The sequence below is a fragment of the Salvelinus fontinalis genome, chromosome 9, assembly GCF_029448725.1.
Source record: "Salvelinus fontinalis isolate EN_2023a chromosome 9, ASM2944872v1, whole genome shotgun sequence".
In the NCBI taxonomy this organism is placed as follows: Eukaryota; Metazoa; Chordata; class Actinopteri; order Salmoniformes; family Salmonidae; genus Salvelinus; species Salvelinus fontinalis.
Genome location: NC_074673.1, coordinates 4,574,148 through 4,646,236, shown reverse-complemented (window position 1 = coordinate 4,646,236; position 72,089 = coordinate 4,574,148). Strand labels below are relative to the sequence as shown.

The 72,089-nt window shown below is 42.6% G+C and overlaps 1 protein-coding gene across 2 annotated transcripts; it reads left to right on the top strand.

Moving 5' to 3' along the window:
- Nucleotides 1-17,066: 17,066 nt before the first annotated feature.
- atp8b4 (ATPase phospholipid transporting 8B4) lies at nt 17,067-71,229 on the top strand. Of its 2 annotated transcripts, XM_055933115.1 has the most exons (31): nt 17,067-17,623; nt 19,229-19,299; nt 25,098-25,194; nt 26,360-26,418; nt 26,542-26,655; nt 36,180-36,278; nt 39,563-39,621; nt 39,845-39,917; nt 40,108-40,178; nt 44,290-44,372; nt 45,200-45,358; nt 46,132-46,220; nt 46,763-46,965; nt 48,402-48,522; nt 48,659-48,746; nt 48,887-48,930; nt 49,060-49,225; nt 52,375-52,563; nt 52,939-53,054; nt 54,233-54,397; nt 55,898-56,009; nt 56,210-56,315; nt 57,048-57,189; nt 58,151-58,334; nt 61,640-61,863; nt 62,097-62,180; nt 62,631-62,876; nt 68,346-68,484; nt 68,704-68,834; nt 70,402-70,551; nt 70,875-71,229. In XM_055933115.1, exons 1-31 carry the CDS (start codon nt 17,608-17,610, stop codon nt 71,103-71,105), a joined length of 3,831 nt encoding a protein of 1,276 aa, XP_055789090.1. In that variant the 5' UTR covers nt 17,067-17,607; the 3' UTR covers nt 71,106-71,229. The 2 variants fall into 2 exon arrangements, with proteins under 2 accessions (XP_055789090.1, XP_055789091.1); XM_055933116.1 differs by lacking the exon at nt 25,098-25,194 and having other exon boundaries at nt 17,068-17,623.
- The last annotated feature ends 860 nt before the right edge of the window (nt 71,230-72,089 follow it).

The following is a 72,089-nucleotide window of genomic DNA, read 5'->3' as shown; positions in this document are numbered from 1 at the left end:
AGTTTCTGTCATGGAAAGAACATGTTTTGTCCGAACACAGATCAAATCAAATCAAATGTATTTATAAAGCCCTTCTTACATCAGCTGATATCTCAAAGTGCTGTACAGAAACCCAGCCTAAAACCCCAAACAGCAAGCAATGCAGGTGTAGAATCACGGTGGCTATGAAAAAACTCCCTAGAAAGGCCAGAACCTAGGAAAAAACCTAGAGAGGAACCAGGCTACGAGAGGTGGCCAGTCCTCTTCTGGCTGTGCCGGGTGGAGATTATAACAGGCCAAGATGTTCAAATGTTCATAGATGACCAGCAGGGACAATTCATAATAATCACAGTGGTTGTCGAGGGTGCAACAGGTCAGCACCTCAGGAGTAATGTTATGTTTCCGAATGACATCACCAAGAGGTAAAATATATAGTGAAAACAATAGTGATCCTAAAACAGAACCTTGAGGAACACCAACATTTACATTTGATTTGTCAGAGGACAAACCATCCACAGAGACAAACTGATATCTTTCCGACAGATAAGATCTAAACCAGGCCAGAACTTGTCCGTGTAGACCAATTTGGGTTTCCAGTCTCTCCAAAAGAATGTGGTGATCGATGGTATCAAAGGCAGCACTAAGGTCTAGGAGCACGAGGACAGATGCAGAGCCTCGGTCTGACGCCATTAAAAGGTAATTTACCACCTTCACAAGTGCAGTCTCAGTGCTATGATGGGGTCTAAAACCAGACTGAAGCGTTTTGTATACATTGTTTGCCTTCAGGAAGGCAGTGAGTTGCCGCGCAACAGCTTTTTCAATTTTTTTTGAGAGGAATGGGAGATTCGATATAGGCCGATCGTGTTTTTATATTTTCTGGGTCAAGGTTTGGCTTTTTCAAGAGAGGCTTTATTACTGCCACTTTTAGTGAGTTTGGTACACATCCGGTGGATAGAGAGCCGTTTATTGTGTTCAACATAGGAGGGCCAAGCACAGGAAGCAGCTCTTTCAGTAGTTTAGTTGGAATAGGGTCCAGTATGCAGCTAGAAGATTTAGAGGCCATGATTATTTTCATCATTGTGTCAAGAGTACTAAATATATATACTAAAACACTTGAGTGTCTCCCTTGATCCTAGGTCCTGGCAGAGTTGTGCAGACTCAGGACAACTGAGCTTTGGAGGAATACGCAGATTTAAAGAGGAGTCCGTAATTTGATTTCTAATGATCATGATCTTTTCCTCAAAGAAGTTCATGAATTTATCACTGCTGAAGTGAAAGCCATCCGCTCTTGGGGAATGCTACTTTATTTATTTATTTATTTTTATTATTTTTTATTTTACCCCCTTTTCTCCCCAATTTTTGTGGTATCCAATCGCTAGTAATTACTATCTTGTCTCATCGCTACAACTACCGTACGAGCTAGGGAGAGACGAAGGTCGAAAGCCATGCGTCCTCCGAAGCACAACCCAACCAAGCCGCGCTGCTTCTTAACACAGCGCGCCTCCAACCCGAAGGGTTGGAGGAGGAAACACAATGTGTCGGAGGAAACACTGTGTACCTGGCCCCCTTGGTTAGCGCGCACTGCACCCGGCCCGCCACAGGAGTCGCTGGAGCGCAATGAGACAAGGATATCCCTACCGGTCAAACCCGGACGACGCTATGCCAATTGTGCGTCGCCCCACGGACCTCCCGGTCGCGGCCGGCTGCGACAGAGCCTGGGCGCGAACCCAGAGACTCGGGTGGCGCAGCTAGCACTGTGGCGCAGTGCCCTAGACCACTGCGCCACCCGGGAGGCCCGGAATGCTACTTTTTAGTTAGCTTTGCGTCAGTATCAAAAATAAATGTTGGATTGTTCTTATTTTCCTCAGTTAAGTTGGAAAAATAGGATGACCGAGCAGCAGTGAGGGCTCTTCGATACTGCACGGTACCGTCTTTCCAAGCTAGTCGGAAGACTTCCAGTTTGGTGTGGCGCCATTTCCGTTCCAATTTTCTGGAAGCTTGCTTCAGAGCTCGGGTATTTTCTGTATACCAGGGAGCTAGTTTCTTATGACAAATGTTTTTTTTGTTTTTAGGGGTGCGACTGCATCTTGGGTATTGCGCAAGGTGAAATTGAGTTCCTCAGTTAGGTGGTTAATTGATGTTTGTACTCTGACGTCCTTGGGTAGGCGGAGGGAGTCTGGAAGGGCGTCTAGGAATCTTTGGGTTGTCCGAGAATTTATAGCACGGCTTTTGATTAATGAAAATACATGTCCACGTAAAGTGTTTACATCACGTTGGATCAAACAGATTCTTCTGGTCTGCTCGTGATGACGTCCACTGGTACCTGTTTGATGATGTCCTTCCAGCCCCACAGACTTATTCATAATCAAGATATTCCTTGTGTTCTGTGGTCATGATTGTAACATACTGCCGAAGCCTCAGCCTGCCAACAGGAAGTGTATCCAGTGGGAAGCCAGCCTGTGATGTTTCAACAGACAGGCTCAGGTCTCTTCAGGTCTTTCGATTCGTCCAGTAGCTGTTGAGGAGTGTAGAGGATGGTCTCGCTGACATTTCTGTAATAACTGTGAGCCTTCATACAGGGATTTATGATTCTGATGACCGGTTCAGTAAGATGACACGGTTCTGTCCTGTTGACTTATTCTGATGACCTGTTGGCCTGTTGACGTTTTCTGACCTGTTTACCTGTTGACCTGTTCTGATGACCTGTTCAGTAAGATGACCTGTTCTATGTTGTTAATGTCTGCTATGGTTTGTTTAGTTTAGATACTGCATTTGGGTTTATACAATTTAATTCAAATTTATATAAATTGTCCTCATCACATGGTTATATATTTATGAAATACAATGTTTATAGAAAATCTCGGAGTGAAATTGAAAATAAACTAAACCAATTTATATGGAAGCCGTATTTGTGTCATGCATGCTCCCTCTCCCCCTCTCTGGCGCTCAAGGGCACCAGGCTGGCCTTCATTACGCACACCTGTCACCATCATTACGCGCATTAGCGCTCATTGGACTCACCTGGACTCCTTCACGTTGTTGATTTCCCCCTCTATATCTGTCTGTTCCTCAGTTTTGTTCCCCGTGTCAGCATTATTGTCGTAATGTAGTTTTATTCCCCCTGTCCAGACGGCTGTTCTTGTTTTGTTTGATTTCCGTTTTCCGTTAAATGTTTACTCCCTGTACTTGCTTCTCGTCTCCCAGTGTCGGTCCTTACAGTTCGTCTCTTCAAACCTGTTACATGACCATTTTTGTGATACAATTTTGGAAGGGTTATGAAATATGAATTTAATGTTTGTTGAGCTCAGTCTGAAATATTTAGAGCAATCATGAGAATATAGATGTTATTTCAAATTCTGAAGTGAAACCATACTTTTTTATCAAAAATGACGAGGCCGGCCTCCCGGGTGGCGCAGTGGTCTAGAGCGATGCAGTGCTAGCTGCGCCACCAGAGTCTCTGGGTTCGCGCCCAGGCTCTGTCGCAGCCGGCCGCGACCGGGAGGTCCGTGGGGCGACGCACAATTGGCTTAGCGTCGTCCGGGTTAGGGAGGGTTTGGCCGGTAGGGATATCCTTGTCCCTTCGCGCTCCAGCGACTCCTGTGGCGGGCCGGGCGCAGTACGCGCTAACCGAGGGGGGCGGGTGCACGGTGTTTCCTCCGACACATTGGTGCGGCTGGCTTCCGGGTTGGAGGCTCGCTGTGTTAAGAAGCAGTGCGGCTTGGTTGGGTTGTGCTTCGGAGGACGCATGGCTTTCGACCTTCGTCTCTCCCGAGCCCGTACGGGAGTTGTAGCGATGAGACAAGATAGTAATTACTAGCGATTGGATACCACGAAAATTGGGGAGAAAAGGGGATAAAATAAAAAAAAATATATATAAAAAAAAAAAAAAATGATGAGGCCGATGACACACAAAGTGTCCATTTCAGGCTTTAATTTAGCAAAAGTGTGAGATTTTATATAAATGTTGTATTTGCAATTATTGAATTAGTTTGAGGGACAAATGATTCATAGGGAAATATTGATTTTATTACAAGTATTTTTTATAATCATATTCAGTATTCATATTCACTTCCATATTGTCCATAATGCGGTTGAAGACAAATTGTGTCCATATCAGAAGAAAATGGACGATAATAATAGGGCTTTGATGCCTGAGATAGGAAAATATGTTTCTTGGAGGTTAAATATGTCCTTCATGTCATGGGGGTATTAAGAAGAAGAAAATAAATTGGGTAAAAAGTAAAAAAAAATCTAAAAGGCCAAATAATTTGTTGGAATAACCCAGCTGTGCAGAAAGATTTTGTTATGACAGAAAATAAAATACAGGCTCATCAGCACAATAACGCACATCAGCTGGGTAGTACACAGGACGGCACCATTGTCAAAGGAAATCCCTGGAAATGGGTCACTACTATCAAAGGTCACTACATTCACACAGTATACTGCTGCTATGCAAACTACAGCCTAAATGATGCTTGCACAACCAACAGCTGAGCTGTTTGCCTCAGAGGTACTTACTACGCACGGGATTATCTCACCTTCAATGATCTGTTCCGGCTTTGTATCTGGAGACTCGGCCCATCAACAAGGTGAGGGACACTACGTCCAGCCAGTACTTTGGTTCATTAGGCGAAGGTGAGGAGGGCGAGGATTAAAAATCAAATCAAACTTTATTTGTCACATGCACCTAATACAACAAGTGTAGACTTTATACCGTGAAATTATTTTCCTCTCCACAGATCCTGCTGAAAACGGTCCGATGGGTGTTCCCAGACGTTGCCGGCATGGTGATGCAGGCAGCCTAATGTCATCCCCCGCAAAGGAGAAGGTGGACGTCAAACAAATCAACCAGGAGAAGTGCCAGACCAGTATGTAGAAATTCGTCGTACGTACCTGGACCATCCTAACCACTAGCCCACCACTGCTGTCAAATACTGTACATGTCTGAACAACGTAGTGTCAGGGCAAATTCATATAAAACCTGTGACAATACGTTTAGTATGATATGTTACGTTACATGAATGGAACAGCGGTCATACAATATCGTACGAATTGGACGATGTAAATGATCCTACATCTTGTAGCACGTGTAGTATTATACGTCTTTCTCGCTGACCAGGTTAACTGATGCGTCATAACAACAAAGGACAAATTACAGGGAGAGTTTACGTTTGGTGGTTAGGTGAACTAAAGACGAAAGGTTAGGATAATTTACGTGGAAGGTTAGGTGATTTAAAGACAAAGTGTCACGCCCTGGCCTTAGTATTCTTTGTTTTCTTTATTATTTTAGTTAGGTCAGGGTGTGACATGGGGATTGTTTGTGTTTTGTCGGTTTTGGGTGATTATATGGAAAAGGGGGTGTTGGGTGTAGTGTATGGGTTTGTGTTGAGTGCATGTGTCTAGCTGTGTCTATGTTGGTTTAGTTGTCTAGGAGAGTCTATGGTTGCCTGAATGAGTTCCCAATTAGAGACAGCTGATTTCTGTTGTCTCTGATTGGGAGCCATATTTAGGGTAGCCATAGGCTTTCATTTGATTGTGGGTAATTGTCTATGTGATACGTTTGTAGCCTGTGTGTGCACATCGTTATTTAGCTTCACGATCGTTTTCTTGTTTTGTTTAGTGTGTAAGTGTTTTTGTTGCGTTTTGCCTTCATATTCATTAAAAGGAATATGGCTTATTTTCCTCATGCTGCGTGTTGGTCCGTCTCTCCTCCACACGATCGTGACACAAAGGTTAGGATAATTTACATAGAAGGTTAGATGAATTAAAGACAAAGGTTAGGATCATTTACGTAGGAGGTTAGATGAATTAAAGACGAAGGTTAGGATAATTTACATAGAAGGTTAGGTGAATTAAAGACAAAGGTTAGGATCATTTACGTAGGAGGTTAGATGAATTAAAGACAAAGGTTAGGATCATTTACGTAGGAGGTTAGATGAATTAAAGACGAAGGTTAGGATAATTTACGTAGAAGGTTAGATGAATTAAAGACGAAGGTTAGGATAATTTACGTAGAAGGTTAGGTGAATTAAAGACAAGGGTTAGGATAATTTACGTAGAAGGTTAGGTGAATTAAAGACAAAGGTTAGGATTATTTACGTAGAAGGTTAGATGAATTAAAGACGAAGGTTAGGATAATTTACGTAGAAGGTTAGGTGAATTAAAGACAAAGGTTAGGATAATTTACGTAGAAGGTTAGGTGAATTAAAGACAAAGGTTAGGATAATTTACGTAGAAGGTTAGATGAATTAAAGACAAATGTTAGGATAATTTACGTAGAAGGTTAGGTGAATTAAAGACAAAGGTTAGGATAATTTACGTAGAAGGTTAGGTGAATTAAAGACAAAGGTTAGGATCATTTACGTAGAAGGTTAGATGAATTAAAGACAAAGGTTAGGATAATTTACGTAGAAGGTTAGGTGAATTAAAGACAACGGTTAGGATCATTTACGTAGAAGTTTAGGTGAATTAAAGACAAAGGTTAGGATAATTTACGTAGAAGGTTAGATGAATTAAAGACAAATGTTAGGATAATTTACGTAGAAGGTTAGGTGAATTAAAGACAAAGGTTAGGATAATTTACGTAGAAGGTTAGGTGAATTAAAGACAAAGGTTAGGATCATTTACGTAGAAGGTTAGATAAATTAAAGACAAAGGTTAGGATAATTTACGTAGAAGGTTAGGTGAATTAAAGACAAAGGTTAGGATCATTTACGTAGAAGATTAGGTGAATTAAAGACAAAGGTTAGGATCATTTACGTGGAAGGTTAGATGAATTAGGTTAAGTTCAGAATAAGGTTGAGGGACCCACTGTTAGAACTGCTGCTGCTGAGTGTTTGAGCACTAGCCTGGTTGCTAGTCTGTTTCTGCTCTCTCGTCAACTCCTTCTGGAATTTTCATGCTAAACAGGGCTTGACAATGAGGGATAAGGAGTTGACAAGATGGTAGAAACCAATTGGGAAACAAGGCTAGGTGAGCACGGATGAAATATTTTAAGTAAAACATATAAAGGGTTTAAATTACTTTATTAACCATCAATTAAATACATTTTGAAGACGTTATCTTATTGAGTCAAACAAATCTAGTTATTTCAACTAATTGTTATTAAGTAACTGATTCCTACAGCCTTTTTTAGTTTACTCGACTTTTCGGTCAAAGTGTTTACCTGAACGTAGCATTTTTAGTCAGCCCAAACTTCAGCTCCAACAAAGGCAAAAATTGCTGTATACTTAAAATGATGTGTTTACTCAAGTCTCATATGTTCATTCAACCAGAAATTCTTAACAAACAAATGGCTGGTTACACACACAAACAGTGCTTTTAACATACAATGTTTTCAACATACATATTTGACACACGTTGACATACATGATTTGACATACTGTACATCGTTTTATACACTCATTATTATTCAACATGTCCTCACCTGGGATTAGAACACACAACCTCTTGGTTCATGGCGTTCACACTATATAAATACAATAGAAATTATCTTCACAAAAGATATGTTGAATACTTCAATATAAATCTCTTCCTAGAAAGTCCAGACCGTTTATGAAATCTAGGTAAGAGGGCCAGCACATTACAACTATCATATTTCTTATAGGTTTATAAGTTTACCAAAGTATCAAGTACAATTCAGCTATATATTTCAAGCTGTTCACACTGTGTGTGAATTCAACAGGGTGTGGTTGCCCAGTAAAAAGTAACAACACAATTCAATTGGAAGCTACAGTGCATTCAGAATGTATTCAGACCCCTTGACTTTTTCCACATTTTGTTACATTACAGCCTTATTCTAAAATTGAATAAATTGTCCCCCCCCCCCCCCCTCATCAATCTACACACAATACCCCATAATGACAAAGCAAAAACATTTCTTTTAAACATTTTAGCAATTTTATTTTACTTTTTTATACTGAAATATCACATTTACATAAGTATTCAGACCTTTTACTCAGTACTTTGTTGAAGCACCTTTGGCAGCGATTACAGCCTCACGTCTTCTTGGGTATGACGCTACAAGCTTGGCACACCTGTATTTGGGGAGTTTCTCCCATTCTTCTCTGCAGATCCTTTCAAGCTCTGTCAGGTTGGATGGGGAGCGTCGCTGTTTTCAGGTCTCTTCAGAGATGTTCGATCGGGTTCAAGTCCGGGCTCTGGCTGGGCCACTTAAGGACATTCAGAGACTTGTCCCAAAGCCACTCCTGCGTTGTCTCGGCTGTGTGCTTAGGTTCGTTGTCCTATTGGAAGGTGAACTTTCGCCCTAGTCTGAGTCCTGAGCGCTCTGGAGCAGGCTTTGATCAAGGATCTCTCTGTACTTTGCTCCATTCATCTTACCATTAATCCTGACTAGTCTCCCAGTCCCCGCCGCTGAAAAACATCCCCACCGCATGATGCTGCCACCACCATGCTTCACCGTAGGGAGGGTGCCAGTTTTCCTCCAGACGTGCTGCTTGGCATTCAGGCCAAAGAGTTCAATCTTGGTTTCATCAGACCAGAGAATCTTGTTTCTCGTGGTCTGGGAGTCTTTAGGTGCCTTTTGGCAAACTCCAAGCGAGCTGTTATGTGCCTTTTACTGAAGAGTGTGTCTGGCCACTCCACCATAAAGGCCTGATTGGTGGAGTGCTGCAGAGATGTTTTTCCTTATGGAAGATTCTCCCATCTCCACAGAGGAACTCTGGAGTTCTGTCAGAGTGACCATCGGGTTGTTGGTCACCTCCCTGACCAAGGCCCCTTTCCCTCGATTGATCAGTTTGGCCGTGCAGCCAGCTGTAGGAAGAATCTTGGTGGTTCCAAACTTCTTCCATTTAAGAATGATGGAGGCCACTGATGGAGGCCACTGATGGAGGCCACTGATGGAGGCCACTGATGGAGGCCACTGCGTCCAAGATCATTAGCCCCTCTGCTGTTCGTCCTCTGTTGCCCTGTACCGTCCGTATTTTTCCTACCTTTTTTGTGTCTTGTGTCAAAACCATGTCTGACTGCCCCTTGTCTTCTGTTTCTAGGCCCATCCCTCCCCCCGTATCATCGAGGGCTAGCCAGCATTCACGGTGAGACACCTCCTGAGGGTTCAGGCGTTTCCAGTACCTGGTTGACTGGGAGGGTTATGGCCCGGAGGAGAGGTGCTAGGTTCCTGCTAAAGACATCTTGGACCTGGGCCTCATCGACAATTTTATCTGGTTGACCGGCACCCCAGAGGGGGGGGGGGTACTGTCACGCCCTGATCTGGTTCACCTGTACTTGTGCTTGTCTCCACCCCCTCCAGGTGTCACCCATCTTCCCAATTATCCCCTGTGTATTTCTACCTGTGTTCTCTGTCTGTTTCTTGCCAGTTTGTCTTGTTCGTTCAAGCTTACCAGCGTTTTTCCGGTCAGCTCCCATCGTTTCCCAACCTCTCTTTGCTAGTCCTCCCGGTTTTGACCTTTGCCTGTCCTGACCCTGTATCCACCCGCCTGACCTCTCTGCCTGTCCCTGACCCTGAGTCTGACTCGTGGAGTGGTCATGACAAACAATCAGCAGCGGACAGTCCTGGAGGACGTTGGCCATGGTGCCTCATGTAGTTGTCATGGAAATAGGTAATCACAGCCAGGGGAGGACCCAGTAGCAAGCACAGCCACACCAGCCCATTGAAATAGATCATCATGAGGAAGATCAACAGAGAGGTACAGTATAGTTTCTGGGTGACCTTAATATTGGCTGGCCTTCATCAAGCTGCCCACTCAAGAAACATCTAATCAATATGTATTGATCACATCTTTACTAATGATGCAGAGAACTGCTCTAAAGCAGTATCCAAATCCATTAGATGTAGTGATCAATATATATTAGCCATATCTAGGAAAACCAAAGTTCCAAAGGCTGGGCCTAATATAGTGTATAAGAGGTCATACAATAATTTTTTTTTGGTGATTCCTATGTTGTTGATGTAAAGAATATTTGTTGTTCTGTGGTGTGTAATGAGGAGCAACCAGACGCTGCACTTGACACATTTATGAAATTGCTTATTCCAGTTACTAATAAGCATGCTCCCATTAAGAAAATGACTGTAAAAACTGATAAATCCCCATCGATTGATGTGGAATTGAAAAATTGTATGGTTAAAAGGGATGAGGCAAAAAGAATGGCAAATGCTGTAAGTCTGGCTGCACAACCGATTGACAAACGTGCTACATATTGAGAAATCATGTGACTAAACTGAATTAAAAAAGAAGAAGAAACTACACAATGAAACAGATACATGATATGAAGAATGATAGTAAAACGCTTTGGAGTACCACATGAAATTATGGGCAAGAAAGCAAACACAGCTCCATCATTCATTCAATCGGATTGCTCGTTCATTACAAAACCCTTTGATATTGCCAAGTGCTTAAATCATTTTTTCATCTGCAAGATTAGCAAATTTAGGCATGACATGCCAGCAACAAACGTGGGCACTACCCATCCAAGTATATGTGACCAAATTATAAAAGACAAGCATTGTAATTTTGAATTTTGAATTCCGAAAAGTGAGTGTGGAAGAGGCGAAAACATTATTGTTGTCTATCAACAATTACAAGTCACCTGCGTCTGACAACTTGGATGGAAAATTACTGAGGATAATAGCGGACAATATTGCCACTTCTATTGGCCATCTCTTCAATCTAAGCCAACAAATAAAGTGTGTGTGTCCTCAGGCCTGGAGGGAAACAAAAGTAATTCCGCTACCCAAGAATAGTTAAAGCCCCCTTTACTGGCTCAAACAGCTGACCAATCAGCCTGTTACCAACCCTTAGTAAACTTCTGGAAAAAATGGTGTTTGACCAGATACAATGTTACAGTGGCAAGAAAAGGTATGTGAACACTTTGGAAATGCCTGTATTTCTGCATAAATTGGTAATAAAATTTGATCTGATCTTCATCTAGGTCACAACAATAGACAAACACAGTCTGCTTAAACTAATAACACACAAACAATTATGTTTTCATGCCTTTATTGAACACACAGTGTAAACATTCACAGTGCAGGGTGGAAAAAGTATGTGAACCCATGGATTTAATCAATAAATCAATCAATCAAATATATTTATATAGCCCTTCGTACATCAGCTGATATCTCGAAGTGCTGTACAGAAACCCAGCCTAAAACCCCAAACCTCTCTAGGTTTCTTCCTAGGTTTTGGCCTTTCTAGGGAGTTTTTCCTAGCCACCGTGCTTCTACACCTGCATTGCTTGCTGTTTGGGGTTTTAGGCTGGGTTTCTGTACAGCACTTCAAGATATCAGCTGATGTACGAAGGGCTATATAAAATAAACTTGATTGATTGATTGATAGAGAGCGAGGGTCGAAAACAGCAGGTCCGGGACAAGGTAGCACGTCCAGTGAACAGGTCAGAGTTCCATAGCCGCAGGCAGAATAGTTGAAACTGGAGTAGCAGCACGACCAGGTGGACTGGGGACAGCAAGGGGTCATCAGGCCAGGTAGTCCTGAGGCATGGTCCTAGGGCTCAGGTCCTCTCAGGAGTTAATAACTGGTTGACCCTCCTTTGGCAGCAATAACCTCAACCAAACGTTTTCTGTAGTTGCAGATCAGAGATGCACAACGGTCAGGAGGAATTTTAGACCATTCCTCTTTACAAAACTGTTTCAGTTCAGCAATATTCTTGGGATGTCTGGTGTGAACTGGTCTCTTGAGGTCATGCCACAGCATCTCAATCTCACTCCAGAAGGCGTATTTTCTTCTGTGGTTGATTTACTTCTGTGTTTTGGGTCGTTGTCATGTTGCATCACCCAACTTCTGAGCTTCATTTGTCGGACAGACAGCCTAACATTCTCCTGCAAAATGTCTTGATATACTTGAATTCATTTTTCCGTCGATAATAGCAAGCTGTCCAGGCCCTGAGGCAGCAAAGCAGCCCCAAACCATGATGCTCCCTCCACCATACTTTACAGTTGGGATGATGTTTTGATGTTGGTGTGCTGTGGCTTTTTTTCTCCACACAGTGCTGTGTTCCTTCCAAACAACTTAACTTTAGTTTCATCTGTCCACAGAATATTTTCCAGTAGCGCTGTGGGACATCCAGGTGCACTTTTGCAAACTTCAGACGTGCAGCAATCTTTTTTTTGGACAGCAGTGGCTTCTTCCGTGGTGTCCTCCCATGAACACCATTCTTGTTTAGTGTTTTACGTATCGTAGACTCGTCAGCATAGATGTTAGCATGTTCCAGAGATTTATGTAAGTCTTTAGCTGACACTCTAGGATTCTTCTTAACCTCATTGAGCATTCTGCACTGTGCTCTTCTAGTCATCTTTGCAGGACGGCCACTCCTAGAGAGAGTAGCAACAGTGCTGAACTTTCTCCATTTATAGACAATTTATCTTACCGTGGACTGATTTACAGCAAGGCTTTTAGAGATACTTTTGTAACCCTTTCCAGCTTTATGCAAGTCAACAATTCTTAATCTTAGGTCTTCTGAGATCACTTTTGTTCGAGGCATGGTTCACATCAGGCAATGCTTCTTTTGAATAGCAAACTCAAATTTTGTGAGTATTTTTCAGATGGCAAGGCAGCTCTAACCAACATTTTCTCACATGATTTGTAAATGGATTCTCCTGGAGTCAGTAGAGCCATGAATAAATATGTAAACTGCGATATCACTAGAGAATTAATCAGGGTAAACTTTGCATAAATGGATAGATGTTTCATCTGGAGACCACATGTCCTTTTAAAGTTTACGTCTTTTAGAGAACCAATCTATAATATATTACACTTATCATAGTTGGGTTTTAGTCCAGAGAAACTGGAGAAATTATCCAGGTCCTCATTTAGGCCCTTCAACTTTGAAGATTGAGGAGTTAAGAGAACTTGAATCATTGGCGTGCATCGATACGTTTGTCCCTGATCCATACATTTTTAGCCCCTTAATGTTATCATTAGATCAGATGTTTATAGCAATTCAATGGCCATAATAAATAGATATGGTGACAGAGGGCACCCTTGTTTTAAGTCTCTTGACATTTCAAAGTTCTCAGAGAAGTAACCGTTATTTATTGTTTTACATAAAGGATTGTTGTACATGATGTTACCTACATTTACTCCTGAGGTGCTGACCTGTTGCATCTGTTGCACCCTTGACAACCACTGTGATTATTATTATTTGACCCTGCTGGGCATCTATGAACATTTGAACATCTTGGCCATGTTCTGTTATAATCTCCACCAGGCACAGCCAGAAGAGGCCACCACTCATAGCCTGGTTCCTCTCTAGGTTTCTTCCTAGGTTTTGGCCTTTCTAGGGAGTTTTTCCTAGCCACCGTGCTTCTACACCTGCATTGCTTGCTGTTTGGGGTTTTAGGCTTGGTTTCTGTACAGCACTTTGAGATATCAGCTGATGTAAGAAGGGCTATATAAATCAATTTGATTTGATTTGAATGGCCCTTTCAGTAGTTCATAAAGAGTTTGATATATCTCTATTGAAATGCCATTGAGAACAGGGGTTTTCCCCATCTGAAAATAATCAATTGCCAAAGTTTGTCATATGCAATTAGGCCTTCAAAAGATTTATCTTAAATATACTTTTAACAGAGCTGAGATTTACTTAGAAGTCCGAAGTGTAGCAATACAGGTGAAATCAGTCATTGACACAGTCATGGTGGCATAGCAAGAAGCTTGGTATACTGTGGACCAATAGATTGTGAGTTCAAATCCCAGGTGAGGACAAGTTGAATAATAATGACTGTATAAAAGAACAATGTAAACATATACTGTAGGTGTACATGTGTCAAATATGTAAGTTGAAAGCACTGTGTAACCTGTTGCACATCCTTTTTTAGTTTCATACTTTCTAGTTGAAAGAACACATGAGACAACTTAAGCAAACACATCATTTTATGTTGACAGAATTTTTGCCTAAGGTTTTGAAGTTGGAGGTAAGCGTGCTGCTCTGTATTTGCCTACGGAGCAGAAAGAGGAATTGCCCCTCCCTACCTTCAGGCTATGCTCAAACCCTACAGCCCAACCTAAGCACTCCGTTCTGCCACGTCCGTTCTCTTGGCCCTCCCACCTCTACGGGAGGGAAGCTACCGCTCAACCCATCCAAAGCTATATTCTGTCCCGGCATCCCAATGGTGGAACCAGCTTCCCTCTGAAGTTAGGACAGCAGAATCCCTGCCCATCTTCCGAAAACATTTGAATCCTGGCACCCCCCCACAGCACCTCCTCACCCCCACCCCACCCCCCCAAATATATATATTTTTAAAGACTTCCATGAACTAACACTCACACTTGACTTTTTTCCCCCCTTACTAGCTCTGACCTGGCTGATAGCTATTTTACTGAACAACATTTTACTTACTAAGACTGTGGTATGTGATTGTCTCTCCTAGCTATTTTAAGATGAATGCAACTGTAAGTCACTCTGGATAAAAGTCTCTGATAAATGACTTAAATGTAAATGTAAAACTAAAAATGTTAAGTTCATGTAACACTTTGAGTAAACTTAAAAAGTCTGTGGAACTAGTTACTTAATAATAATTAGTTGAAACCACTACTTTTTGAGTTTTAAACTTTACTGTGTAGGTCTAAAGTTAGAATAAAATAAATAGTCTGCTGGTGTAACACGTCAGTGAAATAAATACGTCTTCTGTTTGCAGTACGACGGCTACACTTCCTGCCCTTTGCTGACGAGTTACAGTACAGTCATCCTGGCTGGCTTTGACTATAGTGGTCAGCCATTGGAGGCATTCCCCATTGACCAAAGCAAGGAGAGTGTCACGACTTCCGCCGAAGTCGGTTCCTCTCCTTGTTCGGGCGGCGTTCGGCGGTCGACGTCACCGGCTTTCTAGCCATCGCCGATCCACCTTTCATTTTTCCATTTGTCTTGTTTTCCTACACACCTGGTTTCAATACCCTCAGTATGAGACGTGTATATGACCCTCTGCCCCCCCCCCCCCCCCCCCCCAAGTCTGTGTGTGGAATTGTTTGTTGTTTCGTGTATGTGCACGCTAGACTGGTTTGCGCTGGGTTATGTCAACCCATATTGTGTTTATTGTTCTTAGTGCCGTGTGTTTTGTTCATCGAAATAAAAGGCTCCTTTGGCTACCCAACTTCTGCCCTCCTGCGCCTGACTCCCTTACAGCCAGTTACGCATACCTAACAGAGAGATGGACCATGTACCATATGAAAGCTGACGTGATGCCTCATCTGTACTGGCATGATCTTCTCAAGTAAGTAGCTTTCTCAGTGAATGCATTTCTATATGCAGAGTGGGAGGCTGCTTCCAAATGGCACCCTATTCCCTATATAGTGCACTACTTTTGCCCAGAGCCCTATAGAACCCTAATCCCTATGTAGTGTACTACTTTTGCCCAGAACCCTATAGAACCCAGTGGGCCCTGGTCAAAGGTAGTGCTCTATAAAAGGAATATGTTTTTCCCTCAGAGGTCTGTGGGGTGGAACAGGACCATACAGGGGGTGGAACAGGACCATAGAGGGGGCTGTGGGGTGGAACAGGACCATACAGGGGGTGGAACAGGACCATACAGGGGGTGGAACAGGACCATGCAGGGGGTGGAACAGGACCATGCAGGGGGTGGAACAGGACCATACAGGGGGTGGACCAGGACCATACAGGGGGTGGACCAGGACCATACAGGGGGTGGACCAGGACCATACAGGGGGTTGTGGGGTGGACCAGGACCATACAGGGGGTTGTGGGGTGGAACAGGACCATACAGGGGGTGGAACAGGACCATACAGGGGGTGGAACAGGACCATACAGGGGGTGGAACAGGACCATACAGGGGGTTGTGGGGTGGAACAGGACCATACAGGGGGTGGACCAGGACTATACAGGGGGTTGTGGGGTGGACCAGGACCATACAGGGGGTGGAACAGGACCATACAGGGGGTGGAACAGGACCATACAGGGGGTGGAACAGGACCATACAGGGGGCTGTGGGGTGGAACAGGACCATACAGGGGGTGGAACAGGACCATACGGGGGGTGGACCAGGACCATACAGGGGTGGAACAGGACCATACAGGGGGTGGAACAGGACCATACAGGGGGTGGAACAGGACCATACAGGGGGTTGTGGGGTGGAACAGGACCATACAGGGGGTTGTGGGGTGGAACAGGACCATACAGGGGACTGTGGGGTGGACCAGGACAATGGGAAAATCGTGCACCTTGTGATGAAATAGGTAATTTACTTGCACTTTTTCAAGACTGCATTCAAAACACTCCCAATTGTTATAATTGTTTTCTGTAAAGCGCTCTACGATGACAACTGATGATAAAAAAGGGCTTTACTAATACAATATGATGAATGGATTAATTGATGTATTGATTGAAAGCTAATCATCAGCCTTGTGTGTTCAGAACCATCTGGGATGTGCAGATCTTCAACTCATTTCACTTCAGATAAAACCCTCAACAAGTTACATTGACCTGTGACCATACTGTAGTACCTTTGATGTCCACATGATGTCATTATTGTCAAGACAACCATTGGTTCTGTGTGTGTGTGTGTGTGTGTGTGTGTGTGTGTGTGTGTGTGTGTGTGTGTGTGTGTGTGTGTGTGTGTGTGTGTGTGTGTGTGTGTGTGTGTGTGTGTGTGTGTGTGTGTGTGTGTGGTGTGTGTGTGTGTGTGTTTATGCACATCAGGCTACAATCAGATTTGTTGATATGTTGCTCTATTTTATTTGACTCTATTCTATTTAATCTTCTACTAAAAACATGACCGTTATTATATCTAAATACGTGACTGTTATTATGTCTAAATACGTGACTGTTATTAGATCTAAATACCTGACTGTTATTAGATCTAAATACGTGACTGTTATTAGATCTAAATACGTGACTGTTATTAGATCTAAATACGTGACTGTTATTAGATCTAAATACGTGACTGTTATTAGATCTAAATACGTGACTGTTATTAGATCTAAATACGTGACTGTTATTAGATCTAAATACGTGACTGTTATTAGATCTAAATACGTGACTGTTATTATGTTATTTGTTGTTTGTGAGAGAAGTTCTCACATTTGAGAATGACAATCCTTTAGTCGATCATTGGTTCTGCTTCATACCATAAGGCTTGAATGCGGTACTGAGTAGAGTGAGATAGCGAGAGAGAGGCAGACAGGCAGAGAGAAAGAGAGGGAGACAGGCAGAGAGAGAGAGAGGGGGAGACAGGCAGAGAGAGAGAGAGAGAGAGTGAGAGAATCGCGGAGAGAGCGAGTGAGAGAATCGCGGAGAGAGCGAGTGAGAGAATCGCGGAGAGAGCGAGTGAGAGAATCGCGGAGAGAGCGAGTGAGAGAATCGCGGAGAGAGCGAGTGAGAGAATCGCGGAGAGAGCGAGTGAGAGAATCGCGGAGAGAGCGAGTGAGAGATTCGCTGAGAGAGCGAGTGAGAGAAGCGCGGAGAGAGCGAGTGAGAGAATCGCGGAGAGAGCGAGTGAGAGAATCGCTGAGAGAGCGAGTGAGAGAAGCGCGGAGAGAGCGAGTGAGAGAAGCGCGGAGAGAGCGAGTGAGAGAAGCGCGGAGAGAGCGAGTGAGAGAAGCGCACAGATTCTCCAGAGCTGCAGATGCGCCTACATTTTCCTCGTTCGCCTTACCGATGATTTACACTGTCTCCAACTGAATGGATGATGTTTTCGGTGAGTAAAAACAATTGCATTACAATTTACATTCAGTTATTGTCATGATTAGTGAATACACGGTATCGATCATGGTCAAGTTGAAATCCTTCAACTCTGCCATGACATTTGCATAGATATGCATGGTTTAAGAACGCCTGAATGTGTCGCTGATGTTACGATCACTCAGTCAACGTTACAAATCACTATACGCGTCTCGAATGTAGGCCTCCTGTAATAACGGTTTGCAAAGTGAGTTACTAACTGTAGCCTACACCCGTGAACAAGTGCAAAAAGCATTTGCAGAATGGAATCCTCAAAGCCTTTCGCCCATCGCTCATTTCAGCCACATTGATCGGGTTTCCACTGTATTATTTTTCTAAGTGATTCACACTGAACATGGTTATGGGATGTTCATAAGTTATTGATCAGGTGTCGTTTCAACTTTGGGAAAATATATAAATTACAACTTTTTTTCGTTATTGTTTTTCCTTCAGAGGGCTACATCACAGTATAATATCATGGGGAGGGGGCAAAGTGACCGACACAGAGATCCTATTAAATGACTAAATGACCAGTTCTAGTTTGTTATTCTATGGGTTCATCGTGGAGAGAGGGAAACAAAAACATAATGGTACATAAGAGCTAGCAGTTACACTTTGTGTTTTACCTGTTTACTGTGCACAGTGCTGACATCAGCAGGCCTGTGTCTCAGAAGTATTCCCAGCAGAGATCTGTAGACTGTACTGAAGAAAGCAAGACGCCTATTAGGTTTCAGTGAGCAGCTCTGAAGGAAACTGCCTGGTGAGCAGTATAGTAACAATGGCCAGGCCTTTCTTAGGGATTGACCATCCCCTGCAGCCTTTGCTGCCCTGTATTCCTATTTACACTAAGAATGTCCAATTCTCTGTATTTATCTCACCAATTGGTAAAATTCTATAACAATAGAGTATTGCCTCTTCCTAAACAGATGTAGGATCTTAATTTGAACACTCTTTTGTTGCTGAGAATTTTCCTGCATCGCAGGAAACCCGCACTAACACACGGATATATTATCAGTATTGCACTTTTCAAGTAGCCTACTTTTGGCTAGCTAATAGTTCAACCACTGATCAAGCAACATTAGGGACTAAACCATAAAAACCCGACAATACGGGTCAAATTAAGATCCTACATCTGTACATGTAATTTACTGTGTGTAGATTTCAGCATGACACAGTAGTGACTCACAAGACAAATTGTCCTCACCATTAATTTTGTTCTCTGTCACTTAGGGAAGAATGTTTTTTTGTAATTCATCTGTGATTGGTGATTGATTGGTCACTGTACGTCAACTGAGGAAAGGAGATACAGGAATATAAAAATATAAGCTTTACGTGGGGTGGACCAGGACCATACAGGGGGTGGACCAGGACCATACAGGGGGTGGAACAGGACTATACAGGGGGCTGTGGGGTGGACCAGGACCATACAGGGGGTGGAACAGGACCATACAGGGGGTGGAACAGGACCATACAGGGGGTGGAACAGGACCATACAGGGGGTGGAACAGGACCATACAGGGGGTTGTGGGGTGGAACAGGAGCACACTGGGGGTAATGATGTCCTTTGCTCCATGTTTTCCAGGACAACCCTTGGCTACAGCGGGAGGTCCCCTTACACAATGGCATCATGTTCTAACAGAGGTATCTACATCGGTAAGAACACCTGCATGTTTCTGTTACTCTTTATTTTTACACCTCTTTATTGTGTTCGAAAATACAGTTATCGCAAAGGACCAATGTCCCTGACCAGGATTTCATTGCAGGTATCACACAGTAAACATTCCTTTTGGATAGAGTAGTGACGCTAATACCGGAGAGACATTGGGAGGCGGTCTAGTTCCATTATCTCTTGTGTCTAGTTCCATTGTCTCTTGTGTCTAGTTCCATTATCTCTTGTGTCTAGTTCCATTATCTCTTTTGTCTAGTTCCATTATCTCTTGAGTCTAGTTCCATTGTCTCTTGTATCTAGTTCCATTATCTCTTTTGTCTAGTTCCATTATCTATTTTGTCTAGTTCCATTATCTTGTATCTAGCTCCTTTATCTCTTGTGTCTAGTTCCATTATCTTGTATCTAGTTCCATTATTTATTGTGTCCAGTTCCATTATCTATTTTGTCTAGTTCCATTATCTATTTTGTCTAGTTCCATTATCTTGTATCTAGTTCCATTATTTCTTGTGTCTTGTTCCATTATCTTGTGTCTAGTTCCTTTATCTCTTGTGTCCAGTTCCATTATCTCTTTTGTCTAGTTCCATTATCTCTTGAGTCGAGTTCCATTGTCTCTTGTCTAGTTCCATTGTCTCTTGTCTAGTTCCATTATCTCTTTTGTCTAGTTCCATTATCTCTTGTGTCTAGTTCCATTATCTCTTGCGTCTAGTTCCATTATCTCTTGCGTCTAGTTCCATTGTCTCTTGACTAGTTCCAATATGCCCTCTTTTAGTTCCATATCTTGTGTCTAGTTCCATTATCTCTTTTGTCTAGTTCCATTGTCTCTTGTCTAGTTCCATTATCTATTTTGTCTAGTTCCATTATCTCTTGTGTCTAGTTCCATTATCTCTTGAGTCTAGTTCCATTATCTCTTGACTAGTTCCAATATGCCCTCTTTTAGTTCATTTATCTCTTGTGTCTAGTTCCGTTATCTATTTTGTAGAAAAGAGATAAAGCTCAGAAACAGCTTCATAAATTTATTCAGGAGGCATCCCAAATGGTGCAGTATTCCTTATTTAGTGCACTACATAGGGAATAGGGTTCTATAGGGCCCTGGTCTAAAGTAGTGCACTATATAGGGAATAGGGTTCTATAGGGCCCTGGTCTAAAGTAGTGCACTATATAGGGAATAGGGTTCTATAGGGTTCTGGTCTAAAGTAGTGCACTATGTAGGGAATAGGGTTCTATAGGGTTCTGGTCTAAAGTAGTGCACTATGTAGGGAATAGGGTTCTATAGGGTTCTGGTCTAAAGTAGTGCACTATTTAGGGAATAGGGTTCTATAGGGCTCTGGTCTAAAGTAGTACACTATAATAGGGAACAGGGTTCTATAGGGCTCTGGTCTAAAGTAGTACACTATAATAGGGAACAGGGTTCTATAGGGCTCTGGTCTAAAGTAGTGCACTATAATAGGGAACAGGGTTCTATAGGGCTCTGGTCTAAAGTAGTGCGCTATGTAGGGAATAGGGTTCTATAGGGTTCTGGTCTAAAGTAGTGCACTATTTAGGGAATATGGTTCTATAGGGTTCTGGTCTAAAGTAGTGCACTATGTAGGGAATAGGGTTCTATAGAGTTCTGGTCTAAAGTAGTGCACTATGTAGGGAATAGGGTTCTATAGGGTTCTGGTCTAAAGTAGTGCACTATTTAGGGAATAGGGTTCTATAGGGCTCTGGTCTAAAGTAGTACACTATAATAGGGAACAGGGTTCTATAGGGCTCTGGTCTAAAGTAGTACACTATAATAGGGAACAGGGTTCTATAGGGCTCTGGTCTAAAGTAGTGCACTATAATAGGGAACAGGGTTCTATAGGGCTCTGGTCTAAAGTAGTGCGCTATGTAGGGAATAGGGTTCTATAGGGCTCTGGTCTAAAGTAGTGCGCTATATAGGGAATATGGTTCTATAGGGCTCTGGTCTAAAGTAGTGCACTATATAGGGAATAGGGTTCTATAGGGCCCTGGTCTAAAGTAGTGCACTATATAGGGTTCTATAGGGCTCTGGTCTAAAGTAGTGCACTTGTCACGAACGTTTGTTGAATAAATGGACCAAGGCGCAGCGTGCGTGGAGTTCCACATGTTTAATCAATGAAACTCACAAAAAAAACAATAAAGAATAAACAAACGTGAAGTTCAAGCAGTGCTCACAGGCAACTACACAGAAATAAGATCCCACACACAACAGGTGGAAAAAGGGCTGCCTAAATTATGATCCCCAATCAGAGACAATGATAAACAGCTGCCTCTGATTGGAAACCATACCAGGCCATCATAGAAATACAATAAACTAGAGGACCCACCCTAGTCACACCCTGACCTAACCAAAATAGAAAATAACAAGGCTCTCTAAGGTCAGGGCGTGACAGCGCTATAAGGGAATAGGGTTCTATAGGGTCCTGGTCAAAAGTAGTGCACTATATAGGGAATAGGGTTCCATAGGGCTTTGGTCTAAAGTAGTGCACTATTTAGGGAATAGGGTTCTATAGGGCTCTCGTCTAAAGTAGTGCACTATATAGGGTTCTATAGGGCTCTGGTCTAAAGTAGTGCACTATATAGGGAATAGGGTTCCATAGGGCTTTGGTCTAAAGTAGTGCACTATTTAGGGAATAGGGTTCTATAGGGCTCTCGTCTAAAGTAGTGCACTATATAGGGTTCTATAGGGCTCTGGTCTAAAGTAGTGCACTATATAGGGTTCTATAGGGCCTGGTCTAAAGTAGTGCACTATCTAGGGAATAGGGTGCCATTTAGGATGTAGGCTCAGTCTTTGAGAAACAGGAGACAGTCAGTGATATGTGTGAATGTATTTTATGATACAGTGTTCTGGTCAAGGGAGATAAAGTGAAGCAATATGCCCTCTTTTGAGTTGGTGTGTGTGTGTGTGTGTGTGTTACCTTGTAATGAGTATCTGCCTGTGACGCGGAGTTAGTGTTCTGTGACCTTGTGCAGCCCACGGATCATTGCTTCCCTACTCACCCACCCAGAGCCATCTCACCCCAACACAATGTGCTCATGTATTCACAATTCTCTACCTGGATTTATCCTCCAAACTGGTTGGACATTGGAACTCAACTATTTCCTGGTTCAATTTGGAGAAGACTAAGCAGGGGGATGAAGGTGGAACCTGCAGGTATTAAATAGCCTATCTAAACCTATATATTATACAGGTATTATATAGCCTATCTATGTAGTGGTATAGAATTCCGCTGCTGTTTGACGTTCTCTGTGTTATAACCAACAATGTATATAAACCCTGGATTGCTGATGTTTATGTATTGGCCATTGAGAGGCTTTGAAGCCACCGGTCGGCCATATTGGCATTCCCCAGTAGGAGCAGTCCTTCACAGGAAATAATGGAATTCTACCGTATTTCAATTACATGTTTCAAGGACAAAATGACATGTATTTAGTATTTTTTTGTTGTAGTGGGGACAATAACATTAGTAATCAAAAAAAAGAAAAAAGATACTTTGAGGAATTAAAATATGTTTTCGTGTTTCATTTGTATGTTTAGCTCACATAATTATAATTTAAACTTATACATGAAGTTGTCTGTAATAGAATACATGTGACAAAAAAAAGAATGTTGACATTAATAAATGCATTTCTATAGCTTACAAAAATATTTTATTTTTAAACCGATTGGGGGGAGTTCCAAGATGGAGTCCACGGTGGCTTCAACACAGCGCCCCCTATCAGTCATCTAGTGTATATATAAAGCATTGGTTATTATAGAGAACATGATCATAGATGGGCATCAACACGATGGATGGCTAGATGATCCTAATTGGTTTACAGTGCTACTGGTCCGTTGGCACTCGCTATATTGATTAACGGGATGCAAATAGGCTTGGAGGAATCCCTGGAAAACCATTAAGTCTCGGATAATGTTAGGATTATGGGTAATTTATGATAGTAAATCCCCAGTGTCGGATGTGCGTGAAAGTTGCGATGAGGAGGCTACGTCTTACACCTTCATGGGGTCTGATATAATAGTACCATAGAACAACATGTATGACAAAGGGGCCATGTTACTGACTATGCAAGACACGATGGGATCGTTTCACAACCTGAGAACGGAATTGTCTTTAATGAAAATGTGAATGGATCCATATTGATGGTTGGTTTCACACCGTTTGTATAGTTTTCTCTCTGAATAATACTTTAATCAGTTGCAGCTTGCCAGCCAATGTTGTAACGGTACATTAACCAAATGACCTGGGATCAAATGTTATTTTAAATCTTTCAAATACTGTTTTTGAGCATTTACTAAAAGTCCAGGTGGGGGGGGGGGGGGGGGGGAATTTTGGGTAGCCCAGGTAAAGTATCTTAAATGATTCCAAAAAAATTTTTGAACAAAGGTCTGTACCTAAATGGGTAAACAGAGCAGAGGCTTCAGGTCAAATCATCAACAGAGAATCCTGAATTATTAATCTTCACAGCAACAGATACTATGAGGATGTCTAGGTGTTGAATGAGTGGGCCTCTCTGGTTACACTGTGTGTGTGTGTGTGTGTGTGTGTGTGTGTGTGTGTGTGTGTGTGTGTGTGTGTGTGTGTGTGTGTGTGTGTGTGTGTGTGTGTGTGTGTGTGTGTGTGTGTGTGTGTGTGTGTGTGTGTGTGTGTGTGTGTGTGTGTGCTCTTATTCTCTGAAGTGAGCCATTCTGTAACATTTCGGAATGATTCACCCTTTTCTCTTCAAACACCGTTTTGTAGGTTTGAGTTCTGCTTTCAGCTCTGAAATGGTTGCTGTGAACCTAAGCTGTAAAGTCAGGCATCTATTTAGTGGCATTGTTGTGGTCGGGATGTAAACACACTTTGTTTAAATGGGGTAATCTACGATCGCTACATCCATTCTTAGACTTTTTAATTAATAATATATATTGATTCTGGAAGAATGGAACGTATAAATACCTCATGGTTTTTGTTCAACCATCGAAACCCAAAATATATATATATATTTTTTAAACTCCATTGCTGGTAAACATTGTCGGAACTAGAAGCACAAGCATTCCGCTACACTCGCATTAACATCTGCTAACCATGTGTATGTGACAAATACAATTTGATTTGATTTGACAATGTAATTGTAAACAAACACTGTGTAGCCCCAATAAACATGGTTCAAACTATACTGTTGATATCATGGATTGGCATTGTTTCCTCCAACTCCATCACTAAAACAGTGAAAGGGTGACGGCGTGTTGTTGTTGTCTGAACTGCAGATTTAACCCGTTAAAGGGCGATTGTGGATTTTGTCTGTGCGAGTGTACTGCACACCCGGATCTGTGTTTTTATTTTATTTTTTTGTGTCCTTTCTTTATGAGTTGGTAGGTAGATTATTAAGGGTATTTAATGAACCGAAATGAGGCATCATTTGCTACAGTGTAAATGAATTTGTTCCCCTGCAGTCGACTGTCAATTTCTCAGCCCTGAGGTACAGTACATTCCAGGGCTGTGTCTGTTAGATGAAAGACTCCGTTTCACTAAAGAGGGCAAGTGGAGACAGGTTCCACATGCCTACCCGGGAAGGTATCAGTGGGACAAATGACCTACATTACCTCATATACCAGTGGTGGATACTAAAACGTATTTTTCTTAAAACGGGTGGTGTGCGTCAGTGTATTGGGCAGAAGGTCCCCGGTTCGTCTGGATGAGAACGGGATCTACTGTGTTTAACAGGGACATTGTAAAGTGAACATCTGGAGTTAATGTCGGCCTATTCACAATGAATATTTTCTGACCTTGTTCCTAAAAAGAATGACAGCGGGGGAAAAGAAATGGCGGAGAAATGGTTGTGGATGTTAATGCCATGGAAGGGATGCTGGAGCTCACGTGGTAAAGGTGCTGGACAAGGTAAAGCTGTCTGCTGGGTGTTGGTGCTGGTGGTGTTGGTGGTGGAGCTGTAGTTGGTGGTGGAGTTGTAGTTGGTGGTGGAGTTGTAGTTGGTGTTGGAGTTGTTGGTGGTGGTGGAGTTGTTGGTGGTGGTGGAGTTGGTGGTGGTGGTGGAGTTGTTGGTGGAGTTGTTGTTGTTGGTGGTGGAGTTGTTGTTGTTGGTGGTGGAGTTGTTGTTGTTGGTGGTGGTGGAGTTGTTGGTGGTGGAGTTGTTGGTGGTGGTGGAGTTGTTGTTGTTGGTGGTGGAGTTGTTGGTGGTGGTGGAGTTGTTGTTGTTGGTGGTGGAGTTGTTGTTGTTGGTGGTGGAGTTGTTGTTGTTGGTGGTGGAGTTGTTGGTGGTGGAGTTGTTGGTGGTGGAGTTGTTGTTGGTGGTGGAGTTGTTGTTGGTGGTGGAGTTGTTGGTGGTGGAGTTGTTGGTGGTGGTGGTGGAGTTGTTGTTGTTGGTGGTGGTGGTGGAGTTGTTGTTGGTGGTGGAGTTGTTGTCGGTGGAGTTGTTGGAGTTGTAGTTGGTGGAGTTGTTGGTGGTGGTGGAGTTGTTGTTGGTGGTGGAGTTGTTGGTGGTGGAGTTGTTGGTGGTGGAGTTGTTGGTGTTGGTGGTGGAGTTGTTGGTGGAGTTGTTGTTGGTGGTGGAGTTGTTGTTGGTGGAGTTGTTGTTGGTGGTGGAGTTGTTGGTGGTGGAGTTGTTGTTGGTGGTGGAGTTGTTGGTGGTGGAGTTGTTGTTGGTGGTGGAGTTGTTGTTGGTGGTGGAGTTGTTGGTGGTGGTGGTGAGGGTGGTGGTGAGGGTGGTGGAGTTGTTGGTGGTGGTGGAGTTGTTGTTGTTGGTGGAGTTGTTGTTGGTGGTGGAGTTGTTGGTGGTGAGGGTGGTGGTGAGGGTGGTGGTGAGGGTGGTGGTGAGGGTGAGGGTGGTGCCTAAAGGGGTTATGCTTGGTGGGAAGAAACGGTGTGTACTGTCTTGGATACAATCAGTGGTTATATATTGTTAGCCTTACAGACTTCCGTGTCAATTCTCAACATTCTATAATTCAATGTATAACAAAAAAATATGTAAACATTCTAAGTCGAGTCCTACAATTGGCTAATATACTGTGGTTGTCATTGTCATATACTCTATACTGTTTTCATCTAGAGGAAGAGCGACACGTGAGAGCCAATGACAGGGACTACAATGAAAAGTTCCCATATGCTGTAAGTGAGACACAAAGCACATGTTATCACAGTGTATCAATGACACTGTCATGATGTAGATGATATTAACCATACTACATTTGCGCCCCCCCCCCACACCCCCCACCCCCCCACCCCAAAAAGGACAATCGCATCAAAACCTGCAAGTACAATGTCTTCACCTTCCTGCCGATCAATCTGTTCGAGCAGTTCCAGAGAGCTGCTAATGCCTACTTCCTAGTGCTGCTCATACTACAGGTACGTCAATTCCACATCATAGTGTGACATCGAGTGCTTGTACAGATTCTATGAACTTATCATGCTTTATACAGAGAGTGAAAATGAAAATGAAAATGAAATGACAAATAGGATGCAACTGAAAGATTTATATGGTGAAATAAGGATCTCCAACTACGTAAATTCATGAATGATCTGACAAATCTAAGCCCATTCCGTTAAACATGTTGAATGTATGTTAGTCTGTATTTCACGTGTATCGTTGAGACAGTTCTCCCAGTGTACAGTGTATCGTTGAGACAGTTCTCCCAGTGTACAGTGTATCGTTGTTGACAGGTTTCCCAGTATGCAGTGTATCGTTGTTGACAGTTCTCCCAGTGTACAGTATATCGTTGAGATAGTTCTCCCAGTATGCAGTGTATCGTTGTTGACAGTTCTCCCAGTATGCAGTGCCCCATTGAGACAGTTCTCCCAGTATGCAGTGCCCCATTGAGACAGTTCTCCCAGTATGCAGTGTATCGTTGTTGACAGTTATCCCAGTATGCAGTGTATCGTTGTTGATAGTTCTCCCAGTGTACAGTGCCTCATTGTTGACAGTTCTCCCAGTGTGCAGTGTATCGTTGTTGACAGTTCTCCCAGTATGCAGTGTATCGTTGTTGACAGTTCTCCCAGTATACAGTGTATCGTTGTTGACAGTTCTCCCAGTATGCAGTGTATCGTTGTTGACAGTTCTCCCAGTATGCAGTGCCTCATGTTGACAGTTCTCCCAGTATGCAGTGCCTCATTGTTGACAGTTCTCCCAGTATGCAGTGCCCCATTGAGACAGTTCTCCCAGTATGCAGTGTATCGTTGTTGACAGTTCTCCCAGTATACAGTGCCTCATTGTTGACAGTTCTCCCAGTATGCAGTGTATCGTTGAGACAGTTCTCCCAGTGTACAGTGTATCGTTGAGATAGTTATCCCAGTATGCAGTGTATCGTTGTTGACAGTTCTCCCAGTGTACAGTGTATCGTTGTTGACAGTTCTCCCAGTATGCAGTGTATCGTTGAGACAGTTCTCCCAGTATGCAGTGTATCGTTGTTGACAGGTTTCCCAGTATGCAGTACATCATTGAGACAGTTCTCCCAGTGTACAGTGTATCGTTGTTGACAGTTCTCCCAGTGTACAGTGTATCGTTGTTGACAGTTCTCCCAGTATACAGTGTATCGTTGTTGACAGGTTTCCCAGTATGCAGTACATCATTGAGACAGTTCTCCCAGTGTACAGTGCCTCATTGTTGACAGTTCTCCCAGTGTACAGTGCCTCATTGTTGACAGTTCTCCCAGTGTACAGTGCCTCATTGTTGACAGTTCTCCCAGTATACAGTGTATCATTGTTGACAGTTCTCCCAGTGTACAGTGCCTCATTGTTGACAGTTATCCCAGTATACAGTGTATCATTGTTGACAGTTCTCCCAGTGTACAGTGCATCATTGTTACATTTACATTTTAGTCATTTAGCAGACGCTCTTATCCAGAGCGACTTACAGTAGAGTGCATACATTTTTATTACATTTTTACATACTGAGACAAGGATATCCCTACCGGCCAAACCCTCCCTAACCCGGACGACGCTATGCCAATTGTGCGTCGCCCCACGGACCTCCCGGTTGCGGTCGGCTGCGACAGAGCCTGGGCGCGAACCCAGAGACTCTGGTGGCGCAGCTAGCACTGCGATGCAGTGACCTAGACCACTGCACCACCCGGGAGGCCGTTGTTGACAGTTCTCCCAGTGTACAGTGTATCGTTGTTGACAGTTCTCCCAGTGTACAGTGCCTCATTGTTGACAGTTCTCCCAGTATACAGTGCCTCATTGAGACAGTTCTCCCAGTATGCAGTGTATCATTGTTGACAGTTCTCCCAGTGTACATTGCCTTCGGAAAGTTTTCAGACGCCTTACTCTAAAATTGATAACATTTTTTTCCCCCCTCAGCGATCTACACACAAAACAGAAATACCTTATTTACATAAGTATTCAGACCCTTTGCAATGAGACTCAAAATTGAGCTCAGGTGCATCCTGTTTCCATTGATCATCCTTGAGATGTTTCTACAACTTTATTGGAGTCCACCTGTAGTAAATTCAATTGATTGGACATGATTTGGAAAGGCACACACCTGTCTACTTAAGGGCCCACAGTTGACAGTGCATGTCAGAGCAAAAACCAAGCCATGAGGTCAAAAGGAATTGTCCGTAGAGCTCCGAGACAGGATTGTGTCGAGGCACAGATCTAGGGAAGGGTACCAAAAAAATTCTGCAGTGTTGAAGGTCACCAAGAACACAGTGGCCTCCATCATTCTTAAATGGGAGACGTTTGGAACCACCAAGACTCATCCTAGAATTGGCCGCCCGGCCAAACTGAGAAATCAGGGGAGAAGGGCCTTGGTCAGGGAGGGACGCCGGCTTGGAGTTTGCCAAAAGTCACCTAAAGAATTTCAGACCATGAGAAACAAGATTCTCTGGTCTGATGAAGCCAATCCAGCGGCAGGGACAGGGAGATTAGTCAGGATCAAGGCAAAGATGAACGGAACAAAGTACAGAGAGATCCTCAATGAAAACCTGCTCCAGAGCGCTCAGGACCTCAGACTGGGGCGATGGTTCACCTTCCAACAGGACAACAACCCTATGTACACAGCCAAGACAGCGCAGGAGTGGCTTCGGGACAAGTCTCTGAATGTCCTTGAGTGGCCCAGCCAAAGCCCTGACTTGAATCCGATCGAACATCTCTGGAGAGACCTGAAAATAGCTGTACAGTGACGCTCCCCATCCAACCTGACAGAGCTTGAGAGGATCTGTAGAGAAGAATGGGAGAAACTACCCAAATACAGGTGTGCCAAGCTTCCAGCTTCATACCCAAGAAGTCTTGAGGCTTTAATCGCTGCCAGAGGGGCTTCAACAAAGTACAGAGTAAAGGGTCTGAATACTTATGTTAATAAAATATTTCAGTTTTTTATTTTTAATACATTTGCAAAGATTTCTAAAAACCTGTTTTTGCTTTGTCATTATGGGAATTGATAGGGGATTGATGAGGGGAAAAAAAACTATTTAATCCATTTTAGAAAAAGTCTGTAACGTTAAAAAATGTGGAAAGTCAAGGGACCTGAGTTCATGGGTTTGGACCTAGTATCTAGGTGTGTACAGTACAGTACAATTAGACGATGTGGTCTGTAAAAAGGCAGCCTGTGGAATTGAGTGTGTGGACTGTGTGGAGTGCCTTCCCCTAGTAGGTAATGTACCCCTTCAGAACATATGGTCTACCTACAAGGAATTATTAACCGGGCAGTTTGAGTCCTGGATACTGATTGGCTGAATGTTTTGGTATATCAGACAATACCACACTTCTTCTGGCCTTATGATTAAATATAACATGACTCCACAGTATATGAAACAAAACATTCAACTGTTCCTTTAAGGTGAGGCACCACAACCTGAAATGAAATATTTGCAACTTATATACAATTTTTGATTTTGGGGTATGTCAAAACCGTTCTATTTTCTTTTGTTTATCATACTACCGTCATCAACATTTCAGGAATTTTAACCACATTCAAATGGATATAAATCCATAATTTCAAAACTCACTACATGTAATCATACATAATTTAAATGCACATTTCATAGAGAATGTTTCAAACGGGACTATACACTGAGTGTATAAAACATTTCCATGACATCGACTGGCCAGTTCAATAATACAAAATAAATTAAGCATCATACAGGCTACCGAGTGGCGCCACTACAGATCCTGGTTCGATTCCAGGCTGCATCAAAACCAGCCGTGATTGGTGGGAGTCCCATAGGGCGTCGTTAGGGTTTGGCTGGGGTAGGCCGTCATTGTAAATAAGAATTTGTTCTTAACTGACTTGCCTAGTTAAATAAAGGTTAAATAAATAAATATGAGCCATATTTTTGTATTTTAAAAATTACATTTTGAAAACTTGATCGCTGCATTGCAAAACACTTTGGGGCTATAATCAACAATGGACTAATGAAACAAATTCCAAAAGATAGCTTTTGGGTGGATCTTTCCTTGAACAAAATGAAACCAAAATATTTAGGCAGACTTCATCCAGTGTACAGAAAAATATATTTGCGGTATATGCAAATATGCACATACTGTATTTAATGAGATATCTCCTCATTTGCATATTTTAATACAATATTTCAGAAAGTTGTAATAACAAAAAGTCTTAGATTGGTGTTTATATTCTGATTCCATCCCTTACTTAAATTTCTGTGCATGAGGTAGTTGTGGAATTTGTTAGATATGTTTTTCAGAGTCAGAAGAAAGGCCTCTTTAGTGTCCTAAGTTTTCATAACTGTGACCTTAATTGCCAACCGTCTGCAAGCTGTTAGTGTCTTAACGACCGTTCCACAGGTGCATGTTCATTAATTGTTTATGGTTCATTGAACTAGCATGTTTAAATCCTTTACAATGAAGATCTGTGAAGTTATTTGGATTTTTATGAATTATCTTTAAAAGACAGGGTCCTGAAAAAGGGACGTTTCTTTTTTTGCTGAGTTCAGAAACACAACCGTTTGCTACAATAACATCTGTTAACCATGTGTATGTGACCAATACAATTTGATTTGATTTGATTATTTATTTTTAACGGGTAAAAGTTAATTGTGACATGATTAAGTGGTGGGAAATGTGTCTATTAGACAATGCCACCAGCCATACTGCCCTATTAGGGTGTCTATTAGGGTATGGTCGCAGTTGTAAATGAGAACTTGTTCTCAACTAGCTTACCTGGTGAAATAAAGGTGAAATAAAATAAATAAATACAAATGTTTGACTTACAAATAAACAAAAACAAAGTAAAGTTAGGAATTATTACTCAACTCAAAGTATATCAATTTAGTTTCAATAAGAAACTCAAGTTGAACACATGTTATAAACCAACAACTATTATCAACCCCTTGGGGGTTGATAATTATCAATTATTGATAATTAATTATTATAAGGGGATTATCAACCCCCTTATCAACCCCTCACTAAATCAATCACCGATACTGTATATACATCCTACCTTAGTAAGGACCTGGTACCCTGGTTTAATACAGAGCACCCATAGCTAGATAGATACTTTAAATGTGGATATCCTTCAACACAATAAAAAATAAACAAGACAAAATGCTCAGTCTGTCACGTTCCTGACCTGTTTTCTCTTGTTTTGTATGTGTTTATTGGTCAGGGCGTGAGTTTTGGGTGGGCAGTCTATGTTTTCTATTTCTATGTTGGGTTTTTGTGTTCGGCCTGGTGTGATTCTCAATCAGAGACAGGTGTGTATCGTTTGTCTCTGATTGAGAGTCATACTAAGGCAGCCAGGGTTTCACTGGTGTTTTGTGGGTGTTTGTTCCTGTGTCAGCGTTTGGGCCACACAGGACTGTTGCAGGTTAGTCACGTTTGTTGTTTTGTTAATTTGTAGTGTTTGTTGGTTTGCCATTAAAACATGAATACCTACTACTCGGCATCTTGGTCCGATCCATGCTCCTCCTCGTCTGAGGAGGAGAACGACTACGACAACCTTTACAGAAACACCCACCAAAACAGGATCAAGCGGAGTGGAGAAGGAAGGCAGGAACAACAGCAATGGGGAAAAGAGGAATGGACATGGGAGGAGATCCTGGACGGTAAAGGACCCTGGGCAGAGCCAGTGGAGTGTCGCCGCCCCAAAGCGGAGCTGGAGGCAGCGAAAGCGGAGAGGAGGTTTTATGAGGCTAAAGCAAGGCAGAGCGGCTGGAAGCCCGAGAGGCTCACCCAAAAATTTCTTGGGGGGGGGGGGGCTAAAGGGGAGTGTGGCGAAGCCGGGTTGGTTACCTGAGCCAACTCCCCGGGCTTACCGTGGAGTGAGAGGGCGTCGTACTGGTCAGACACCGTGTTATGCGGTAAAGCGCACGGTGTCCCCAGTACGCGTGCTTAGCCCAGTGCGGGCTATTCCACCTTGCCGCACTGAGAGGGCTAGGTTGGGCATCGAGCCGGATGTCATGAAGCCGGCCCAACGTATCTGGCCTCCAGTACGTCTCCTCGGGCCGGCGTACATGGCACCAGCCTTACAGGTGGTGTCCCCGGTTCGCCTGCATAGCCCAGTGCGGGTTATTCCACCTCGCCGCACTGGCAGGGCTACGGGGACCATTCAACCTGGTAAGGTTGGGGAGGCTTGGTGCTCAAGAGCGCGTGTCCTCCTTCATGGTCCGGTATATCCGGCGCCACCTTCCCACCCTAGCTCAGTACCACCAGTGCCTACTCCACGCACCAGGCTTCCAGTGCGTTTCCAGAGCCCTGTTCCTCCTCCACGCACTCTCCCTGTGGTGCATGTCTCCAGCCCAGTGCCTCCAGTTCCGGCACCACGCACCAGGCCTACTGTGCGCCTCAGCAGGTCAGAGTCGGCCGTCTGCCCAACGCCGCCTGCGCTGCTTGCCTGCTCAGCGCTGCCCGAACTGTCTGCCTTCCCAGCTCTGTCTGAACTGCCTGCCTGCCCAGCGTGGTCTGAACTGTCTGCCTGCCCAGCGCTGCCCGTCTGTCCCGAGCCTTCAGAGCCGTCCAGCCAGGACCAGCCAGAGCCGTCCAGCCAGGACCAGCCAGAGCCGTCCAGCCAGGACCAGCCAGAGCCGTCCAGCCAGGACCAGCCAGAGCCGTCCAGCCAGGACCAGCCAGAGCCGTCCAGCCAGGACCAGCCAGAGCCGTCCAGCCAGGACCAGCCAGAGCCGTCCAGCCAGGACCTGCCAGAGTCCGTCCAGCCAGGACCTGCCAGAGTCCGTCCAGCCAGGACCTGCCAGAGTCCGTCCAGCCAGGACCTGCCAGAGTCCGTCCAGCCAGGACCTGCCAGAGTCCGTCCAGCCAGGACCTGCCAGAGTCCGTCCAGCCAGGACCTGCCAGAGTCCGTCCAGCCAGGACCTGCCAGAGTCCGTCCAGCCAGGACCTGCCAGCGTCCGTCCAGCCAGGACCTGCCAGAGTCCGTCCAGCCAGGACCTGCCAGAGTCCGTCCAGCCAGGACCTGCCAGAGTCCGTCCAGCCAGGACCTGCCAGAGTCCCTCAGCCAGGACCTGCCAGAGTCCCTCAGCCAGGACCTGCCAGAGTCCCTCAGCCAGGACCTGCCAGAGTCCCTCAGCCAGGACCTGCCAGAGTCCCTCAGCCAGGACCTGCCAGAGTCCCTCAGCCAGGACCTGCCAGAGTCCCTCAGCCCGGAGCTGCCGTCCCTTATCCCGGTGCTGCCCCTTATCCCGATGCTGCCCCTTCATTTAGGCGGGTTTAGTTGGAGGGTGGTCATTGGGAGGGGGATACGGAAGCGGGGAGTGACTATGGTGGGGTGGGGACCTCGCCCAGAGCCTGAGCCACCACCGTGGTCAGATGCCCACCCAGACCCTCCCCTAGACTTTGTGCTGGTGCGCCCGGAGTTAGCACCTTAAGGGGGGGGGTTATGTCACGTTCCTGACCTGTTTTGTATGTGTTTATTGGTCAGGGCGTGAGTTTTGGGTGGGCAGTTTATGTTTTCTATTTCTATGTTGGGTTTTTGTGTTCGGCCTGGTGTGATTCTCAATCAGAGACAGGTGTGTATCGTTTGTCTCTGAGAGTCATACTAAGGCAGCCAGGGTTTCACTGGTGTTTTGTGGGTGTTTGTTCCTGTGTCAGCGTTTGGGCCACACAGGACTGTTGCAGGTTAGTCACATTTGTTGTTTTGTTAATTTGTAGTGTTTGTTGGTTTGCCATTAAAACATGAATACCTACTACTCCGCATCTTGGTCCGATCCATGCTCCTCCTCGTCTGAGGAGGAGAACGACTACGACAACCTTTACACAGTCCCAAATAAAGTCAGGGTCCTGAGTCAAGGAATCCGTTCCAAACTTGACTGGCGCGTGACAGAAGGGGTCGTGCGGGAGGCGCGTAAATGTATAGTTGCTATGGCAATTCGATTCACATAGCTATGTGAGAAATGGTGGAGAAATAGATAGCTATCTAGCCACTGCAGAAAAAAAACAAATGACAACACAGTTTTCAATGAAACGATCCCAGTCCCAGTCACAAGATGAAGACGTTAAGATTCTCTCACAGTAACGTTATCTTACCCGCCTCTGACTGAGTGCCGGTGAAAAGGGAAAGTTAGCCAGTCTGAAGAAATGCTTTCTCAGACAGAGAAACAAACACAAGGAAATTCCTCGCCGTCCTCACGGTTGATTGAGGTCTCGTGACTAGTAGTTCATATTTTCACCACAGAAATTGGCAAACTGTAATTTAGTTGAGCTAGCAAAGTAAGTAGCAAGTTCAAACTGTTGGTCTCTTCTCCTGAACTCACGTCGGATTGTTGCCTAGCAATGGTCCTTCACCAAAATATACTCCTCTAACATCTCATTCGAAAATTATGGGGATTAAATGGAGTTGGGCCCCGCTTTGCTGCTATAACAGCCTCCACTCTTCTGGGAAGGCTTTCCACTAGATGTTGGAACATTACTGCGAGAGCCACAAGAGCATTAGTGAGGTCGGGCACGTATGTTGGGCGATTAGGCCTGGCTCGCAGTCTGCGTTCCAATTCATCCCAAAGGTGTTCGATGGGGTTGAGATCAGGGCTCTCTGCAGGTCAATCAAGTTCTTCGACACCGATCTCTACAAACCATTTCTGTATGGACCTCAATTTGTGCACCGGGGCATTGTCATGCTGAAACAGGAACGCGCCTTCACTGGAACTAAGGGGCCCGAACCATGAAAAACAGCCCCAGACCATTATTCTCCCTCCACCAAACTTTACAGTTGGCACTATGCATTCGGGCAAGTAGCGTTCTCCTGCCATCCGCCAAACCCAGATTTGTCCGTCGGACTGCCAGATTGTAAAGCGTGATTCATCACTCCAGAGAACGCGTTTCCACTGCTCCAGAGTCCGTTGGCGGCGAGCTTTACACCACTCCAGCCGACACTTTGCATTGCGCATGGTGATCTTATGTTTGTGTGCGGCTGCTCGGCCATGGAAACACATTTCACGAAACTCCCGATGAACAGTTATTGTGCTGAAGTTGCTTCCAGCGGTTTGGAACTCGGAAGTGAGTGTTGCAACCAAGGACAGACAATTTTTACGCACTACACACTTCAGCGGTCCCATTCTGTGAGCTTGTTGTTCCTAGATGTTTCCACTTCACAATAACAGCACTTACAGTTGACCGGGGCAGCTCTAGCAGGGAAGAAAATTGACGAACTGACTTGTTGAAAATGTGTCATCCTATATCGGTGCCACGTTGAAAGTCACTGAGCTCTTCAGTAAGACCATTCTACTGCCAATGTTTGTCGATGGAGATTGCATGCATGTGTGCTTGATTTTACACACCTGTCAGCAACGGGTGTGGCTGAAATAGCCAAATCCACTAATTTGAAGAGGAATCCACTCATTTGAAGAGGAATCCACTCATTTGTAGGGTGTAAGTCCCACATGCAACACAGTCAATACAGTCTGTGCTAAGGGGTTTACATAGCTACGTATGATGTAAAATAAATGGCTCTTTTCTCCTATTTATAGTTAATCCCTGAGATCTCCTCCTTGTCCTGGGTCACTACCACCGTGCCCCTGGTCATGGTGCTGGTGATCACTGCAGTTAAAGACGCCACTGACGACTATGTGAGTTAACTGTCCCGTCTTATTGATTGATTGAGGGATTGAATGAATTATTTAATTAATTTGATGATTCAAAACTGATATACAGATATACAAGAAAAAAAGCATTACAGTTAACTCGTTTGACATTTTAGTCATTTAGTAGACGCTCTTATCCAGAACGACTTACAGGAGCAATTAGGGTTAGGTGCCTTGCTCAATGGCACATCGGTAGATTTTTCACCTAGTCAACTCGGGGGTTCAAACCAGCAACCTTTCAGTGACTGGCCCAATGCTCTTAAACGCTAAGCTACCTGCCACCCATCATCAAAAGGGTTTTTCTTTATTTTTGACTATTTTCTACATTGTAGAATAACAGTGAAGACATCAAAACTATGAAAAAACACATATAGAATCATGCAGTAACCAAAAAAAGTGTTAAACAAATCAAAATATATTTTAGATTTTAGATTCTTCAAATAGCCACCCTTTGCCTTGTTGACAGCTTTGCACACTCTTGGCATTCTCTCAACCAGCTTCACCTGGAATGCTTTCCCAAATCAAATCAAATGTATTTATAAAGCCCTTCTTACATCAGCTGATATCTCAAAGTGCTGTACAGAAACCCAGCCTAAAACCCCAAACAGCAAGCAATGCAGGTGTAGAAGCACGGTGGCTGAAACTCCCTAGAAAGGCCAAAACCTAGGAATATACCTAGAGAAGAACCAGGCTATGAGGGGTGGCCAGTCATCTTCTGGCTGTGCCGGGGGGAGATTATAACAGAACATGGCCAAGATGTTCAAATGTTCATAGATGACCAGTAGGGTCAAATAATAATAATCACAGTGGTTGTCGAGGGTGCAACAGGTCAGCACCTCGGGAGTAAATGTCAGTTGGCTTTTCATAGCCGATCATTCAGTGTATCTCTACCGCTCCTGCTGTCTCTAGAGAGTTGAAAACAGCAGGTCTGGGACAGGTAGCATGTCCGGTGAACAGGTCAGGGTTCCATAGCCGCAGGCAGAACAGTTGAAACTGGAGCAGCAGCACGGCCAGGTGGACTGGTGACAGCAAGGAGTCATCAGGCCATGTAGTCCTGAGGTATGGTCCTAGGGCTCAGGTCCTCCTATAGAGAGAAAGAAAGAAAGAAAGAAAGAGAGATTTAGAGAGAGCATACTTAAATTCACACAGGACACTGGATAAGAGGAGAAATACTCCAGATATAACAGACCCCGACACATAAACTACTGCAGCATAAATACTGGAGGCTGAGACTGGAGGGGTCGGGAGACACTGTGGCCCCATCCGCTGATAACCCCGGACAGGGCCAAACAGGCAGGATATAACCCCACCCACTTTGCCAAAGCACAGCCCCCACACCACTAGAGGGATATCTTCAACCACCAGCTTACCATCCTGAGACAAGGCCGAGTATAGCCCACAAAGATCTCCGCCACGGCACAACCAAAGGGGGGGGGGGGGGGGGCAACCCAGACAGGAAGATCACGTCAGTGACTCAACCCACTCAAGTGACGCACCCCTCCTAGGGACGGCATGGAAGAGCACCAGTAAGCCAGTGACTCAGCCCCTGTAATAGGGTTAGATGCAGAGAATCCCAGTGGAGAGAGGGGAACCGGCCAGGCAGAGACAACAAGGGCGGTTCGTTTCTCCAGTGTCTTTCCGTTCACCTTCACACTCCTGGGCCAGACTGCACTCAATCATAGGACCCACTGAAGAGATGAGTCTTCAATAAAATAGTCTTCCAACAGTCTTGAAGGAGTTCCCACACATGCTGAGCACTTGTTGGCTGCTTTTCCTTCACTCTGTGGTCCAACTCATCCCAAACCATCTCAATTGGGTTGAGGTCGGGTGATTGTGGAGGCCAGGTCATCTGATGCAGCACTCTCCTTCTTGGTCAAATAGCCCTTACACAGTCTGGAGGTGTGTTGGGTCATTGTCCTGTGAAAAACAAATGATAGTCCCACTAAGTGCAAACCAGATGGGATGGCGTATCGCTGCAGAATGTTGTGTTTAACATGCTGGTTAAGTGTGCCTTGAATTCTAAATAAATCACTGACAGTGTCACCATCGGTGCACCCCCACACCATCATACCTCCTCCTCCATGCTTCACGGTGGGAAGCACACGTGCAGAGATCATCCGTTCACCTACTCTGCGTCACAAAGACACAGCGGTTGGAACCAAATATCTCAAATTTGGACTCATCAGACCAAAGGACAGATTTCCACCGGTCTAATGTCCATTGCTCGGGTTTCTTGGCCCAAGCAAGTCTCTTCTTCTAATTGGTGTCCTTTAGTAGTGGTTTCTTTGCAGCAATTCGACCATGAAGGCCTGATTCACGCAGTCTCCTCGGAACAGTTGATGTTGAGATGTCTGTTTCTTGAACTCTGAAGCGTTTATTTGGGCTGCAATTTCTAAAGCTGTTAACTCTAATGAACTTATCCTCTGCAACAGAGGTAACTCTGGGTCTTCCTTTCCTGTGGCGGTCCTCATGAGAGCCAGTATCATAGCGATTGATGGTTTTTGCGACTGCACTTGAAGAAACTTTAAAAGTTCTTGAAATTTTCCGGATTGTCTGACCTTCATGTGATGAAGTAATGATGGACTGTCATTTTGCTTTGCTTATTTGAGCTGTTCTTGCCATAATATGGACTTGGTCTTTTACCAAATAGGGCTATCTTCTGTATCAATCAATCAAGTTTATTTTATATAGCCCTTCGTACATCAGCTAATATCTCGAAGTGCTGTACAGACACCCAGCCTAAAACCCCAAACAGCAAGCAATGCAGGTGTAGAAGCACGGTGGCTAGGAAAAACTCCCTAGAAAGGCCAAAACCTATACCAACCCTACCTTGTCACAACACAACTGACTGGCTCAAACGCATTAAGAAGGAAAGAAATTCCACAAATGAACTTTAACAATACACACCTGTTAATTGACATACATTCCAGGTGACTACCTCATGAAGTTGGTTGAGAGAATGCCAGGAGTGTGCAAAGGTGTCATCAAGGCAAAGGGTGGCTACTTAGAAGAATCCCAAATATAACATGTATTTTGATTTGTTTAACATTTTTTTGGTTACTACATGATTCCATATGTGTTATTTCATAGTTTTGATGTGTTCACCATTATTCTACAATATAGAAAATGGTTAAAAAAATAAAGAAAAACCCTTGAATGAGTAGGTGTGTCTAAACTTTTGACTGGGTACTGTGTGTACAGTACACCCCCGGTTATTAGCAGCTATTAGCAGTGCATGACCATTGTAAAAGATGTCTTCTCAATTTCAGTTCAGGTATAAAAGCGATCAGCAGGTCAACAATCGTCAGTCTCAGGTACTCAGGGGAAAGTAAGTATATCCTCAGTGAACCTTCAATAGGAACTTTTTCATGTGAACATGTTCTACCTCATTGTGGCTTGTGCAAAGAGACAATTATTTTATTTTTTTGTACCTTCAAAAAATTTCACAATGAGATGAAGACATTTCTTTGAATAGGATACATTTCATGCTTTTGTGCTTATAAATCACCGTTACGTCTGTTCTATTGAGAATGACTGTGTATCTGTCTCAGTCTACAGAATGAGAAGTGGATGAATGTACGCGTGGGAGATATCATCAAACTGGAAAACAATCACTTTGTGACAGTGAGTAATTTGCTCTCGATTTCATACTTAGATACTCCCATAAACGCTTGAAATGAATCATCCAATGTTTGTTTTTTTATTAAAATGAGGGTTAATTCCTTTACTGTTGAGTTCTATTGTAAAGCATTGGTGCAGAGATTGGTTTATTCCCTGTGGCCTGCCAGTAAGTCCTCTCCCTCCTCTCCTACAGGCTGACATTCTGCTGCTATCCAGTAGTGAACCATATGGACTGTGTTACATAGAAACGGCTGAGCTAGACGGGTAAGACACTGCATCTATTTCTATAGTATTTTCTTCTACGAGGCTTTAGAAACGGAATATCATTTTTAAGGGGGGGGGGGGGGGCTGTTTGCCAAGGAGGGCTATCAGTGTCACAGTGTGTCTGCAGTGGTTTCTACACTCTGAGTAAAGCATTATCAGGAAATAAGGTGGTTTAGGATTTGGCCCAGTTTATCTTCGTTGTTCTGTTAACTGCTTTGTTTGACACGGAGTCAACTGTAGTTTACTACATGAATGAGTCACCCTCTGTTTTCTCTCTCACCACTGACCACTATCTACCCCTGTTTAAATGTTTCACTTGCATATTGCACTTTGTTTTAGGATACTTTTCCATTGGTGTTTCCATCACCCCTCCACCCCTCAACCCAAAATACATATTTTTTTTGTGTGTGCTTTTTTTGGGGCAGAGAGAGAATTGTAGTTTAATAGCTAATTTCATGCTGTTTTACACACATTTTGCCATGAGACTTAAAAGACATTGTTGCTGTTTTAAAGCTCAGGGATTCTTGAAAAACGATCAACTTTTTATCCTCAAATATTTGTCTTAACAAAAGTGAAATATATATTTTGATCGACCAAAATATCAGCCATCACACCATGTAAAGGAACAAACTCCTAATTATTATTATTTTCTTCATAAAATACAACTAGTCAGACACCATCAAATCAAATTGTATTTGTCACATGCGCCAAATACAACAGGTGTAGTAGATCTGACAGTGAAATGCTTACTGACAAGCCCTTAACCAACAATGCAGTTTTAAGATAATACCTAAAAAAAAAAAGTAAGAGATAAGAATAACAAATAATTAAAGAGCAGCAGTAAATAACAATAGCGGGGCTATATACACCGTGCTTCTACACCTGCATTGCTTGCTGTTTGGGGTTTTAGGCTGGGGGTTTCTGTACAGCACTTCGAGATATTAGCTGATGTACGAAGGGCTATATAAAATAAACTGGATTTGATAAAGGGGGTAAATAACAATAGTGGGGATATATAAAGGGGGTACCGGTACAAAGTCAATAAAAAAAGAAATATATATTTCACCTTTATTTAACCAGGTAGGTTAGTTGAGAAGAGGTTCTCATTTACAACTGCGACCTGGCCAAGATAAAGCAAAGCAGTGCGACACAAACAACACAGAGTTACACATGGAATAAACAAACATACAGTCAATAACACAATAGAAAAAAAGTATATATACAGTGTGTGCAAATGAGGTAAGATAAGGGAGGTAAGGCAATAAATAGGCCATAATGGCGAAATAATTACAATTTGCGGGGGCACCGGTGTCGAGGTAATTGAGGCAATATGTACATGTCGGTAGAGTTATTAAAATTACTATGCATAGATTAGGTGAAGGTGAAGCTGGTTGAGAGAATGCCAAGAGTGTGCAAAGCTGTCATCAAGGCAAAGGGTGGCTATTTGAAGAATCTAAAATCTAAAATATATTTTCATTTGTTTAAACCTGTCTGGGTCTGGGGTTCCGCTAGCGGAACTCCTCCCACATTCCACTGAAAAGGCAGAGCGCGAAATTCAAAAAAAAAATATTTTTTCAATATTTAACTTTCACACATTAACAAGTCCAATACAGCTAATGAAAGATACAGATCGTGTGAATCCAGCCAACATGTCCGATTTTTAAAATGTTTTACAGGGAAGACACAATATGTAAATCTATTAGCTAATCACCTTAGCAAAAGACACCATTTTTTCTTTGTCCACCAACACCACTAGCTATCACCAATTTGGCCAAATAAAGATATTGATAGCCACTAACCAAGAAAAAACCTCATCAGATGACAGTCTGATAACATATTTATGGTATAGGATAGGTTTTGTTAGAAAAATGTGCATATTTCAGGTATAAATCATAGTTTACAATTGCACCCACCGTCACAACTCGACTAGAATAAATACAGAGAGCAAGGTGTATTACCTAATTACTAATCATAAAACATTTCTTAAAAATACACAGCGTACACTAATTGAGACACAGATCCTGTGAATACAGACAATATTTCAGATTTTCTAAGTGTCTTACAGCAAAAACACAATAAATCGTTATATTAGCATAGCACATGTGCAAACATTACCCCAGCATTGATTCACAGCAAAAAGAGCGATAGCATTATCACCACCAAAATGTATAAATTTTTTCACTAACCTTCTCATAATTCTTCAGATGACACTCCTGTAACATCATATTACAACATACATAGAGAGTTTGTTCGAAAATGTGGATATTTAGCCACCAAAATCGTGGTTATACAATGAGAAAAGTAGCCAAGCTGGTCAGAAAATGTCGGACGCCATATTAGACAGTGATCTAGTCTTATACATAAATACTCATAAACTTGACAAAAAAATACAGGGTGGACAGCGATTGATAGACAATTTAGTTCTTAATGCAATCGCTGAATTACATTTTGTAAATTATCCTTACTTTTCAATACATGTTGCGCCAAACGAAGCTACACCAAACAAAATGGCGGCATAAGCGTTTAACATTTTTCGACAGAAACACGATTTATCATCATAAATAGTTCTTACTATGAGCTGTTCTTCCATCAGAATCTTGGGCAATGAATCCTTTCTCCGGTCTAATCGTCTTTTGGTCGAAAGATGTCCTCTAGTCCCGTCGAAATCGCCACTAACGTTCACCATGCACGTGCCCAGCTCCTCAAAGTGCATCACACAGAAATGCCATAAAATCGCCCTAAACGGATATAAATTGCTATAAAACGGTTCAAATGAACTACCTTATGATGTTTTTAACTCCTATAACGAGTAAAAACATGACCGGAGAAATATTACTGGCTAAACAACAGCTTGGAAGGAGGCAAGTCCAACGTGCATCGTGCGTAAGGGGCAGAGACGAAAAGAAAGCTACTTCCGGTCATTGGTGTTTTATACAGGCCCTGATTGCGCAATCGACTCCATTCAAAGCGTCACCCCTTACTGACATCTAGAGGAAGACGTAGGCAGTGTTGTATCCTCATAGCATTTACAGGGACTTTACAACTGACTTGGGAACAGGGGCCAAGATTTCTGAAATCTCACTCCATGTCAGGGAAAGTGCTGTAGAATGAGTTCTGTTTCACTCAGAGACATAATTCCAACAGTTATAGAAACTAGAGAGTGTTTTCTATCCAATAATAATAATAATATGCATATTGTAGGAGCAAGAATTGAGTAGGAAGCCGTTTAAAAAGGACACGTTTTCCAGAAAAAGTGACAACAGCACCCCCTGTCCTCATCTTATTAACACTTTTTTGGATTCTACATGATTTCCATATTTTAAATTCATTTTGAATTCAGGCTGTAACACAACAAAATGTGGAATAAGTAAATGGGCATGAATACTTTCTGAAGGCACTGTATGTTGCAGAACCGTGATTACAATATTTTGTGTATATTCAGAATATTGACCAAAAAAAGACATCTTAAAAGGGTAAGCCATCAGTGACGGAGTTGACAACAGACACTCAAAACAGACACAAGTTAAATACGAACGTTTGTAAAATATTGAAAATGTTTCATTTGAAAATCCCCAATAATCCCCAACTCTGACAGAGTTGACGTTATAAAAAAAACTGACAGAGGTGATGTTTTACGTAGTTGACAAAAATAGAATTTTTATTTTTCATTTAAGTGGTATACACAGTAGCAATAGATGTCCCGACTTTCAAGAATCTCTGAGCTAATTTCCTGCTATTCTACACATTTTGCCATGAGGCTGACTGAAACTGTTGTAGTTTTAAAGCTAATTTCCTGCTTTTCTACACATTTTGCAATGAGGCTGAGTAAAAATGTTGTAATTTTAAAGCTAATTTCCTGTCATTTAAAAACACTTTTTTTTGTGGCTTATGACATGTGGTACTTCCTCAAGTGGTACTTCCTTGTACTTCAACATTGTTGGTAGCTAACAGTGCCCATACAGTGCTTGTTTTATTGAATCCTAAAGAAACAAACAAACAAGTAATTCATAAGTTATTACTGTCTAATACCATTTTACATTTACTTTCTGAGCAAATACATGGTTAACTTATTCTTGTACTGTACAATAAAATCCACAATGTTTCTGCATAGGGAGACCAATCTGAAGGTTCGCCAGGCTTTGACTGTGACCTCGGACTTGGGAGCAGACATAGCAAAGCTGGCTGACTTCAATGGTACAGTATAACAATTTATACTGCATTCTGTGTGTATTAATAACGAGACCTCTGTAGTCTATATAACGTTACCGTGGCTCTATTTTCCTGGTATTTGACCTTGGATTGTCTGGTTGTTGCTATGACGAACTCAGGGGTAATTTTCTCTGATACTTGAGGGTCTATTTGGAGGCTGTTTTGAGGTAAGTGGAACGGCTGTTTCCAGGGTTCAGCACATTGTTTTGTTTTCCTGTGTAATTACTATGGAATTACTGATCTGGAGACAGAGCTGGTCTCAGTAACTCGTGTAAATGAAGGTGAAGTGTTTCAGTGTATGTTGTGTTTGTCAGGGAACATTTTGTGTTTACATCGTAGATTTACATATATTTGAGTTGTCTTTAGGTCTGTTCGGGTTCATACTATACGCCTGTGGACATATGTGTGCAATTATGTAGCTTTTTCCCTTTTTATGTCGTTTTTCTGTTTGTTTTTTGCAACGTAGGAGGCCCAGATTCATATCCCTGTTGGGGTTGTGTTGACACTGACAATACAATACAATATAATACAACATAAAGCACATAGCTAATGCAGCACATAGAAGACAGAGAAACAGACAAGAGTCAACACCTTGCTGCCTGACTGGCTTCCTGTTGTGAACGTGAACAGCATAGAAATAGAATAACTAGAACGGGAAATTCCAATTCAAGTCAAAATTCTGTTATGTTTTTTTTTTTTTTTTTTACCCATTCTGGCAATTATACTTTTATGGTAGACATCTTGATGCTGCCTGCTGTGCTGACTGCCTGGCTTCCTGTTGGTGAATCTGTGTCAAATGTTTTCCTACTCAGGAGAAGTTATCTGTGAGCCTCCCAACAACAAGCTGGACAAGTTCACAGGTACTCTGTACTGGAGAGATAACAAGTACCCTCTGGATAACGAAAAGATGTTGCTGAGAGGCTGTGTGCTCCGGAACACGGACTGGTGCTTCGGAATGGTCGTCTTCGCTGGTATGAAATGAACAGTTTGGATGTACGGCATTCACATTATGAAGTCATCCGTTATCAGTCAAAATTCTGATGACTTCCTAATATGGACGCCGTGTTATTGCTGTTTCGTTGTCAGGGATTTCACCATGTCTGGCTGGCTACCTGTGTACATCTCATTAGATCTCCCTCTAACGAGAGAGTATTCAGGAGTCACCTGGGTACATCTCATTAGATCTCCCTCTAACGAGAGAGTATTCAGGAGTCACCTGGGTACATCTCATTAGATCTCCCTCTAACGAGAGAGTATTCAGGAGTCACCTGGGTACATCTCATTAGATCTCCCTCTAACGAGAGAGTATTCAGGAGTCACCTGCGTACATCTCATTAGATCTCCCTCTAACGAGAGAGTATTCAGGAGTCACCTGGGTACATCTCATTAGATCTCCCTCTAACTAGAGAGTATTCAGGAGTCACCTGGGTACATCTCATTAGATCTCCCTCTAACGAGAGAGTATTCAGGAGTCACCTGGGTACATCTCATTAGATCTCCCTCTAACGAGAGAGTATTCAGGAGTCTCATTTGTAATCAAATGAAAAAACCTAATGTAGTACAGGGTTGTTGTATGTTCATGTTTACATTTAGTGTATCTCTGTCACTTCACGTGTTTAAGATTTAACACCCATCTGACCCACATGTACTGACCCGGAACGTTCAGATCGTTCATATAGCTAGCAGCTTCTCTCCTCGTTGTTGTCGTCCTCTACGCGATGTCTGATCTCTTTTACTCCGCTAGGGCTGCAAACCAAACTGATGCAGAACTGTGGGAGGACTAAATTCAAAAGGACCAGCATTGATAAACTGATGAACACTTTAGTTTTATGGGTGAGCACTTTTTTTCCCCCCCACACATCGTCTGAAGTGCTCAAATAAAAAAAAAGAAAGAACAAAAAGTCCATGTTGCAACTGGCTCAACATATCAATGTACCTCGTTGCCTAGTCTGTCTGTCTCTCTCTCTCTGTGTCTGTCTGTCTGTCTGTCTGATTATCTGTCTGTCTGTCTGCCTTCGTGTCTGTCTCTGTCTGTCTGTCTGTCTGTCTGTCTGTCTGTCTCTTTCTCTCTCTCTCTCGCTCTCTCTCTCTGTGTCTGTCTGTTTGTCTGATCATCTGTCTGTCTGTCTGTCTGTCTGTCTGTCTGTCTGTCTGTCTGTCTGTCTGTCTGTCTGTCTGTCTGTCTGTCTGTCTGTCTGTGTCTGTCTGTCTGTCTGTCTGTCTGTCTCCCTAACCTTCTGTTGTCTGTCTGCCTGTCTCTGAAAAAAGGTTAAATAAATAAAGGTTAAATAAAATAAATAAATAAAACGTGAAGATCTAACTGTTTATGAAATGGTGCTAGTACTGAATACCAACTTGCTGATCTCTACTGCCAGATATTTGGCTTCCTAGTCTGCATGGGTGTGATCCTGGCTATTGGCAACACCATCTGGGAGCAGAAGGTTGGGAGGAGCTTCAGTGTCTATCTCCTGTGGCATGAACCAATCAGAAACAACAATGTGGTGTTCTCTGGGTTCCTCACCTTCTGGTCTTACATCATCATCCTCAACACAATGGTGCCCATCTCTCTCTACGTCAGGTGGGTTTGTCTGTCTGTCTGTCTGATCATCTGTCTGCCTTTGTGTCTGTCTGCCTTTGTGTCTGTCTGCCTTTGTGTCTGTCTGCCTTTGTGTCTGTCTGCCTGCCTGTCTGTCTGTCTGTCTGTCTGTCTGTCTGTCTGTCTGTCTGTCTGTCTGCGTCCGTCCGTCCGTCCGTCCGTCTGTCCGTCTGCCTCTCTGTCTGTCTGTCTGCCTGGTCTTACATCATCATTCTCAACACACTTGTACTCACCTCTAGATCAGGTACAGAACCAGCAACAGTGGAGATAATTTAATTATTATAGCAATTTTTACTTAAAGCTAGTTACTTAGCTAGCTACTAGCGACTTAGTTGCTCCATCCATTTTTTGACTTATAAATTGATGACACATACACCCATTGATTGTTGAAGAATAGAACTTATAAATGCCTCAACTGTCGTACCACATCAGAACCCAACATAGAAGTCTGTTTGACCCCAATGTTTGTAAACAACGCCAACGTAAACAAACACTGTAGAGCCTCATAACATGGTTCAACTATAATGGTTGTATGAATTTGACAGTGGTTACATTTGTCCAGGCCGATCCGTCAGCTTTTTACCCAAACAGAGGTGGGGTGGCCGCTTTGTTATTGTTTCAACTAAAGATTCTAGCTTGAACAGAGTTCGATTTAACTCAACTCTTAACGTAACTACCTCTTAACGTAACTACCTCTTAACGTAACTACCTCTTAACGTAACTACCTCTTAACGTAACTACCTCTTATCTTAACTCAGCTCTTAGCTTAACTACCTCTTAGCTTAACTACCTCTTAGCTTAACTACCTCTTAGCTTAACTACCTCTTAGCTTAACTACCTCTTAGCTTAACTACCTCTTAGCTTAACTACCTCTTAGCTTAACTCACCTCTTAGCTTAACTCACCTCTTAGCTTAACTCACCTCTTAGCTTAACTCACCTCTTAGCTTAACTCACCTCTTAGCTTAACTCACCTCTTAGCTTAACTCAATTCTTAGTTTAACTCACCTCTTAGCTTAACTACCTCTTAGCTTAACTACCTCTTAGCTAACTCAGCTCTTAGCTTAACTACCTCTTAGCTTAACTACCTCTTAGCTTAACTTACCTCTTAGCTTAACTTACCTCTTAGCTTAACTTACCTCTTAGCTTAACTACCTCTTAGCTTAACTACCTCTTAGCTTAACTACCTCTTAGCTTAACTACCGCTTGGCTTAACTCACCTCTTAGCTTAACTACCTCTTAGCTTAACTACCTCTTAGCTTAACTACCTCTTAGCTTAACTACCTCTTAGCTTAACTACCTCTTAGCTTAACTACCTCTTAGCTTAACTCAACTCTTAGCTTAACTCACCTCTTAGCTTAACTACCTCTTAGCTTAACTCACCTCTTAGCTTAACTTACCTTGTATTCCTCTGTCTAAGTGTGGAGGTTATTCGTCTGGGCCACAGTTACTTTATTAACTGGGACAGGAAGATGTATTACATCCAGAAGGACACTCCAGCTGAGGCCAGAACCACCACGCTCAATGAGGAGCTGGGCCAGGTGGGTGAATGAACGGATGGAGGAATTAAATCATTATTTAATGTATACATTTCTAGATGAACGTTATATATGAACGGATTAATGAAGTTGCTTCAGCCAAGTATACGAACAATCTGTCGTTGGTCCCTGTTGACAGGTGGAGTTTATCTTCTCAGACAAGACAGGAACTCTCACACAGAACATCATGGTCTTCAACAAATGCTCCATCAACGGGAAGAGCTACGGTACGATGCACATTTTGCGTTTGGTTTCCTGTGTACTGTGGTTCCTCTCAAGGTTTCTTCATTCTAGGGAGTTGTTACTTGTCCCTGTGCTTCTGCAATTTGATTGACTGATTATGTGTTCTCTCTTGTGTTCCCTTCAGGTGATGTTTATGATGAATTCGGCCATAAAGTGGAAATTACAGAGGTATGAATAAGGAACTGGATAACACAGATATAACTACACTATGGACAGTACAAGTTTATATATTGCAGTAATACAATAGTGAAGTTAAACCATAAGTTAGTACCTGTGTTCTGGTCCATCTCCCTCCAGAGAACGGCCTGTGTAGATTTCTCCTTCAACCCTCTGAGTGACAGGAAGTTTAAGTTTCACGACAGTAGCCTGGTGGAGGCCATCAAGATGGAGGAGCCATCCGTGCAGGAGTTCTTCAGACTGCTGGCTCTGTGTCATACTGTCATGCCTGAGGAGAAGAATGAAGGTAATGTATCGATAATAAATAGGACAGGCATTGTATAGATAAGAAATAGGACAGGTATTGTATAGATAAGAAATAGGACAGGTCATGTATAGATAATAAATAGGACAGGTAATGCATAGATAATAAATAGGACAGGTAATGTATAGATAATACATAGTATGGGTAATGTATAGGTAATAAATATTACGAGTAATGTATAGATAATAAGTATGACAGTTAATGTATAGATAATAAGCAGGACAGGTAATGCATAGATAATAAATAGGACAGGTAATGTATAGATAGTAAATAGGACAGGTCATATATAGATAATAAGCAGAACAGGTAATGTATAGATAATAAATAGGACAGGTCATGTATAGGTAAGAAATAGGACAGGTCATGTATAGATAATAAGCAGAACAGGTAATGTATAGATAATAAATAGGACAGGTCATGTATAGGTAAGAAATAGGACAGGTGATGTATAGATAAATTATAGGAAAGGTAATGTATAGATAATAAATAGAACAGGTCATGTATAGTTAATAAATAGGACAGGTAATGTATAGATAATAAGCCGGACAGGTAATGTATAGATAATAAATAGAACAAGTAATGTATAGATAATTTATAGGAAAGGTCATGTATAGATAATAGAAAGGACAGGTAATGTATAGATACTGTACAGCTGTAACCTCAGTGCAAGAGTTCTTTATGCTGATAACCTAAAGATAACATGTAGCTAATGTGTAGATAATGTATAGATAATGAATAGATAACGTAAAGATATTGTTAATGTAATGTATAAAGACTTCAGACATGTGTCCAGTAGTAACATCACTACTGGTGTTCTTCAGATTGCTGGACCGCTGTTACTGTCAGGACCCGGTGCGAGAAACAGTCACTAATAATCGTCAGAACCCAGAAGATGAGGCAGACACAGCAGTACTAGAGATGGTGGTTTAATTAAAGAACAAAATCTTCAGGCAAAGAATCTAAATCCACAATGTCCAAACATAAAGCCAAGAAGCACAAAATGGATATCCTCCAAAATACAAAGAAACTCCACAAAGTGGAAAAAACAGCAGGGAAAAACAAACCCCAAAAGACTACTCAAAAATACACAAGAACTAAACCAGAGAACCTCTGGAAAATCCAATAAGAGAATCATATGTTCAGAACAAGGCTTGGGCTGGGGCTGGGTGCTAACATACAAACACTGAGCAAGGAACTGAGGAACACACAGGGTTTAAATACTAACAAGGGAACGACACACAGGTGCAAACAATAATTAGAGCAAGGAAAAACAAAAGGTACAAAAAAGGTGAAATGGGGACATCTAGTGACCAAAACCTGAACAGTCCTGGCCAAAACCTGACAGTTACACTGTCATGTCTTAGGGTGAAGATAAAGTAGACAGCTGAGTGAAGGTAGACTTCTGAGTGAAGGTAGACTTCTGAGTGAAGGTAGACTTCTGAGTGAAGGTAGACTTCTGAGTGAAGGTAAAGTAGACTTCTGAGTGAAGGTAGACTTCTGAGTGAAGGTAGACTTCTGAGTGAAGGTAGACTTCTGAGTGAAGGTAGACTTCTGAGTGAAGGTAGACTTCTGAGTGAAGGTAGACTTCTGAGTGAAGGTAAGGTAGACTTCTGAGTGAAGGTAAGGTAGACTTCTGAGTGAAGGTAAAGTAGACTTCTGAGTGAAGGTAAAGTAGACTTCTGAGTGAAGGTAAAGTAGACTTCTGAGTGAAGGTAAAGTAGACAGCTGAGTGAAGGTAGACTTCTGAGTGAAGGTAGACTTCTGAGTGAAGGTAAAGTAGGCAGCTGAATGAAGGTAAAGTAGACTTCTAAGTGAAAGTAAAGTAGGCAGCTGAATGAAGGTAAAGTAGACTTCTGAGTGACGGTAAAGTAGACTTCTGAGTGACGGTAAAGTAGACTTCTGAGTGAAGGTAAAGTAGACTTCTGAGTGAAGGTAGACTTCTGAGTGAAAGTAAAGTAGGCAGCTGAATGAAGGTAAAGTAGACTTCTGAGTGACGGTAAAGTATACTTCTGAGTGAAGGTAAAGTAGACTTCTGAGTGAAGGTAAAGTAGCCTTCTGAGTGAAGGTAAAGTAGACTTCTGAGTGAACGTAAAGTAGACTTCTGAGTGAAGGTAAAGTAGACTTCTGAGTGAAGGTAAAGTAGACTTCTGAGTGAAGGTAAAGTAGACTTCTAAGTGACGGTAAAGTAGACTTCTGAGTGACGGTAAAGTAGACTTCTGAGTGACGGTAAAGTAGACTTCTGAGTGAAGGTAAAATAAACTTCTGAGGGAAGGAAAAGTAGACTTCTAAGTGACGGTAAAGTAGACTTCTGAGGGAAGGAAAAGTAGACTTCTGAGTGAAGGTAAAGTAGACTTCTGAGTGAAGGTAAAGTAGACAGCTGAGTGAAAGTAGACTTCTGAGTGAAGGTAGACTTCTGAGTGAAGGTAGACTTCTGAGTGAAGGTAGACTTCTGAGTGAAGGTAAAGTAGACTTCTGAGTGAAGGTAAAGTAGACTTCTTAGTGAAGGTAAAGTAGACTTCTGAGTGATGGTAAAGTAGACTTCTGAGTGATGGTAAAGTAGACTTCTGAGTGAAGGAAAAGTAGACTTCTAAGTGACGGAAAAGTAGACTTCTGAGTGAAGGAAAAGTAGATTTCTGAGTGAAGGAAAAGTAGACTTCTGAGTGAAGGTAAAGTAGACTTCTGAGTGAAGGTAAAGTAGACTTCTGAGTGAAGGTAAAGTAGGCAGCTGAGGGAAGATAAAGTGGACTGCTGTACACAAGTCTGACGGATATGACATGAGTCTTGTCTTGTAACCCAGCGGGCGAAGCTGGCTATAATGACGTCAATTCAACCAGTTTTGTCTGCTGGGAAATCTGTCTAGATAATAGTGATCAATTAATTATATGTTGACTCACAATTCCCTGCAACTCCTCATGTGGATAACAAAAAACATATTCTTCTTCTTCCTCTTCTTCTTCCTCTTGTTCCTCTTGTTCCTCTTCTTCTTCCTCTTCTTCTTCTTCCTCTTGTTCCTCTTGTCCTATTGTTCCTCTTCCACTTCTTCTTCTTCATTCTTCTTCTTCTTCCTCAAACATATTCTTCTTCTTCCTCTTCCTCCTCTTCCTCTTCTTCTTCTTCTCTCCTCCACGTAGGGGATCTGGTGTACATGGCCCAGTCGCCTGACGAGGGAGCCCTGGTCACGGCCGCACGGAACTTTGGCTTTGTGTTTCGTTCCAGAACCCCTGAGACCGTCACGCTGTACGAGATGGGGACAGCCGTCAACTACCAGCTCCTGGCCATCCTCGACTTCAACAACGTGCGCAAGAGAATGAGTGTCATTGGTTAGGTCTTCACTTTTAAAAAGCAAAGATCTTGTTTTGCTGTCTCCAATATGTGTTGTGTAGCAAAGCAAAACATGAAGTTATCGTAAAGTTGGAAGTATAAGATACAATACAGTCGATGATGACTTCATATTCTTGAATATTCTTTAAACAAACACATAGCAGTGTTAGTATCAACTGTTTCAAGCTTTAGACTGCATGGTGTTCTGTTCATGTCCGGAATCTTGACATCATTAGGTATTCACTGTCAATGAGGTCTTTGATCAATAGGTTTGAATTCACTGACTCATTGGTCACTTACAAAATACCTTCAAAGGTCTCTTGAAGGTGTAATGACTCAGGTATTTGTCTGCTTCCGTTTCTACTGTCTTCCAGTGAGGAACCCAGCGGGCCACATCAAGCTGTACTGTAAAGGAGCTGACACCATCATCTTCGACAGACTGGACCCGTCCAACCAAGTTCTCATGAACACTACCTCAGAGCATCTATACGTAGGTCTTTATACTACATGCAACAGCCTCACAGTCACTCACAGCAAGCAGCTTCACAGTCACTCACAACAAGCAGCCTCACAGTCACTCACAGCAAGCAGCCTCACAGTCACTCACAGCAAGCAGCCTCACAGTCACTCACAACAAGCAGCCTCACAGTCACTCACAACAAGCAGCCTCACAGTCACTCACAACAAGCAGCCTCACAGTCACTCACAACAAGCAGCCTCACAGTCACTCACAACAAGCAGCCTCACAGTCACTCACAACAAGCAGCCTCACAGTCACTCACAACAAGCAGCCTCACAGTCACTCACAACAAGCAGCCTCACAGTCACTCACAACAAGCAGCCTCACAGTCACTCACAACAAGCAGCCTCACAGTCACTCACAACAAGCAGCCTCACAGTCACTCACAGCAAGCAGCCTCACAGTCACTCACAGCAAGCAGCCTCACAGTCACTCACAACAAGCAGCTTCACAGTCACTCACAACAAGCAGCCTCATAGTCACTCACAGCAAGCAGCCTCACAGTCACTCACAGCAAGCAGCCTCACAGTCACTCACAACAAGCAGCCTCACAGTCACTCACAACAAGCAGCCTCAGTCACTCACAGCAAGCAGCCTCACAGTCACTCACAACAAGCCCACACAACATATTGCATGAAGCATCAACATGAGAGAAAATAATATATAACATACTGTATATAAATATATATATTTATATATTAATCATAATAATACTGTTATAATAATACTGTTATTATTATTATTATTATTATAAACGATTTAATATAGCTAATACTAAAGCATCTGGTCCCGAATGGCGCAGTGCTCTACGATACTGCATCTCAGTGCAGGACCTGGTTCAAATCCAGGCTGTATCACATCCGGCTGTGATTGGGAGTCCAATAGGGTTGCGCACAATTGGCCCCAGCGTCGTCCGGGTTTGGCCCAGGGTAGGCTGTCATTGTAAATAAGAATTTGTTCTTATCTGACTTGCCTAATTAAATAAAGGTTAAATAAATAAAATGACATTTCTCCGATCAGATTCAACAACCTAGCAGCATAATAACGTACATAACTAAATGCATTTATAAAATAGTCCTAATTTGCTTAATCTCAATACAAAATCCTTGAATTATTGTACTATAATCTGAATCATGTTTGTTTTGCAGGAGTTTGCTGGTGAAGGCTTGCGAACACTGGCCCTGGCCTACAAAGACCTAGATGAGAATGTATTAGAGGAATGGATGAAGAGGCTTCTGTATGCCAGCACTGTGATAGAGAACAGAGAGGAGGGACTGGCTGATCTCTATGAGGAAATAGAGACAGGCCTGATGGTAAGAGACTGACCTATAGACTGATATATAGACTGATCTATAGACTTACCTGTACTGATCTATAGACTGATATATAGACTGACTTATAGACTGTCCTATAGACTGTCCTATAAACTGATATATAGACTGTCCTATAGACTGTCCTATAGACTGATATATAGACTGATCTATAGACTTACCTGTACTGATCTATAGACTGATATATAGACTGACTTATAGACTGTCCTATAGACTGTCCTATAAACTGATATATAGACTGTCCTATAGACTGTCCTATAGACTGATATATAGACTGATATATAGACTGTCGTATAGACTGGCCTATAGACTGTCCTATAGACTGTCCTATAGACTGTCCTATAGACTGTCCTATAGACTGATATATAGACTGATATATAGACTGACCTATAAACTGATATATAGACTGACCTATAGACTGATATATAGACTGACCTATAGACTGATATATAGACTGACCTATAAACTGTCCTATAGACTGATTTATATACTGACCTATAGACTGGCCTATAGACTGTCCTATAGACTGATATATAGACTGATATATAGACTGACCTATAAACTGATATATAGACTGTCCTATAGACTGATATATAGACTGATATATAGACTGGCCTATAGACTGACCTATATACTGATATATAGACTGACCTATAAACTGATATATAGACTGATATATAGACTGACCTATAGACTGACCTATAGACTGATTTATATACTGACCTATAAACTGATATATAGACTGATATATAGACTGACCTATAGACTGATGTATAGACTGACCTATAAACTGATATATAGACTGATATATAGACTGATCTATAGACTGATGTATAGACTGACCTATAAACTGATATATAGACTGATATATAGACTGATATATAGACTGTCCTATAAACTGATATATAGACTGATTTATAGACTGACCTATAAACTGATTTATAGACTGATTTATAGACTGATATATAGACTGATATATAGACTGTCCTATATAGAACAGAGAGAGGACGTCCTGGCTGCTCTCTATGAGGAGATAGAGGGTAGATGTAAGAATGACCTTTAGCCTGACCTTTAGACTGACCTTTAGTCTGGCCAGAGGCAACAGTATCCTAGATGTAAGACTGACCTTTAGCCTGACCAGAGGCAACAGTATCCTAGATGTAAGACTGACCTTTAGTCTGGCCAGAGGCAACAGTATCCTAGATGTAAGACTGACCTTTAGTCTGGCCAGAGGCAACAGTATCCTAGATGTAAGACTGACCTTTAGCCTGACCAGAGGCAACAGTATCCTAGATGTAAGACTGACCTTTAGCCTGACCAGAGGCAACAGTGTCCTAGATGCCCTGTCGTTATGCCCTTGATCAAGGCACCCTTCAACTGCTCCAGGGACGCTGCACCATGGCTGACCCGTTCTTCAAACCGCTGGGGTTTGTGGGTATGTTCTCAGGGCTTCTCCTGGTTGTTTTGTTCTCCCCTCTCAAGCTCCTAGGAGCCACAGCAGTAGAAGACAAACTGCAAGAGGGGGTTCCTGAAACAATCGCCTGTTTGACCCTGGCCAACATCAAGATCTGGGTTCTCACTGGGGATAAGTTAGGTAAGCACCAATGAAGAGATGGACCCCTCTACAAAGACTTTACTTTAGAGTACTACTGATATAGATTACTGCATTGTTGGGAAAGGGCTTGCAAGGAAAGGCATTTCAGAGTAATATATTTTTTATTCAGTGTCAATGATACGTTGACAATACTGTACAATAAAATTAGAGGTAACGTGACATATTTTTGTGGTTTGCAGAGACAGCGATGAACATCGGCTACTCCTGCAACATGCTGAGAGACGATATGAACGAAGTGTTTATCATATCAGGACATTCTGTCTTAGAGGTGCAGCAGCAACTCAGGTTAGGCCTCAGGTTCATGAAACAGACTCTCAGTCATGACTAGACCTGAATCATCTGTGTCTGTTGTTGCAGGCTTTCTGGGGTTTCTGGCTGCGTTTCTGTAAAGCACTTTGTGACAACTGATGATGATGGGGGGAGGGGAAAAAAGGGCTTTTATATAAAAAATAAAATACATTTGATTGATTGACCTGCATGTTTAAAAGATGAACCTGCTCTCCTCAGCAGCTTTTTCTTTGAGAGTCAAAGTGAGCGCTGGCTGGCTGGCTGACTGGCTGGCTTGCTGGCTGACTGGCTGGCTGGCTGGCTGACTGGCTGGCTGACTTGGTCACATGACAAGGTCCCCCAGGGAATTGTGTTTCCTCCTTCTACTTTAGTTGGATTAAGAACTTGTTATTCTCCCAACAATTGATCCCAAAGGGAAGCTATCACCATGCCAGCCAGCCAGCCAGACAGCCCCGTTGGCCCAATCGGTTTTTAAAATTGTATCTAAGTGAGAGGAAAAGAGAAGATCGTGAACATTCATTGTAGTGTTCTTCTATTTCTATATGTGGACATTAAATTGACATTTTTTGTCATTTAGCAGACTCTCTTATCCAGAGAGACTACAGTTAGTGCTTTCATCATATGGTAGCTAAGAGAGACAGTCGCATCTCACAGTCATAATAAGCAAATGTGTCACAATGACATCTGTTTATGTCACCCCCCCCCCCTCCCCCTCACTCTTGTCTGTAGGAGTGCTAAGGAGCACATCCTGGGACCGGGAAGAGTCAGCAGTACTGTAGATGTGGAGAAGACAGATGAGTTCTCAGACGATTCTGTATTTGAAGAAACGATCATAGCAGAGTATGCCTTAATCCTCAATGGACACAGTCTGGTAAGGAGGTTCCTTCCTTTGTTTCTCTACATATAATGAAATGGCTTGCCAAACCAGATGCCTGGACTATATTTTCATCCCTGTTGAATGTGGGTTGTGTGTTCATGGGTGCTATCTTTCTATCTGTTATAAACTGTTTAGTGTCCCTTTACCTGACGTTGAATGTGTGTATGGGCTTGTGTCTATCTGATATGGACCGTTTAATATCTCTGTTCCTGTGGCGTCTGCCGAGTCTGCTTAGTCTTTAACGAGCAGACTGCTGTTGATTAGGGAGTCTCCCAGCTCTGTGAGAGAGGCGGTCATTAAGACAACTGACAGACAGACAGACACACTGCCCTTGCAGGGGGGAGTTGTTGGTTGCCCAGGGTTCTCATCAGCAGACAGACAGACAGACTGCCATTGCAAAGGGGAGTTGTTGGTTACCCAGGGTTCTCATCAGCAGACAGACAGACAGACTGCCATTGCAAAGGGGAGTTGTTGGTTACCCAGGATTCTCATCAGCAGACAGAACCTCACATTATTACATCATTACTGCTCGTAGTCCTAGAGCTGTGACTCAGATTCAGATTTGTAAAAGCTTTAATGTTCCAATGCTGGGCAATTCATTTACAACTGGCTTCTGGACTTTTCATCAGCAGACAGATCATCTACTGCTTTGCTCCTAGACCTGACTTGTCTCACACTCTTGTATTCGGTACACACACTGAGCCCACACTGTTTGCCACATCCTGGCTCTGCTCTGCAAGAGGGCTGGGATGTTAAACACCACAGAACTGGTTAACATTGCAGGGTGGTGATAATGGTGGGTTTTTAATAGGCCTAATGTGTCTGTGTCTCTGACGGTGTTGTAGAGAAAAGACACAAGATCATTTCCATTCTAACCAAAATTGACAATAAAATTGACAATATACAATATAATAAATGTATCTCTTTATCTCCTCTCCTATTAACCCCCTTGTAGGCCCATGCCCTGGAGCCTGAGCTGGAGCAGGTCCTTCTGGAGACAGCCTGTCTGTGTAAGACAGTGATCTGCTGTAGGGTGACTCCCATGCAGAAGGCCCAGGTGGTGGAGCTGGTCAAGACGAACAAGACGGCTGTGACTCTGGCCATAGGAGACGGCGCCAATGACGTCAGCATGATCAAAAGTAATACATATAGGATCACGTTATATTCAGCTCGCGGTGTTGCTCAGTCAGCAGCAGATATGAGCAGCAATGAACGGGGTTCACAGGATGTCAAGGAAGGACACAAGATCAGTTGGAAAACAAAGTTCCTACATGATAGAGTGCATGCGATCTTCCTTTATGTTCAATCATGTTCGATCAAAATCTGGTTGAATCCTGATGTATGTTTCATGAGGAAAAGAGGATTTTGAGCAGTAGGGTTCAATATGCAAATAATGAGTTGCTAATAGTTTCCTTGTTATTTGAGATATCAATACAAATTCAATGTGATGTGAATCAGATTTTTAAGTCTGAAGACCAAATTTGGAGTGAATCTGAGAAGATTTTATATGATTATTTTAAGCATTAGCGTTACACAGTGAAAAACGTGAATTGGTAATAGTTTTCTTATGTTTTAAGAGATCGATACCAAACTTAACACGGTTCATCGTGGTAATGTCTTTGATGGCCCTAAAAAAGTTGTGAAGTTGATTTACAGTGGTTTAAATGGATACGTAAAATCAGATTTTTTTAATTTGTCAATAATTCATGGGGATGGGGATTTGGGGGTCTTTCCCACCATCCAATCCATTTTAAGGAAGTTGAAATTGATTTTCTGCATTTCTATACAATTTAAAAACTCAAATGCTACTTGGAGAACATTTAAAAACAAGCCAAAATGTCCCCAGCCGTTATCACATTGGTTACTGTAGCTTCATTCATCTCAGTCCATCGACAAACACATAGCCTATTAACTACTATTGTAACTCTCAACAGTAAAAAAAATAAATCAAATGTTTTACGTGTAAACTGCGCGCCTGCTCGGCAGCGCACCTCTTCCATGACCGCTGCGAAATGAAATACCATGAGACGCAAGAGATTCAACTTCACTGAGTTCGCACTATATAGATAAAGTTTTTTCTGTGATTGAATCAACATTATATCAGGCCCCTTTTCAATGCAACAATCCAAAACAAGTCGTGATTTTGTCTGTGATTTTGTTGTAGGCAGAGCCAGAGCGCAACAGAGTATAATTCTTTTGACGGGGTAGACCAAGAGCAGTCTTTCAATCACCCTCGAGGGAATGCGCTTTTCAGATCAGTTCAAGAGCGCACACAATTGTTGGTATTCTTTGCTAGTTAGCGAGTTATTAGCCCAGTTATAGATAAATATAGGTCAGCAATGGGGAGTTTCTGCTTCCTATAAGAGAACAAAACGTGTTGGCTACATTTCAAGCTGTCTTTGAAAAGCCAGTCAGTTAAAAGGTGTATGTCTTAATTAAAGGGGCAGTGTCGTATCTCTCTATCTCTCTCTAAATTCAAGCTGCTTTATTGTCATGGGAAACCTATGTTTACATTGCCAAAGCAAGTAAAATGGATAAACAAAAGTTTAAAAAACAATCAAAAGTGAATAGTAAAATAATAGAGACATTTCATATATAATTTTATGTCTATGTACAGTGTTGTAGCGATATGCAAATAGTTAAAGTACAAAGGGAAAATAAATAAACATAGATATGGGTTGTATTTACAATGGTGTTCGTTCTTCACTGGTTGCCCTTTTCTTGTGGCAACAGGCCACAAATCTTACTGCTGTGATGTTACACTGTGCTATTTCACCCAATAGATATGTGAGTTTATCAAAATTGGATTTGTTTTTTCGAATTCTTTGTGGGTCTGTGTAATCTGATAGAAATATGTGTCTCTAATATGGTCATAATTTTGGCAGGAGGTTAGGAAGTGCAGCTCAGTTTCCACCTCATTTTGTGGGCAGTGTGCACATAGCCTGTCTTCTCTTGAGAGCCAGGTCTGCCTATGGCCACCTTTCTCAATAGCAAGTCTATGCTCACTGAGTCTGTACATAGTCAAAGTTTTCCTTAATTTTGGGTCAGTCACAGTGGTCAGGTATTCTGCCACTGTGTACTCTCTGTTTAGGGCCAAATAGCATTCAATATGGACCAGCCCCAGGACCAGCTTGCTTAGGAGAAGCCAGGTTCATTTGTTATGGAAGGCTTGGGAATCACTTCCTTTTAGGTGGTTGTAGAATTTAACAGCTCTTTTCTGGATTTTGATAATTAGCGGGTTTCGGCCTAATTCCGCTCTGCATGCATTATTTGGTGTTTTACTTTGTACACGTAGGATATTTTTGCTGAATTCTGCATGCAGTCTCAATTCGGTGTTTGTCCCGTTTGGTGAATTCTTGGATGGTGAGCAGACCCCAGACCTCACAACCATAAAGGGCAATGGGTTCTATAACTAATTCAAGTATTTTTAGCCAGATCCAAATTGGTATGTCAACTTTTATGTTCCTTTTGATGGCATAGAAGAAGGCACTTCTTACCTTGTCTCTCAGATCGTTCACAGCTTTGTGGAAGTTACCTGTGGCGCTGATGTTTAGGCCAAGGTATGTATAGTTTTTTGTGTGCTCTAGGGCAACGGTGTCTAGATGGAATTTGTATTTGTGGTCCTGGCGACTGGATCTTTTTTTGAACTCCATTATTTTTGTCTTACTGAGATTTACTGTCTGAGAGAATCTGTCCAGAAGATCTGGTGCTGCTGTAGGTCCTCCTTTGTTGGGGACAAGAAGCACCAGATCATCAGCAAACAATAGATATCTGACTTCAGATTCTAGTAGGGTGAGGCCGGGTGCTGCAGACTGTTTTAGTGCCCGCGCCAATTCGTTTATATATATGTTGAAGAGGGTGGGGCTTAAGCTGCATCCCTGTCTCACCCCACAGCCCTGTGGAAAGAAATGTGTATGTTTTTTGCCAATTTTTGTTGTTTTTGTACATGTATTTTATAATATCGTATGTTTTTCCACCAACACCACTTTCCATCAATTTGCATAGCAGACCCTCGTGCCAAATTGAGTGAAAAGCTTTTTTGAAGTCAGCAAAGCATTAGAAGACTTTGCCTTTGTTCTGATTTGTTTGTTTGTCAATTAGGGTGTGCAGGGTGCATACGTGGTCTGTCGTACGATAGTTTTGTAAAAAGCCAATGTGACATTTGCTCAGTACATTGTTTTCACTGAGTAAATGTACAATTCTTCTGTTAATGATAATGCAGAGGATTTCCCCAAGGTTGCTGTTGACGCATATCCCACGGTAGTTATTGGGGTCAAATTTGTCTCCACTTTTGTGGATTGGGGTGCTCAGTCCTTGGTTCCAAATATTGGGGAAATTGCCAGAGCTGAGGATGATGTTAAAGAGTTTAAGTATAGTCAATTGGAATTTGTTGTCTGTATATTTTATCATTTCATGTAGGGTCTCTCTCTCTCTCTCTGTCCAGCGGCTCATATAGGTGTAGGTATATCAGGTCAGGAGGGCATGCAGGCTGTGCTAGCCTCTGACTACTCCTTTGCCCAGTTCCGCTATCTGCAGCGTCTCCTGCTGGTCCACGGCCGCTGGTCCTATTTCCGCATGTGCAACTTCCTGTTCTACTTCTTCTACAAGAACTTTGCCTTCACCCTGGTGCACTTCTGGTTCGGCTTCTTCTGTGGTTTCTCAGCTCAGGTAATTAAAAGTGACAAAAATATGTATATATATATTTTGGGAAAACGTAGGAACAAAATGTACTTGCGGTAGTTGTCTTTGTCCAAAGTCTCTTGAAAATGAAAAACAATAATCAGATACAAATGCTATTGCATTGGGGCAAAGAACAATGCACCATTATAGTACATCAACATTTTATATTTGTAAACATTTTGTATAAATGTTTTTCTTCACTTTATTCCTTCTGTTCTTAGACGGTTTATGACCAGTGGTTTATCACACTCTTCAATATAGTCTACACATCCCTGCCAGTTCTGGCCATGGGGCTTTTCGATCAGGTAAGAACTGGTAGAAACTACATACAATGGCAACCCGCCGAGCCATCTTTCACTTTCCTTTACTTACTTACTTTCGTTTTTTTTTCTTTTCAAGATTCTGCCAAGTCATACAGGTGAATATGTAATGTTTTTTAGATCCCCTTTTGCCTGTGTTCTAACAAAATATCATTAGGGACTCTAAACCTCAAACTACCTCTACCCCACCTAAACCTTAATTACTTCCCGTATCCTCACCCAACTCTAACTCAATATCATTTAGAGTCGGTAAACTGACCAGGACACAGGTTAAGCCTAGTTCTGAACTAAAAAACCTACCCAATGGAGAAAGTCCATTAAAGTGCTTATTAGTCCAGGACTTAAGCTAAATCTGTATCCGGGGAAACCAGACAATGTAGTCCGGCGTACACACACACACACACCTCTCATCACAACAACTCTTTTCATCCCCAGGATGTGAACGAAGCCAACAGCCACCGCTACCCTAGCCTGTACCGTCCAGGACAGCTCAATCTCCTGTTCAATAAGAGACAGTTCTTCCTGTGTACGCTGCAGGGGATGGGCACCTCCTTCCTCCTCTTCTTCATCCCCTACGGAGCCTTCTGCCTCGTCGTCAGGGACGACGGATCACACATCTCAGACCAGCAGGCTTTCGCCGTCATCATATCAACATCCTTGGTCATAGTGGTGAGCGTTCAGGTAAGAAACATAGTCAGATGACAAGATTAGCAAACTTAGGCATGACATGCCAGCAACAAACGCGGACACTACACATCCAAGTATATCTGACCAAATTATGAAAGACAAGCATTGTAATTTTGAATTCCGTAAAGTCAGTGTGAAAGAGGTGAACAAAAATTATTGTTGTCTATTAACAATGACACAGGGGTCTGACACGTGGATGGAAAATTACTGAGGATAATAGCGGACGATATTGCCTCTCCTATTTGCCATATCTTCAATTTAAGCCTGCAGGAAAGTGCGCTCAGAGACCAAAAGAAGCCAAACAGATACCCGTCATGTTGCGGAGTCAACAGAAGTCAGAAATAGCCTTATAAATATTCACTTACCTTTGATGATCTTCATCAGAATGCACTCCCAGGAATCCAAGATCCACAATAAATGTTTGTTTAGTTCGATAAAGTCCATTTATGTCCAAATACCTCCTTGTTGTTCGCGCCTTGAGTTCACAAATCCAAATTAATGACGCGCGATCACTAGGTCCAGACGAAAAGTCAAAAAGTTCCGTTACAGTCCGTAGAAACATGTCAAACGATGTATAGAATCAATCTTTAGGATGTTTTTAACATAAATCTTCAATAATGTTCCAACCGAAGAATTCCTTTGTCTTTAGAATTGCAGGTCGCTCTCACGTGAGAGCGCGTGATCAACTCATGCCACTCTGGCAGACCTGTTACTCAATCAGCTCTCATTTGCCCCCACTTCACAGTAGAAGCCTCAAACAAGGTTCTAAAGACTGTTGACATCTAGTGGAAGCCTTGGGAAGTGCAATATGACCCCACAGACACTGTATATTCGATAGGCAAGGAGTTGAAACATTACAAACCTCAGATTTCCCACTTTCTCGTTGGATTTTTCTCAGGTTTTTGCCTGCCATATGAGTTCTGTTATACTCACAGACATCATTCAAACAGTTTTAGAAACTTCAGAGTGTTTTCCATCCAATACTACTAATAATATGCATATATTAGTATCTGGGCCTGAGAAGCAGGAAGTTTACTCTGGGCACGCTTTTCATCCGAACGTGAAAATGCTGCACCCTAGCCCAAACAGGTTAAAGAGCTGCAGTTAGTTTCAGAGTGGGTGGCAAGGAATAAGTTAGTCCTAAATATTTCAAAAACTAAAAGCATTGTATTTGGGACAAATCACTCACTAAACCCTAAACCTCAACTAAATCTTGTAATGAATAATGTGGAAATTGAGCAAGTTGAGGAGACTAAACTGCTTGGAGTAAACTGTCATACTCAAAACATATTGATACAACAGTAGCTAAGATGAGGAGAAGTCTGTCCATAACAAACCGCTGCTCTGCATTCTTTAAATTTTTTTTTTTTATCCCCTTTTCTCCCCAATTTTCGTGGTATCCAATCGCTAGTAAATACTATCTTGTCTCATCGCTACAACTCCCGTACGGGCTCGGGAGAGACGAAGGTCGAAAGCCATGCGTCCTCCGAGGCACAACCCAACCAAGCCGCACTGCTTCTTTAACACAGCGAGCCTCCAACCCGGAAGCCAGCCGCACCAATGTGTCGGAGGAAACACCGTGCACCTGACCCCCTTGGTTAGCGCGCACTGCGCCCAGCCCGCCACAGGAGTCGCTGGAGCGCGATGAGACAAGGAAATCCCTACCGGCCAAACCCTCCCTAACCCGGACGACGCTAGCCCAATTGTGCGTCGCCCCACGGACCTCCCGGTCGCGGCCGGCTGCGACAGAGCCTGGGGGCGAACCCAGAGACTCTGGTGGCGCAGTTAGCACTGCGATGCAGTGCCCTAGACCACTGCGCCACCCGGGAGGCCCTTGCTCTGCATTCTTAACAACACTGTCAACAAGGCAGGTCCTACAGGCCCTAGTTTTGTCACACCTGGACTACTGTTCAGTTGTGTGGTCAGTTGCCAATTGGCTCAGAACAGGTCAGCACGGCTGGCCCTTGGATGTACACAGAGAGCTAACATTAATAATATGCATGTCAATCTCTCCTGGCTCAAAGTGGGGGAGAGATTGACTTCATCACTACTTGTATTTGTGAGAGGTATTGACATGTTGAATGCACCGAGCTGTCTGTTTAAACTGCTGGCACACAGCTAAGACACCCATGCATACCCCACAAGACATGCCACCAGAGGTCTCTTCACAGTCCCCAAGCCCAGAACAGACTATGAGAGGCACACAGTACTACATAGAGCCATGACTACATGGAACTCTATTCCACATCAAGTAACTGATGCAGCAGTAACATTAGATGTAAAAAAACAGATAAATATACACCTTATGGAACAACGGGGACTCTGAAGAGACACACACATAGACACATGCATACACACACACAATAACATTTCTCTCTGCTACCACACGGCAAGCAGTACCGACGCGCCAAGTCTAGTTCCAAGAGGCTTCTAAAACAGCTTCTACCCCCAAGCTATAAGACTTCTGAACATCTAATCAAATGGCTACCCAGACAATTTGCATTGCCCCCCCCCCCTTTTACGCTGCTGCTACTCTCTGTTATTATCTATGCATAGGCACTTTAATAACTCTACCAACATGTACATATTACCTCAATTACCTCGACTAACCAGTACCCCCGCACATTGACTCTGTACCGGTACCCCCTGTATATAGCCTCCACATTGACTCTGTACCGGTACCCCCTGTATATAGCCTCCACATTGACTCTGTACCGGTATCCCCTGTATATAGCCTCCACATTGACTCTGTACCGGTACCCCCTGTATATACCCTCCACATTGACTCTGTACCGGTACCCCCTATATATAGCCTCCACATTGACTCTGTACGGGTACCCCCTGTATATAGCCTCCACATTGACTCTGTACCGGTACCCCCTGTATATAGCCTCCACATTGACTCTGTACCAGTACCGCCTGTATATAGCCTCCACATTGACTCTGTACCGGTACCCCCTGTATATAGCCTCCACATTGACTCTGTACCGGTACCCCCTGTATATAGCCTCCACATTGACTCTGTACCGGTACCCCCTGTATATAGCCTCCACATTGACTCTGTACCGGTACCCCCTATATATAGTCTTGCTATTGCTATTTTACTGCTGCTCTTTAATTACTTCCTAGTTCCTTTTAATTGTTCCTTTTGCATTGTTGGTTAGGGGATTGTAAGTAAGCACATCACCTGTTGTATTCAGCACATGTGACTAATAAAATAAATTTTATTAAAATGTACATTATTATTTTAACATTATTTTATTTGATATGCACTAAACACACATGTACACATGGATTTTGTGTTATAGATATGTGGTAGTAGAGTAGTGGCCTGAGGTCACACACTTAATGTTGTGAAATCTGTTGTGAATGTATTGTAATGTTTTTCAAATGTATAGCATGCTTAGAGTAGCTGCTGGCAGGAACTAATGGGGATCCATAATAAACCCCAGGAAGAGTAGCTGCTGCCTTGGCAGGAACTAATAGGGATCCATAATAAACCCCAGGAAGAGTAGCTGCTGCCTTGGCAGGAACTAATGGGGATCCATAATAAACCCCAGGAAGAGTAGCTGCTGCCTTGGCAGGAACTAATGGGAATCCATAATAAATACAAATAAAAGCCTGTTATGTCTGTAGGCATGGTTTTATTTAAATGTTCTGGGCTGTATCCAGTTCACATCTACAGTATGTTAGGTGTTCAGGTGAGTACGGTAGGTTTCTTGTTTCTTCCTGGGTTTGTGTTAGTTTTTTGTTTTGATACCTCATGCCTTGGTTGCTATGGCAAAGATATAAATGATTAATCCGAAGAAAAATAAGGAAATGCCTCCAGGCTCTGTTAGTGGGAGATGGCCAGGTGAATGGTTATTCTCAAACCATGCATTATAAACTAACTAACTAACTTAACTATATATTGGGCTGTCCAATCATTTACAAAAAGACTTAGAAATCTATTTCAAATTACAAAAAATAAAATGACAGTACAAGACAGTGCAAGATATGACCATGTCACTGTTTACTGATATGTGATATGACCATATCGCTGTTTACTGATATGTGATATGACCATATCGCTGTTTACTGATATGTGATATGACCATATCACTGTTTACTGATATGTGATATGACCATGTCACTGTTTACTGATATGACCATGTCACTGTTTACTGATATGTGATATGACCATGTCACTGTTTACTGATATGTGATATGACCATATCGCTGTTTACTGATATGTGATATGACCATATCGCTGTTTACTGATATGTGATATGACCATATCGCTGTTTACTGATATGTGATATGACCATGTCACTGTTTACTGATATGTGATATGACCATGTCACTGTTTACTGATATGTGATATGACCATGTCACTGTTTACTGATATGTGATATGACCATATCACTGTTTACTGATATGTGATATGACCATATCACTGTTTACTGATATGTGATATGACCATATTACTGTTTACTGATATGTGATATGACCATATCACTGTTTACTGATATGTGATATGACCATATTACTGTTTACTGATATGTGATATGACCATATCACTGTTTACTGATATGTGATATGACCATATCACTGTTTACTGATATGTGATATGACCATATCACTGTTTACTGATATGTGATATGACCATATCACTGTTTACTGATATGTGATATGACCATATTACTGTTTACTGATATGTGATATGACCATATTACTGTTTACTGATATGTGATATGACCATATCACTGTTTACTGATATGTGATATGACCATATCACTGTTTACTGATATGTGATATGACCATGTCACTGTTTACTGATATGTGAAATGACCATATCACTGTTTACTGATATGTGAAATGACCATATCACTGTTTACTGATATGTGATATGACCATATCACTGTTTACTGATATGTGATATGACCATATCACTGTTTACTGATATGTGATATGACCATGTCACTGTTTACTGATATGTGATATGACCATGTCACTGTTTACTGATATGTGATATGACCATGTCACTGTTTACTGATATGTGATATGACCATATCACTGTTTACTGATATGTGATATGACCATGTCACTGTTTACTGATATGTGATATGACCATGTCACTGTTTACTGATATGTGATATGACCATGTCACTGTTTACTGATATGTGATATGACCATGTCACTGTTTACTGATATGTGATATGACCATGTCACTGTTTACTGATATGTGAAATGACCATATCACTGTTTACTGATATGACCATATCACTGTTTACTGATATGTGATATGACCATGTCACTGTTTACTGATATGACCATATCACTGTTTACTGATATGTGATATGACCATGTCACTGTTTACTGATATGTGATATGACCATGTCACTGTTTACTGATATGTGATATGACCATGTCACTGTTTACTGATATGTGATATGACCATGTAGTTGTTTTGTTCGGTTACAGATTGGCCTGGACACCTACTATTGGACAACTGTGAATCACGTATTTGTGTGGGGTAGCCTGGCTGTCTACTTTGCGATTCTATTCGCTATGCACAGTGACGGCCTCTTCAGCATACTCCCCAGCCATTTTCCTTTCATTGGTAAGTCAATCAATCAGTCACATGTATTTATAAAGCAGTTTTCACATCAGTGCTTTACAGTAACCTAGTGTAATTCAGTAACCTAGTGTAAAATATTAACCTAGTGTAAACCTAGTGTAATCCAGTTTTAAATCTTGAGTACGATAATGATAGATGAAATTGTACCAATATGCAGAGCATTGTTTTGAGTCAGAGGGTATTTTTGTTGTGGTTTTTCAGGCACAGCCCGTAACTGCCTGACTCAGAAGAGTGTGTGGCTGGTTATAATGCTGACCACCGTGGCGTGTGTCATGCCAGGGTTGGCAGTCCGCTTTCTGAAGACAGACCTTTACCCCACTCTGACAGACAAGGTAAAGGGAACTTGATTGACAGATGCCGTAACCACTAGGAACAGGGGAAACATCACACTAAACCAATGAAAAGAGAAGACACCAAAATCACTGAAGTAGTTCTTCTTCTTCTCAATTTCTATGAGACATACAATACCTTCAGAAAGTATTCATACCTCTTGACTTATTCCATATCGTGTTACAACCTGAATTCAAAATGGATTACATATTTTTTTTCTCACCCATCTACACTCAATACCCCATACTGACAAAGTAAAAACATGTTTAAAAAAAAACACGTTTTAGTTAATTTATTGAAAATGAAAAACAGAAATATCACAATTACATAAGTAAACTCAGCAAAAAAAGAAACGTCCTCTCACTGTCAATGTGTGTAAATAGTTGTATAAACATAACAAGATTCAACAACTGAGACATAAACTGAACAAGTTCCACAGACATGTGACTAACAGAAATGGAATAATGTGTCCCTGAACAAAGGGGGGGTCAAAATCAAAAGTAACAGTCAGTATCTGGTGTGGCCACCAGCTGCATTAAGTACTGCAGTGCATCTCCTCCTCATGGACTGCGTCAGATTTGCAAGTTCTTGCTGTGAGATGTTACCCCACTCTTCCACCAAGACACCTGCAAGTTCCTGGACATTTCTGGAGGGAATGGCCCTAGCCCTCACCCTCCGATCCAACAGAGAGTGTAGGGCCAGTAACCGAAAGGTTGCCAGATCGAATCCCCGAGCTGACAAGGTAAAAAAAATCTGTCGTTCTGCCCCCTGAGCAAGGCGGTTAACCCACTGTTCCCCGGGCCCTGAGCAAGGCAGTTAACCCACTGTTCCCCGGGCCCTGAACAAGGCGGTTAACCCACTGTTCCCCGGGCCCTGAACAAGGCGGTTAACCCACTGTTCCCCGGGCGCCGACGAAGTGGATGTCGATTAAGGCAACCCTCCTCCGCACCTCTCTGATTCAGAGGAGTTGGGTTAAATGTGGACGACACATTTCAATAGAATGTATTCAGTTGTACAACTGACTAAGTTTCCCCCCTTTCCTCACTTTCACAGAAGGCCGAGTATGGCATTAGTCATGCACCCTATTCTGCTTATATTGATCGGTGTTAGGTCATATTCAAAGTAAGAATGCGCCGATTAAAACGTCGGCTCGCTTAATCAGCGTCCCAGCGGTGTATTTGATCTGAACATGGACCAGAACCTGTCAACTCAACCTCCCTCTTTAATACTCGATTGAAGTGAGTTCGGGAAAAACTGGAAGTATGCATCTTATAATTCGTTTTTCACATACAAACGTTGTATGTCCGAACTCAGAATCAAATAGGCTTCGCGAAAAAATGTCACTACTATAAAATGGTCGCTGTGGTAAAAGCATTTATTTTCATTTGTGATTTTCTGCATTTATCAGGAGGTGCCATCAGGTAGCCTGATTTCAGATGTGTCCACGTCAACAGGATTATTAGGGAAATAGTTCTTCTTGCAAAGCATGTAAACGTTTTAAAACAAACTATTATATTAATCTGACTATCCACAATAACTGTACTCTGTGTTGTTGTCCTCCTTTCTCAGGTGCGGTGCCTGCAGCAGGCCAGCAGAAAGCAGGGTCCTAAGGAGCAAAACCTGAGACGTGTTCGGAGGACGAGCTCCCGGCGCTCAGCCTACGCCTTCTCCCACCAGGAGGGTTACGGAGAGCTCATAACCTCAGGGAAGAACATGAAGGTCTGTCAAATAAACTAATAACAAAATATATATATATATGTAGTGTAGTGCCAAAACATCAGTTCTGCGCTCTCCATTCTATTTTTTTTTTTTAAATGGTTCCCCATGCGAGAACCCTTTGATGAACCCTTTTTGGTTCCAGATAGAATACTTTTTAAGTTACACGTAGAACCCTCTGTGAAAAGGGTTCTACGTGGAACCCAAAAGGCTTCTTCAAAAGGTCCCCCCCCCATGGGGACAGCAGAAGAAACTTTTAAGGTTCTAGATAAGAGTGTAAGCCTAAATTTAAAGTGTGTAACTTTATTTTTCAAAACAACATCAAGGTCACCCCCAGCACCGCTGCCCCCTCCCCATCCCTGTCCCCATCGTCCCCTGGTAGGGTCCACAACAGCAGAAGTTTGATAGAGGGCATGTCGAAGAGGAAGGGGGAAACACCGGTAGCCTGTGTCTCTGCTGAGGCCTACGGAACATCCGGAACCTCGGAAGGCAACACTAGAACTCAACAGACTGTAACGGATTCTAATGGTGCTTCCAATGGGGCAGTTCAGACATGACCTTTTACGCCCAGTTTTTAGATTCCTAACAAGCTGTTTGGAGTATAAGATGATCCTGTGCGTCTACACCTGGCTCAGTGAGTAAGAGTTAGAGCATGATGCGGTCAACATCAGGGTCGGGGGGGGGGGGGGGGGGGGGGCGTGGGTTCGATTTCCCACATTGGATCGATCGGCCACGTATACAGGTAACTGCCAAAATAATGGAAACACTTGAGTAAATGAGGGTTCTGGCGGCTCTGTTATGGTGCGAGGTGCGTTTTCCTGCCATGGTTTATGTTCACTGAACCCCCTTAGAGGGCAAGGTAAACTCCAATAAATACACAGCCATTCTGAGTGATCACCTTCAACCTATGGTGAAGCATTTCTATCCTGATAGGATGACAATGCTCCCTATCCACAGGGAACGAGTGGTCCCTGTATGGTTTGATGAGCATGAAAACGGTGTAAACCATATGCCCATGGCCATCTCAGTCATCAGATCTCAAACCAATTGAACACTTCTGGGAGATTCTGGAGCAGGTGCCTGAGATTAGCATTTTACAACCACCATCAAAAAAACAAACACCAAATTTAACATTCTTGTGGAAGAATGGTGTCGCATCCCTCCAATAGAGATTCAGGCATTTATAGAATCTATGTCAAGGTGAATTGAAGCTGTTCTGGCTCGTGGTGCCCCAACGCCCTTTTAAGACACTATATCTTGGTGTTTCCTTTATTTTGGCAGTTACCTGTTTGTCACTGTCAATGTTGACAGTTCTTTGAGTCACTTTGGATAAAAGCGTCTGGTAAATGACTATACTGTGGGCACTGGACAAAGCAGCACACAAGAAAATTGAGAGTAAGTCAAACTCAATCATCAGAGGACATGGGCGCACCAGCAAGCAGACTCCAAAAGAACCCGCACAGTAATATCCAATCAGTTGCTGTTCTGGGATCAACTCATGTTCAAAAAGATCCCTATAGGCTCTAGTCCATCTGAATCAG

Bases quoted from the DNA above. Each gene is read 5' to 3' on its own strand.
- atp8b4 (XM_055933115.1), top strand. The intron at 25,195-26,359 runs GTAAAGCTGTCT...GTTTTCATCTAG, and splicing joins TGGTAAAGGTGCTGGACAAG to AGGAAGAGCGACACGTGAGA. The intron at 56,010-56,209 runs GTAAGCACCAAT...TGTGGTTTGCAG, and splicing joins TCTCACTGGGGATAAGTTAG to AGACAGCGATGAACATCGGC.